Raw genomic sequence first — 51579 nt, 5'->3', positions numbered from 1 at the left:
TGATGAAATGGTGGCTTGTTTTCAGAGTGTGGAGCACAGTTAATCCTTTCTTGATTCGGGGAACTGATTTCAAACCAATAAATAACCAGAATTGGCTAGATAATATGCTGGTGCAAAGTGAGACTGCAGCGCTCCTTGTTCAAAAGGTATTAAGGATTTCAAGAAAGCAACAATAAGTGGCTTGACACCTGAAGCTCAGCGGCTAGGGCACTGGCCACATGCACCAGGGCTGGTGGTTTAGAACCCAGCCTGGGCCTGCCAAACAACCATGACAACTACAACAAAAAAATAGCCCGGCATTGTGGCAGGCGCCTGTAGTCCCAGCTACTTGGGAGGCTGAGGCAAGAGAATCACTTAAGCCCAAGAGTTCAAGGTTGCTGTGAGCTGTGACTCCACGGCACTCTACTGAGGGCAACATAGTGAGACTCTGTCTCAAAAAAAAGCAACAATAAGTCACTAAAGCAAGCGTGGGCCTTCTGAGTGTGGGCCCCTTCTGAGCATAGGCTCTGTGAGCCTGCATAATGGTGCACCCATGAGGCCAGCCCTGCTCAGAATGATCCTTTCTTAAGCATCTGCTATGTGCTACATGTGTTATATATATAATGTCATTTAATTATGGAACAGCTCTATGAAGTAGACGTGATTAGGTTCTCTTTATGGATGAGGAAATTTAAACTCAGAGAAATTAAACTACTTGCCTAAGGTCACATTTGCTAGGGAGTGGCGTCTGAATCAAGATTCTTCTGAGGTCAGAGCCTGTGTTCTCTTGAGCGGTGTTGCCTCCAGTGTGTGGGAGCATGGCATCTGGGTATGGGTATTCCGAGGTGTGGCAGAGACTCCCTCCTAAGGGTAGCCTGCCCTGTGCTGGGCTGCTGGCATCTGGAAGGGACCAGGAGACTTTCTTTTTTTCTTTTTTTTTTTTGAAGACAGAGTCTCAGTTTGTCACCCTTGGTAGAGTGCTGTGACATCTTAGCTCACAGCAATCTCAAACTCTTGGGTTCAAGCAATTCTCTTGCCTCAGCCTCCCAAGTAGCTGGGACCTACAGGTGCCTGCCACAATGCCCAGCTATTTTTAGAGACAAGGTCTCAATCTGGCTCAGGCTAGTCTCCAACCTGTGAATTTAGGCAATCCACCCGCCTCAGCCTCTCAGAGTGCTAGGATTACAGGCGTAAGCCACGATGCCTGGCCTAGGAGACTTCCTTGACAATTGAGGAATTATAAAAGGCACACACAATCTAGACTCAACAGCTCTGCCTCACACTAAGTGACTAGGAAAGTCACTTAACCTCTGTGAGCCTCAATTTTCTCATCCGTAAAACTGGATAACAATAGTTACTTCATGTTATCAGGAGGATTAGCCATGATCTAGCATATAAAATGTTTCGCCCGTGTAATGGGTACAAAGAAAGTCCATTTTCTTTTTTTTTTTTGCCGGGGCTGGGTTTGAACCCGCCACCTCCGGCATATGGGACCGGCACCCTACTCCTTGAGCCACAGGCGCCGCCCGGAAAGTCCATTTTCTACAAGAAAAACATGTAGCTGCCCCCTCTCCACTCTCACCTTCTCTCTCTAGCAAGCCCCCCGCCACCTGCTCTCTGCTGCTCTTTGAAGCACCCCAAGTTCACTCTGTCTCTAGGGCAGCGGTTCTCAACCTGTGTAACCCCTTTGTAACAATGAAAATACATCCTGCATATCAGATATTTACATCATGATTCATAATAGTAGCAAAATTACAGTTATGAAGTAGCAACGAGAATAATTTTATGGTTGGGGGTCACCACAACATGAAGAACTGCCTTAAAGGGTCGCAGCATTAGGAAGGTTGAGAACCACTGCTCTAGGGCTTCTTGGCTGCTAGGCCCAGCTGGTGAGTGAGAGCTCTCCAGCTGCCTCTCCCTTAAATAACCCAGCAGGGTCCATTGGGTTTCAAGGTTTATTGCTAATTACACCAGGGAGAATTATTAATAAATTAAAATGGCAAATACAGGAAAATCACCAGGTCTCTTGAGTTGCTGTGGCCTGGCTCCTTTCTGAGGTGGCAGCCCCCAGGCCTGGGAACCATGCAGCACCTACTTCCATTCCTCACTGAGGCTCTCACCCAGTCCTCCTTCATTCCCCTTCCCCATTCCTTTCTTGCAGGACTACTTTGGACAGGACCCCGGGGCCTTCTTGTCTCGAGGAGGTGGTTCTGGTTTTGGACAGCTCCTAGCTGAGCCCTTCATCTACTCAGTTTTTACCCCTCTCAGAGATAGTCCACTAGGAACAAAGTCCCCTTCTAGTCCTTCCCAGCCATGCCAGGAAGAGGGGGTAGCTGGTTGGTAGGGGGGTACCTAAGGTCTGAGAAACCCTGTGGTGCCATACAGCAAATTCTCTCTTCCCCTCCCCCAGAACCTGGGGTGACACCTGCCTGGGGTGCGCCTGCCCTTCTGCCCTCTCTCTGGGAGTAAATATTGGATCAGGTTCAGTCACCAGCTGTTTAACTAAGGGCAAAGTCAATCATGGGTTCATGAAGGGCTCGGGTGTTGGGGAAGACATGCCAAGCCATGTTGATGTCCTGGGGGACCTGTGGGCAAACTCCCTGGGGCAAACTGTAGGCTTGGGGAAGTACAGACTCCAGTGACACATCTCGTCCTTTACCCGGCTACACCGGACACTGCAGATACCAACATGTGAAGCTAGGCCAGCCCTGGAGGATGTGGCCCTATGGAATGGGTTGTTTTTTGTTTTTGTTTTTTGGGACATGGTCTTACTCTGTTACCTAGGCCAGAGTGCCATGGTGTCAACCTAGCTCCCACCAACCTCAAACACCTGGATCCAAGTGATTCTTCTGCCTCAGCCTCCTGGGTAGCCAGGACTGCAGGCACCTGACACACGCCCAGCTAATTTTTCCATATTTATTTATTTATTTTATAGCCATTCTTCTTCTTCTTTTTTTTTGCTTTTTATTATATTTATTTATTTATTTATTTGTGGTTTTTGGCCGGGGCTGGGTTTGAACCCACCACCTCCGGCATATGGGACCGGCGCCCTACCCCTTTGAGCCATAGGCGCCGCCCTAATTTTTCCATATTTAGTAGACAGAGTCTCACTCTTGCTCAGGCTAGTCTAGAGTTACTAAGCACAGGGGTCCAGTCTTTTTGCCAGGCCATTTGGCACACTGGTATGATTTGGAGGCAGCCTGGTGTGTTGAGGTATATTGTACCTGGTCACACCTGTTCACTTAGGCAGATTTACCACCACTGCCTGGCCACTCAGGTGTATTTTCACCTGGTAGTAACAGATGTACCTGTCGATTCAGGTGTAGGGTCCCTGACCTAGCTGATCATTCAGGTGTGTCTGAGCTGAGTAGACCTAGTACCCGCTCCATCACTCAGTTGTGGGAGCCCTGATAACCCACACCATTCTGGTCATGGGGCTCACCCTGCAGGAAAAGGGATTGTGAGTCTAACCCACTACCTCCTCCTCCTGCCTCCAGAGCTGTTCCCCTCTCTGACCTTGTCTGGACTGCTCCCAGTTCCTGACCCTTCCTGACCTTCCCTGTTACACCAGTCCCACTCCCACACCTCAGGCCACACCTGGCTGCTCTGGGGCCCCAGCCCTTCCCCGGCTACAGAGAAAGGGGAAGCTGGTCTAGGAGGAAATTAGGGAAATTAGCTGTGACTCCAGGGAACAACATCCCTTGGGCTGGGTTCATTCCTATGGTGGCAAAGGACTCCTTCTTGCTCCAGGGACCTGGTTCCTCTAGGATGAGGTGGGAGTGTGACAGCTGCTTCCCCATAGCCCTGGGGCATAATGCCCCAAACCTGGCCAAGGGCTGCTCCGGAACCTGAGGTTTTGAGCAAGGAGTGAGAGGAACACAGCCTGCCTGGGCATTTCTCTGGGCTGTGCTAACCTCAGAGGACAACAATGTGAGTCACCACTGCAAAGTGTCCTCACCCCTCCCTCTCCAGATTGGGTGGTGGGGGTGGCGGGCAAGATCTGGGGCCAAAAATCACAGTCTTGGCTTGGGGCCAATCAGAGCCAGAATAACCACCCAGGGAGAGGGGCAGGAGCTGGAGAGAGTTCTGTGTACTTTTCTGACTCTGTCAGCAGAGTTAGCTCCCTGGGCTCTAGCTGGGTACTGGCCACCAATCCAGCAGCTCAGTTTTAACATAAAATTTGATGCAAATGTCTGCCAGGCAGCATCCGCATCTTCTGCCCATGCCCTGCTTTCAGAAGCTCTGGCCTCGGAGTCTCCCATCTGTCTTCTTGCCTGTGCTGGGTGACTTTCTGTGTGGCACTGTCCTTCCCCATCAGGATCCAGCTGCTGGAGCTGGAGCATGGCATGATCCAGGCCCAAGCCTCCCAGGCCCCAGGCAGCGTCCTCTCTCCTCCCTCCTCCTGCTCCCATCCCCACACTCGGCCCTGGGCAGCAGCAGCTTGGTAGGATTTAGAAGTCCTGGAGTATCTTCTTTATCCTTCAACTCGTGGTCATGGCTGGCTGGAGCCACGTGGGCATCCAGGCAGACTAATCACTTGGCACCTTTTCATCAGAACATCTTTTAAATATTTGTTCAAAATAGGTTTAGAAGAGAAGCCAAAGGCTCCGTGGAGGAACAGGGGGAAGGGGTGGGCAGAGAACTGCTAGGGCCAGCCTTGGTCCCTCTCCCTTCTGGTTTGTGTTCCCCACTCAGCAAGGAAAAGCCCTCTTGTTTAACCAGCCACACTATCTTGCCACTGAAGTCCCAGCAGTGAGGGGAGCTCACCTGTAGCCTACGGTGAGCTAAGAGACTTGTCAAATCATTTCTCCTACCACACATCTTGCTACATTTCCAGGGGTGTTCTGTGCACCTCCTAGCTGGCCCAACCCTTACCCCAGTTCTGACTACAGGGCCCCTGGGGGGTCCATCTTGTCCAGCTCCCTGACACATGCCAGTATCCAGCTCTCAGCCCTTGTTCTGTTCCACACTACTGGAACCTATGTGTGGGTGGTGAGTGCATCAACGTGGAACACAGCCCTCATAACCCCTCTCTTTCTAGGACCTCAGTGCCCAAAGTCAGACCTCAGAATTTCCTGCAGAAGCCAGTGCAGCCCATTTGCCCTCATCTGGTCCCAGGTGTCCAGGTAGGATAAAGTTCCCTCGTCTTATTCCATGCCCTTTGACTACCTTTCCCAAATCTCCCACCAGGGTCAGGGGACATCCCTGGAACTCAGCTTACAACTCACATCTCTCTGGTTTCCCGTCCCCTGAGCAGGGCCTGAAGTAAGGCATCACCTTTGCTCTGTCCCCCCCCCCCATCCCCCACAGAAGGGGCGGGCAGGCGCCTCCCTGAGGTTGGGATTTTGTGTTTAATTATGGAGCAGGAACTTTGCAATGAGTCGGCTCCCAGCAGGGTGTGCAGTGTCTTTCTGCACCCTGGCTAATGAGACGGTGCAGAGCCGGCTGACAGAGGCAGGCTCTGTAATTTACGGGTGCCTAATTGCTGTGGGGGCTATTGCTTTTAATGCAATCAAGAGCAAAGGCCTTCCCTTTTTTTCTTTCTAGCCTGTCCAGTTGGAGGAAATGGAGTCCTGGTCTCTCTCCTAACATGTGTTCCAAGCTGGATATGCTGCTGAGTGGCACAGGGGGTCATTCCAATGGTCTTTACTCCTGAGAGGCTGTTTACAGCAGGGTCCTGAGCCTGTTGGGGCCTTGGAGCTATAAAGAGGACATTCAAGGTTCATCAATTGCACCTCAGACTAACACCCCTTAGCACCTGTCATCATGCGCTGCCTCCTTAAGCAGGAAGGTTGGTCTCCCCCACTGGACCAGCAGTTCTCAGAACCATTTCAGAATCTCACAAAAGCTCTTCTCTCTTATTCTCTTAACATACTAAGATGTAAGAACTAAATTACAATGTTAAGTTATATACTTTTTTTGTTTCTATGAGACAGAGTCTCACTCTGCTGCTTGGGATGGAGTGCCATGACATCATCACAGCTCACAGAAACCTCAAACTCTTGGGTTCAGGTGATCCTTTTGCCTTACCCTCCCAAGTAGCTGGGACCACAAGCATCCACCTAATGTCTGGCTAGTTTTTCTATTTTTAGTAGAGATGGGATCTCACTCTTTTTTTTTTTGAGACAGAGTCTCAAGCTATTGCCCTGTGTGCCATGACTTCACAGCTCACAGCAACCTCCAACTCAGCTCAAGCGATCCTCTTGCCTTGGTTTTTCTATTTTTAGTAAAGATGGGGTCTTGCTTTTGCTCAGGCTGGTCTTGAACTCATGAGCTCAAGCAATCCACCCACCTCGGCCTCGGCCTCCCAGAGTACTAGGATTACAGCATGAGCCACCACACCCAGCCAAGGGGTCTCACTCTTACTCAGGCTGATCTCAAACTCTGAACTCAAGCAATCCTCTTGCCTTGATCTCTCAGAGTGCTGGGATTACAGGTATAAGTTATATGTGTGTGTATTTATATATCCCAACTAACACTCACCATGACCCTGAGAAGGGTGCTATGTTATTCCTGTTTTACAAATTAGGACATCGAGGAATAGAGTGGTAAATAATTTGCCCACATTCCACAGACTTGATTGATTTCTCTTGAATAAGACTGTTACTTAGAAATGCACAGTCTCTGTGTCTCTGACTGTCTTTCTCACAGACCACACAGACACTCACAGTCAACACTGGTGTATAACGTTATGGCTTTTCAGACCCCTTGACCTGCACAGCCGTTCCCCTGCTGTTCAAGGGTATAAAACTCCTCACATTTAGGAGGCCTGAACCCAGACTGAGAGATGCCTGAGGGTGGGAACTGTGGCTGTCATCTAGATCACTGAATAAACAGCACTTAATTAGTGTTTACTGAAGGAAGGCAAAGGGAAAGAGAGGGAGAGGGGGAGGCAGGGAAGGAGGGCATGATCCCTGCCTTAAAGAAGTTCAGAAGTTCAGAAGTGGACAATCTATACAAAGGGAAATGAGATTTTTTTTTGAGACAGAGTCTCATTTTGTTGCTCTTGGTAGAGTGCCATGGCATCACAGCTCCCAAGCAACCTCCAGCTCTTGGGCTTAGGTGATTCTCTTGCCTCAGCCTCCTGAGTAGCTGGGATTATAGGTGCCTGCCACAACACCTGGCTATTTTTTTGTTGTTGTTGTTGTTGCAGTTTGGCCAGGGTTGGGTTTGAACCTGCTACACTCAGTATATGGGGCCGGTGCCCTACTCACTGAGCCACAGGCGCTGCCCAGGCAATGAGACTTTTTTTTTGTAGAGACAGAGTCTCACTTTATGGCCCTTGGTAGAGTGCCGTGGCCTCACACAGCTCACAGCAACCTCCAACTCCTGGGCTTAAGCGATTCTCTTGCCTCAGCCTCCCGAGTAGCTGGGACTACAGGCGCCCGCCACAACGCCCGGCTATTTTTTGGTTGCAGTTTGGCTGGGGCCGGGTTTGAACCTGCCACCCTCGGTATATGGGGCCGGCGCCTTACCGACTGAGCCACAGGCGCCGCCTGGCAATGAGACTTTTAACACAACAGTTCAGAAGAAGGGGGGAGCTGCCCCGAGTCTAAGTAGTGCCAACTGGATAAAACCCACGGGTGGGTACTTGCTGTAGGAGGTCAGAGGACGGAGGGCTGCTGGTCCTGCTGAGTCCAGGAGTGGTGAGAGGACTAGTTGGATGACCCAGTGGCAGGCTTGGAGCCCTTCAGCAAGAAGTCGTTAAAGGTGAACACGGTGTTCCTGACGTCAGCTTTGTTTGCTTTCTCTCCAGTGTGAGTGGGGGCAGGAGAGATGGGCCAGGAGGCTGGTACCGTCTCTGGGATCAGCCAAACAGCTCAGCAGTCACCAATCTTCCCAGTCTCCCTCATCCGCTTTCCCTCTACCTCTCAGTTCACTACGTTCAGGTTTCTGCCCTTCTCTCCCCTCCAGAACTGCCCTTGTTAAAGTCACAATCTAGGGCAGCACCTGTGGCTCAGCGAGTAGGGCGCTGGCCCCATATACTGAGGGTGGTGGGTTCAAACCCAGCCCCGGCCAAATTGCAACCAAAAAAAAAAAAAGTCACATTCTAAGTTTGCTTAGGAGTTTTGATGCCCAAACTATGAAAGTCCCAGGCAAATGGGGTCAGTTGATTACCCTATCAATGGCTTCCCAGTTGCCAAATTCAATGATGTTTTTCAGTCCTTAACAACCTTGACTTCCAGGTTCTTCCTGCCTCCCTTTCCTTCGTGATAGTCTCTCTTGTCCTGGCTCCTGTCCTAATCCCTGCTCTGCTTATTCTCCTTTGTTAGCTCTGCTTAGCCATTTTGGTCCTCTGGACCTGCAACCCCCAACCCTCAGGCCGTGGACTGGTACCATCTGTGGCCTGTTAGTAAGCAGCCAGCACAGCAGGAGGTAAGTGGTAGTGGAGCCAGAGAAGCTTTGTCTGTATTTACGGCCACTCCCCATCACTCGTATCACTGCCTCAGCTCTGTGTCCTGTCAGGTTAAGTGGTGGTAGGAGTGTGATTTCACTCTCATAGGAGTGTGAAATCTACTGTAAACTGTGCATGTTGGAGATCTAGGTTGCATGTTCCTTATGAAAATTTAATGCCCACACTCTGAGGTGGAGATGTTATGTGCTTGCATCATCCTGAAACTGCCCCCCACTCTCCCACCCATGGAAAAATTATCTTCCATGAAACTGGTCCCTGGTGCCAGAAAAGGCTGGCGACACTGTTGCTCTAGATCCCAGTGAGCACCTGTCATATACTAGGTGCTAGGATACAAAAGCTAAAGATGTGGTCTCTGGCCTCAGGAAGTTCGCAGGCCAGTGACAGAGACAGAAACAGAACTCCCACGTGCTGGGAGGCATACAATGAAAAAGGTATGTAGAACAGAAGTAATTTAGACTGGGAATGATCAAGCCTGTTTGGACAGCATCAGGGTCTGTGTGTGTCAAGAAGGTGGTCATTCCTGAGTTGGGTTTTTGAAGAATGAATAGGAGCTTATTTAGGTGACAGGTGGTGTATTACTCCAGTAGGTGGGGAAAGCATGTGCAAAGGCAGGAAGCAGTGAGACACAGTGGTGTGCACAAGAGACGTACATGTCTTTGGATGTGGCTGAACATATACTATACGAGGGAAAAAATCAGGAAGAGCTGGCAAGGAAGACAGGGAAAGTCACAAAAGACCCCATAAGTGATGCCTCCATAAGAGAATCCATGAATGAGCATGAAGAGGCCCAGCTCCGGAAAACAAATGGAAAATGTTGTGAATGTGTGCTTTTGAGTCTGGGGAGTTCCCTCACATTCATCAGCTTCTGAAGGAGGGCTTGGGGACCCAAAGACCCACTCTTGGGGAGCTATTGGAAGCAACTAGGCAGAAGAGCCCTTGTCAGATTTTTTATTTGTAGCTAATCTCTCTGGTGCCTGACTGAAGGGAGACCTCTGGGGCATGGGGGCTAGAGGTCAGTGTACCAGTAGAGCCTACAGGGTTCAGCCTCAGCCTTCTTCCTTGGCCCTGAGCAAAGTTTCTCCAAGGATTTCCCCTTTATAGCACCTTCTCCAGGCCCATCCAAAAGGTCTCCTGACAAGTTTTCACCAAGATGTTCTCGCTCCTCAAAATCTACCTGGTCACAGCTGAAATCAACACCTGTGCTTGGCCCATGGCAGATAGTGAGTAAATACTCTCAAATTGAATTGAGATCCACCTCTACAATGAATTCGTGAGCAGGATTTTAGGGCTTGGTTTTAGGTCTTTCTGGAGATTGATCAACTCTCTTTTACCCAGAAGTCTTAAAATTCTCAAAGATTTCTGAAAAGAAATTCTATACTTCTTATCCTCATCTATTAGTTGAAAAGTAATGGTATGCTCTAAGCACATACTGTTATACAAGTAGAAGTCTTTGACCCCATTTCCATAGGTGAGCAAACTGAGACCTAGGACTAAAAAAATGGGCAAAGGAAGCCCAGGTGAACCAGTTCTCTGTCCTCCCTGCACGGGATCCTTTTAGTGACCTACCCGGCCATTGTGTTCTCACTCCAATGACTGTTGCAATCTTTTTGCTGAGGGCTCCTTTCCCATTTACTCCAGCTCTGTGTGGTGGTTTCGTTGTCATGGCAATGCATCAACCTGAAGGGTGTGTGTGGTGTGGCATGGTATTTTTATTTTTTTTTTTTTAGAGACAGATTCTCACTGTGTCACTGTGATAGAGTGCTGTGGCATCATCATAGCTCACAGCAACCTCAGTCTCTTGGGCTCAAGTGATCCTCTCATCTCAGCCTCTGAAGTAGTTGGGACTATAGGTGCCTAACGTAACACCTGGCTAGTTTTTTTCTGGTTTTAGTAGGGTTGGGGGTATTGCTCTTGCTCAGGCTGGTCTCTGACTCCTGAGCTCAAGCAATCAACCTGTCTCAGCCTCCCAGAGTGCTAGGATTACAGGCATGAGCCACTGCACCTAGCTGTGCTCTGATATAGTGTGATGTGTGTGGTGTGTGTGCGTTTGTGTGGCAAGTTTGGAAGGCACTGCTGGATGTAGGGGTGGGGTTGTAATTGGTCTGATGGTTGTGAGGTTCAACAGGTCTGTGATTGGCTGACTCAGATTTTGTGCCCACCCTGTCTTAGAACACTCTGGGGATGCAGCTGTTGCCCCATCTGAAGTCTAGAATGGTTGTGAATGGTATGTGTGTACACACACATGCACCAGTCTACACATGCTTGTATATTTAGCACAAATGGAGAAAAGAGGTTGTGGTGCTTGGTGCAGTGATCAAGCAGAAAGTCCCAGGCTGAAATCACACTGCCACTAGGTAAATGACCTTTTCCTAAACAAACCTACTCCCCATAAATCACAGGCAAACAATGGCCTAAATTTAGTCAGAGGAAGAGTAAGAATTGGCTCAGTCCAGCCAAGTCCTGTTGCCCCACTGATTCATAGCCTTCAAACCAGTCAGGCCTCAGTGGGAGGGTCCATTCTCAAGCCTCTGCTGCCAATCTCCCTCCTGCCTACCAAAGACATACATGCTCTTGGGGTGAGTTTCTCTATTCTTTTTTTTTTTTTTTTTTTGTAGAGACAGAGTCTCACTTTATGGCCCTCAGTAGAGTGCCGTGGCCTCACACAGCTCACAGCAACCTCCAACTCCTGGGCTTAGGCAATTCTCTTGCCTCAGCCTCCTGAGTAGCTGGAACTACAGGCGCCTGCCACAAGGCCCGGCTATTTTTTGGTTGCAGTTTGGCCAGGGCCGGGATTGAACCCGCCACCCTCGGTATATGGGGCTGGCGCCTTACCGACTGAGCCACAGGCGCCGCCCGAGTTTCTCTATTCTTGCTTAGCTTCCCATTTCCACTGGGTTCAATGGACTCCTAGAACCCTAAGAAGGGCCCTTTGGTCAAACACTAATGATCTCTACAAAGCATTTTCACACTCATACATTTAATTCTCACATCCCAAGAGGCAAGTATTTCCACTATTCCCATTTTGCTGAAGAGGAAAACTGAGGCCTCAATAAATGAAGTGATTTCTGCACTCTAGAGGCAGAGTCAGGGCTCCAGTCCCCTGAATATCCCTGCAGTGCTCTTGGAGACTGTGCCTGCTTCAGTGTGGGTAGGATCAGACTGGAGGAGAGCTGTGGTGACGTGCGGAGATTCTCTGCTGGCTGAGCTATCCCTGTCTGGATGCTGTGCCTCTCAGGGGAAAATGGGCTAGGCTTGAACTTTGTTTTTTCAGAAGCTATTCCAATGCACTGCCCACACAGTCTGTGAGGGAGAGCTGTTTCCAGCTTCCCCACTCAGCCCTCAGGCGGCCAGGGACGCCTGTCCAGGGATGTGGTGGCATGTCACTGGCAGCAGGGAGGAGAGACAGGAGCAGAGTGGGAGCAGGCTGAGCTGCTGCTGGGGCCCCTCTTGTCATGCTGCTCAGGCCTGCCAGCATTGTGCTGCTGGACTGCAAGGGTGACCAGGGCTCCCAAGGGGGCCACAGGCCCTTTAGGCTGGTGGGGGAAAGGGGTCTGCAGGGCCCATAAGGGACGGATCCAGGGGCTAAGGTGTGGAGTGGGGAGGGACCCCATCTGGGAGTTTCTTATCTGACCCTCTGTAAGGAGGGAGTTAATGGGCTACAGAGAAGGGAAACAGCATTGATTGGGCACCAAGTTTATATCTCATTGAAATCTCACAGCAGCCCCATGAGAGAGGACCTATTACCATCTACATGTTACCGACAGGAAGCGAAGTCAGAGGTGTGAGCTGCTGCTCAAGGTCATACAGTCTAAAGCTCAAGGTCTTGCTCAGTGGGGGCAGCAGGGCTAGAGTCCTTAGTGGAAGACTAAGCAGGTAGTTCTGCTTCTCCTGTGCTGGGCTTGTTGAAAGAAGTTCCCTCCCTGGGAAGAAAGTTGGCATAGAAGGAAGGTAGGGGATACTAAAGGATTCAGAGAGAATTTTCAGAAAGACACTGATGGGGAGCAGAAAAATTAGGATGGCCCAAATGCACACACACAGGCTGTACATCGTGTGCTCCCCATCTAGCTAGTAAGCCCTGCCCACATGCACACATGGTCACTCCTACCTGGTTCCTCTCTCTATCTGCCCAACTGTGCATGACCTTTCTTAGGGCTGCCAAAGATCCATGTGTCATTCTCCAGGTTCCAAGTAGATGCCCATTGGCAGCCCATCCTCTTTTCCTAACCCAGAGAAGTAAGACAATGTTTCAAAATTAAAGATCTCAGAGATTCTGAAATGTAATCCCATGTGTGGGGGTGGAGATGATACAACAGTCTCTGAGCAGGTGGCTGGGCCTACGTTGTTTAAGTTGTCACCTCTCCTCTGTGAAGCTGCCCTGATTCTCTTGGGCAGAGTTAAGGGCTTCCTCCTTTACCCCAACCCATATTGCCCTGATAAATGACTATTACTCTGCACATCTCTCTCCTCCTAGACAGTGAGCTGCATGAGAATAGGCCTCAGACTTAAAATAATCCCTATGGCCCTACGATCTGGTGTAGTTCTTGGCACAAAGCAGGTGCTCAGCAAATGTTTGCTGAATGGACGAATGGAGGTAATTATATCTTCTATGTATCGGGTCCCTGTTATGAGCAAAGCCCTTTTTTTTTTGCAGTTTTTGGCCAGGGCTGGGTTTGAACCCGCCACCTCTGGCATATGGGGCCAGCGCCCTACTCCTTTGAGCCACAGGCACAGCCCGCAAAGCCCTATCTTATGCTAGGTCCTTAGCACACATTATGTCTAATGTGCATGACAACCATACAAGATTGATTTTGGCTTCTTTGTTCTACAGTTACAAACCAGGCTCTGAAAGGTTAAAGTCACTCACCCAGGGTCACATGGCAATACAGAGATTAACCTAAGAAGCTCTAAGGCCCTCCTTAGCTCATCACATCAGCATTTCCAACCTGACACTCTTGGCTCCCTTATCTTCTAGAATCAGGCACAAAGTCCCAACCCTGTCTTCTATTTTTTTTTTGAGACAGAGTTTCACTGTATCACCCTCAGTAGAGTGGCGTCACAGCTCACAGCAACCTCAAACTCTTGGGCTTAAGTGATTCTGGAACTACAGGTGCCTGCCACAACACCTGGATATTTTTTTGTTGTTGCAGTTGTTATCGTTGTTTGGGAGGCCTGGTCTGGGTTCCAACCCGCCAGTCCCGGTGTATGTGGCCAGAGCCCTAACCACTGAGCTATGGGTGCTGATCCCCCAACCATGTCTTCTACCTATCTCTCAGATAAGTTCCTTCTTCTCCCTGCTGACACTGCTATAATAAGCCTGCATCATTTCCTCCTGTGATCAGTCTCTACACTGGGGTTACTGTCTTCCGATTTGCCTCCCACCATCAATCCTTTACTCAGCTCCCAGAGAGATCTTTCTTTTTTTTTTTTTTTCAGAGAGATCTTTCTAAATCACAAACCTGGTGCTATCTCTTTCCTCTGAAATGCTCCATGATTTCAGGGCAGAGTTCTGGCAAGTTAGCCACGGTGTGTGCAGAAGGGTCTTCAGGACCCAGCATCTGCTTCCCTCCCCAATGTCACCCCCATCCAAGACTCATGGAACTGTGGGGCCATATTCTCTCACCCCGCACATGGAAAAATGGAAAAATCTTTCCTCCTCACCGTTGTTCTGAGTTGTTCAAGTGGAACAACTCCTCTAAGACAGCCATAGCACTAATCTCCTATAGCATCCTAACTGCTTACTCACCTTGCCCCATTAGATCACAAACTGTTTGGGGGTAGGGATTATATTTTACTCATCTTTTGTGCCCAGAGCCCTGGCTACTATTTGGCACATAAGAGGTGTTCAGAAAGTGTTTATTGAGATTTCTTGACCTCGTCCCCCTGGTTCCTTGAAATTCTGCCCTTTGGCCCCATTCTCTCTAATCCTCTAGTAAATAGTTCTTAGCTGCAGCCCTTCTCTCTACCCTCCCTGCCCCTTTCCTGCCCCTGCATGGCCTCTCTGCTCCCCAGTATTCTCACCACACACTGGGATCACAGAGCTAAGCAGGTTGTTTCCACTCTTTGCATCCCTGCAATACTCATCAGTTTCATTTTTATAAGGTGTGTGCACCCAGGAAATCTGCATGCCCTGGCAGAGAAAATAGAGGTGGCAAAGAATTGGGAGGCCCTTTGTGGCATGCCCCTGCTGTCACTTTCATGCACGTGCCTGGTGTCTTCTTTCTTTCTCTAGCCAAAGGTAGGACCTCAGGCCAATTTCCAGAAGGAAATTTATCTATTCTCGATAACTCATTCTCCCCAGGGAAAGGGTTCAGGCAGAAGCACATGCACACTGTGGACCACTCACTCCTCAAGAGACCATCCTTGTCTGGGCTCTCAGACTGAACAGCCAAGCCCACTAGCAGGGCAGAGGACACAGGCCTCCTTAATTTGGTGCCCATAAAGCTGAGACTTGCCTCCTCTTCTCACAGCCCTCAGGGGTAAGCAGAGCTGGGAGGGGGCCAGATGGGGGCACTGGGCCCTTCAGATTTACCCCACCCCAGATTCTTCCTCTTCTTCTTTAATCCCTGAAGGCAGATGGTGTGGGTAGAATGGTCATTGGCCTGGGTTATAAGGACAGCTCACCACTAAATCCCTGTGGGACTTTGGACCAGTTCAATCACCTTTCTTGGTCTCAGTTTCCCCTTCTGTAACATGAGAGCTGAACTAGTCTTAGCTAGTCTGTAAAACTTCTTAGATGATTCTTAGTTGTTCCAAAAGGATAAACTGAAGTAAGATGATGGCTAGTAAGTAGCAAAGTCTTCATCTGGGTCCTGGCAGTGACCGGGTGGTAATTTGTCTGGAAAGATAATTGAAGTCCCAGTACGTACGGTAGAGGGAGACCCCAAGGACTACTGTCGTGAAGAAAATGACCAAGAGGACCTGTTCCATGCACATTAGCTCCTAGGGTGCTAGGTGCAAGGACCAGACTCAGAAGGTAGGAGAGCTGTACTTAGGGACAGCAGACACTCGTGGTGAATCCCCGCCTGGGGCCCTGGTCCCTGTTCTGGGGTGATCCAATCGAGAGGACTTCACACCCTAGTCAAGGCTCTCAGGGCCAGCCTTAGAAACAAAACAGGAAGAGGCACTTGGACCCCGTTTCCCAGAGTGGGAGAAAGGGGTGGGCACCTGGGCAGAGGGAGCCCTGGGGATTGGCAGCGGCTGTGGGCAGGGTGGGCGGGGCGTGGGCGGAGTCAACTTGTACAAGTGAAAAACTCTGGCTGGGGCCGGGCTTTTCCCTTCCTCCTCCTCCTCCTCCTCTCCCTCCTCTTCCCTACCTTCCTCCACTCCCTCCCTTCCCCTCCCCTTTACCACCACCGCCACCTCCTCCTCCTTGACGTCCTCCTCCTCCTCCTCCTCCCCCTTCCTCCCTCCTCCACTTCTTCCTCCGCCAGCTCAGGTTGCAGCTCCTGTGGGGAGCCGCTCACCTTTCCAGAGCCGGGGAAGCAGCCCCGAGCCCGAGTGGGGACCCCAGCGGTACGGCGCCCAGCCCTGCGGGCCCCCTGCCGTCGCGAGCGGGAGCGGCCGCCCGGCGGTCCCCAGGACACGCGCGGTGAGCCTCGCGGCGGGGCGGCGGGGCGCCGGGCAGGAAAGGAAGGTCGGAGGAGGGGGCACCGCAGCACTGTGCAAACGGAGCAAAGGTAAGCGGAGAGGCTCTTAAAGGCGCAGCTCTGCTTTCCCCTGGGGCGAGAGGTTGTAGGGAAAACCAGAGTGACCAGGGGAGATCAGAGATCACCAGGCGTGTACTGTACGTGTGTTGGGGGGTGGGGTGGAGGATGCCCTGGAAAGGTTTCTCCTAAGTTCCAAGTGCGTGGGGGGGGGGAGCTATTTTGCATTCCCAGAGTCCCCCCACCCCCCGCACCACCCCAGGGAGTCTCCATCTGGAACTCACTTTGGCTCCTGGGCTCCCGTTTGAACCCCTACAAAGCAAAGTTTTCCACCCAGACGCGCACCAGGCGCTTTCTAAGCGCCCTTCTTTCTGGGAAGGCCAAGGGTCAGGAGTCTCTGGTGATGGTTACGAGAGGACTTGACAGTGTGGGGCCTGATCGCCGCCTTGAGGTTTCCGGGCACTGGTGAACTTTCCAGAGCCGCAGGCTGGCGGGTGGAGGCCAGAACCCTGGGGAGAACGTGGAGGGACACGTGAAGCCCTGCCCTGCGGGTCTCAGTGCTTGGGGTGTGTTGGGAGGGGGCTCCGGAGAATGCTGCCCCTTCTCTCTGTCCACCCTGGAAGACCAAGGGGCAGAGGCCCCATCCCTAATTAGCATGGACAAAGGGTTAATGCAGCCGTGAGAAGGGGGGTGCGGGTGGCTGGTTGGGCTAAGGAGATGTGCCTTGAGGATTCCGCTGTTATTGGGGAGACAATTAAGAATTGGAAATCTGAAAGCAAGAGGGTATGGGCTGGAGGCCTCTGTTTTCCCCACCCTGGGGCCAGCGTGGGGTGGTGGTGGTGCTTCTGGAGCTGTCTGCAGACCTTCTGCTGAGTGGGAGTTGAGCTGCGGAGGCAGTGAGGGATTTTTGGTGCTGCAGGATCAACACACTCTTAGGCACCTGCATCTTCTTTACACTCTCTCTGGGTGGGAAGAGTTGAGGCTGTGGGGAGTAGAAGGGCAATTCCACAGAACATCCTCAGCTCTGGCTCCTCCTGTCCCCCCACCCCCCCATTCCCACCCCCAGCCCATCCCTTGAGTTCCCCAACTGTGGCCTGAGCCCTGTGACTCACTGACACCACCAGTTTGCCCCTCTGTGTCAGCACCCTGTGAGATTCAGCATGTCCAAGGGGCATTCCCCACTAGGGCATAGACATACCATGCATTTCTGGACCTTGGCTGGGGGAGCAGAATCTTCAAGGATGCCTGGAATGGCTGGCTGACTGGCATATCCTCAGAGATCCCCCACCTTTAGCCTGGACTTCAGAGGAACCAAGGAGAACTGTGCTTAGGTGCTTTGGGTCAGTAGAAAGCAAGGCAACACTGGCTCCAGGATTTGGATTTGCAACCTGAAGGTGTTCTAGTGAGAGGGTCACCTTGCCACAGCAAAGCGTCTATCTCAGGTTACCTGGTCCCAGCCATCTCCTATGCAGCTGATGAGCATGAGGCTGACCTCCCCCGCAGCTTGGCAACCTGGGAATGTACCTGACCATTAGCTTCTTAGGACTCTCCCTGCTGGCTGCTCAAGCCCTGCCAGGAGACTAGAATAACCTCTCTTTTCATGCCAGAAGTGGTTCTCAACCTTCCCAGGGGTTCCAGAGCCAGAGTAGACTTCAGTAAGTTATATCCAATTTCTTCTTCTTTTTTTTTTTTTTTTTTTTTTGAGACAAAGTCTCAAGTTGTCGCCCTGGGTAGAGTGCTATGACGTCACAGCTCATAGCAACCTCAAACTCCTGGGCTTAAGTGATTCTTTTGCCTCATCCTCCTAAATACCTGGGACTACAGGTGCCCACCACAATGCCTGGCTAATTTTTGGTTGTGGTTGTCATTGTTGTTTGGCAGGCCTGGGCTGAATTCGAACCCACCAGCTCTTGTGTAAGTGGCTGGCACCCTAGCCGCTGAGCTACAGGCGCCGAGCCAGTTATATTCAATTTCTAAATGCCTTAGTGGCTACCATTTATTTGATATCTATTCTACTGTGTGCCAAGCAGTGTGTCATACCAACTTTATGAAGTAGATATTATTATCCCCATTTTGCAGGTGACGAAACTAAGATGCTCAGAGACCAGCTTTCCCAAGGTCACACAGAGGTGGGATCCAGCCCACTTCCATCTGACTCCAATCCCTTGCTCTCAGTCTCTGCTCCCTGAGGTCCCAGCCTTCTCTGGAGTTCTCTAGCTCTGTATCAGTCCTCAGGAGAAGGAAGAATGGGGACGGGATTCTGAGTACTGAGGCTCCCATTTGCCCTGTGCCAGGCAGAGTCTGGCTTCTCCATGGGTGGCAAGAGAGAGGGCACCACATCTGAGGAGCAAGTAGATTCTTGGTCTGAGATCCCGTGGCATCAGGCTGTCTGCCCTGCACCACCCCTTCCTTGAGTCTAGAGAGATGTAGCTGCCTTTCAGGCTGCATTTATGTCCCCTGCAGACCCAGACTCTGTCCTCTGTTTACTTGAGCCTTCCAGCGTCCAGGGGAACAGGTGCCACACTAATAGGGCTTGGCTCTTCCCAGCCAAACTTCTTTCTAGGGGACTTTTGGGACTTTTGTCCAGCATTTCCATTTGCCTCTCCTCTGATTTCTTCTTTCCTTACATAACTGAGCTTGGGACTTACAAGGGAGGGTAAACCTAGGGCCTCATTGGAATCCAGCTCCAGCATATATGAGCTATGTTGTTCTCTTCTCCCTAGTAAAGTCCTGAACTTCTCTTGGCCTCAGTTTCCTTATCTGTATTATAATAGGCAGGCTTATTCTGTGAATTAAATAAAATAATGCACAGTGCCTGGCATGTAGCAAAAACTAAATAGCTGGTAGCTATAGTGGTTGTTGGTGGTTGTTTGTTTGGAAAGGGAATTTCCTAGTGATCGCACCCTGGCTGGCTTTGGGATAGAGAACCAGGCAGGGTTTGCTAACTCCATCAGGCCAGGGCCTCAGAATCTTTTCTTCTCTTCCAAGTTGGGCAGGAAGGCACTGTGCAAGAGAATGGGGTGGCAGCTGGGGGTGGCTGGAGAGAAGCTCATTGGATGGAAGCTTTCCAAGAGGCGCCAGGAATCTGCTGTGGCGCTTTACCCTGTAGTTTCCAGGGTTTCAGTGAGGCAGGCCCTGGGAGCTGGAGAACCAGCAGCTTTCTGCCCTGAGGGCTTTCCCTGGGGTAAGAGGACCCTCTCCTGGTACTTAATTAATGGTAGCCTCTGTTCTGCTCTGTTGTCCATGAAGGAGTGGCTGGCCTGTATCCAGGCCTACCTGATTAGCGTCACTCCTTTGGGAATAAGTCACATTCCTCTTCCTGGGCTGTGGGTCCCTCCATAATCCCTCTGTCCCTGATCCTGGACTCTTTGCCTTTGCCCTCCAGCCATTCACTGCTGAGTGGGTACTTTCCCATCTCCTGGGGGTGGGAACAGAGCAAGGTTAGTCCTATCCTGGCCCCCACAGCTGCTCACACACATGCACACAGAGAACCCAGCTTCAAGGCTGGGCCCACAGCAGCTGAGGTAGAGGATCTGGCACCCAGGATCATAGAGCTGGTGTCTGGGCCTGGCAGGAGCTGGCCAGTGGTGCCATAGCAGATCTGGAAGAAGGAAAGCCGTGGGCACATCTCAGCCAGACCTCCTCTGTGAAGGAGAGCCCATCTGCTCCTGAAATCTCCATAGCTCCATCTGCAGAGGAGGGGAGGGAGGCAAGTGAGAGGTTTGATTTTGAAGTTCCCAGACAACATGAGTGACCCTGGTGAGAGGATACCCTGCTCTGGGAAACATTGGCCAGGACTTCTGAAGGGACAATGCTGAGATCCTCTTTCCTGGAACTCTGGATAATGGTCCCACCCTATGCATGACTAGAAATGGAGGGGTTGGGTAGACAAGATGACCCAATAATGGCTGGTTGATGTGGTCATACATGATTTATATCTATGTCTCCCATCCACCACGGTTGGAGGCCCTTTATGGACTTTGGAGTAAGTTCAAATCCTTCCTCCACTACTCAGTTACTAGTTGCCTTGGGTCAAGTAATTTGCTCACCCAAGTTTCAGTTTCCTCATTTTTAAAATGGGAGGATAATACATGATGTGGGTATGAGGATTCCAGTGAGGTAATGTCCATGATAGCTTTTTTGCCCCACCTGGTCATTAACGAGGCCAGTGGGAAACAGAGGTAAAGGGCTGCCTTTGACAGTTCTCAGCACCTTTGGTCTCTACTTGGTACTTTTTTCTAAAGTCAGGATCCCTGCAGATGTCAGGGCTCTGGCCACAAATTGGGAAGGAAACTCTATTCTGAAAATGTTTCTGCCTTCTCTCATTCTGAATGCCCTCTCCATTTTACCATCTTCAAGGAGAATTCTGGCAAAACTCTTATGATTTCTGCTTTCACACCTTGTTTCACTAAAAAAGCCTGCCCTTTCCTGCCTGGGAAGTATCCTCGGGAGCCAAACCCTCATCTCTTTCCTGGCCCCAGACACCCACCCTTGCAGGGTGAGCAGGCCCAGGAGGGCTATGCCTGGCCTCTCTGTGTCCTGCAGGACCCCCTCCCTGGAAGCAGGTAGGTGCTGGGTATTGTGCTGGAAGGTATCACTTATCACAGAAGCAGTCCTGGTCCCCAGACCAACCCTGCCAGGAACATGGGAAGAGGCCAGGAAAGGGGTCACAGACCCCTCATCGGCCCCTCCCTGATCCTGGCATGGAGCCCAGCTGGCAGTGCCCCCTGCCATGGCGGGCTGGATGCCATGTTCTGTGCTGATGCCAAAACCTGACATGGCTCCTTCCCCCTGGGTGGGCTGCCAATTTCCCTGGCTGTGGTGCCCACCAGAGGGAGTGACATCTCTGGGCAGACCCTGGAAGTTCCACATCTGCTTCTTTTGGGGGCAGAAAGGGTATTGAGCTCAGAGTCACAAGCCCACAGAGTGATCTCAGCTCTGCCCTGTCACCCTGCGAGGCCTTGGGTAAGTCACTGTCCTTTCTGAATTTTCCTTTCTTTTCCTGAAAATGGAGAGAAAATTAGAGTTTTCTAATCCCTTTAGAAAACCAAGGGATTTCTAAAGAGCCCTCTGGGATTGCTGGCTTGTGCAAGTTTTTGCCAGTCCTGCCAACAAGGTGAGCTGTGGTCTGAGGTCCTAAGTTCCCCCTAAGAGGGACTCAGCCTTCTGTTCCTCCAAACATCAGAGCCAGAGGCTTCCCCCGGCTGAGGCCTGGCTACCCAGTCCCTGCCACGGCTCAGATGGACAAGGAAACCCTAAAAAGCCTCACCCCTGTCTGGTAGAAGGAGAAAAAGTACCTCCTGAAGACACGGATGCTGGATTCAAATGCCACATAAGCACTGGATGTTCAAGGCCAGGGATCGGAAAACCACAGCTGGTGGCCAAATCCTGCCTGTTTTTGTATGGCCCTTGAGCTAAGAATGGTTTTTACATTTTTTTAAGTGGTTGGAAAAAAGTCAAAAGAAGAAAATTATATACACACACATATATATATATATATTTTGAAAATAATATTTTGTTAACACTTAAAAATTATATAAAGTTCAAATTTTTGTGTCCTTAGTAAAGTTTTACAGGAATGTGGCCTGACTTACTAGTTTACATCTTAAGGGCAGAGTCACATAGCTGCAACAGAAACCATGGCTTGCAAAGCCTAAAATATTGGCCGTCTGGCTTCTTACAGAAACAGTTTCCTGCCCCTCACTCAAGATAATCATAGTTTTCTCAGGCCTTGCACTGAACCATTCTGGAATCGCAGTTTAAAAGTATTTTCATTTCAAAAGGAGTGTTGTTGTTTTCTTATTCCATAAGCAATAAATGTTCATTATGGAAACAGAAGATGCAGATAAGCATTAAAATTACCCATAATTCTTCCACCTAGGGATGATTACTATTCTCATTTTGACTATTGCCTTTGAAATTACATACAGTATACTTGCGTGTGTACATGTATATATACCACATGTATGTATATCTTGTACACATACAGCATTTACAAATTGTACACATCTACTGTCTTCATTTAAAAATACATCTCAGCTGGCCATGATGGCTCATGCCTATAATCCTAACACTATGGGAGGCCGAGGCAGAAGCATACCTTTAGGCCAGGAGTTCAGACCAGCCTAGGCATTGTAGTGAGATCCTCATTTCTATTGAAAAAAAAAAATTAGCTTGGCATGGTGGCATGCCTATAGTCCCAGCTACTCCAAAGGCTGAGCCAGGAGGATCACTTGAGCTCAGAAATTTGAGGTTGCAGTGAGCTATGATTGCACCACTACACTCTAGCCTGGCCAACAGAGCAAGAGGACCCTGTCTCTTCAAACAAAAAAACAATGTCAGACTGAACCACTGGGGGCATCCAGGCAGAGGTGCCCGGCAAACAGTTGGACCTTTGCATTTGAGGCACAGGGGCTCAGAGCTGTAGATCTGGGAGTCATCAGCATGTGGGTAGCGGTTTCTATCACATGCAGGGATGAGGTCACCCAGGAAACATGCATAGAGGGGAAGAGCAGGGGCCAGAGAGGGAACTCTGGTTGTGTTGTCATTCAATGGACAGGTAGGAGAAATGAGTCTACCAGACCCAGCAGGGAGAAAGAGACCCTAGAGGCCAAGTTATCGTGGGGGCTGAGGAGATAGCATCTGGGTTACAGAGGCTGGGACAGTGCCTAGCACTAAGCAGGTGCTTGTCAAGTGAGTGACTAGTAGACACCAATGCCTCCTCTCAAGGATTCCTGAACTCAGATTAGTGAGTGACCCTGATGGGTCAGTTAGAGAATAGCTGGACAATGGTGAGACGTTCAGAGGCTCCCCCAAGGAGGCTGTGGAGGCCACAGTGGCCACCTGGGCCCAGCCTGCTGGGAGGGAGTCTCCTCAGGAACCAAACTCTCTTCTAAAGTCAGGATGCAGAGGGAGAGGAGGGGCAATCCAATGGCCAGAGGCTGGGGGGCTGGTCAGAGGACCCTGGGGTAGTTGCTGCTGGAGAGAAGATGAAGCTGTTCTTTTGGTGCAGTCACTCAGATGGGAACAAGGAAGGCTGGAGAAGATTGGCCTGGGGTTCCTGTCGGAACATGGGCATGGGATAGTGTGGGCCAGATGGGTGGGGATGGAGTATAAATAGGAATATGGTTTGGAGATGCTGGGAACTCCTCCTCCCACCCCAACTCATAAGACCGAGACGTCCCCAGGGATTCTAGAGTTTAAAGGCCCCGGCAGTTCTGTTGCTAAAGTTGGGCATGGAGAGAGAACCAGAGATGTGAATAAAGGTCCCATGATGGGCCACCAAGAAAGCTGGCTTCTTGTATCTGGCTGAGGGAAGGCTAAAAGGTGGGTAAATTTAATGCTCTGTATTTCTTCTCTGATTTATTGTATAGAAAATGGTAGACATCAGCATCTGTCTTAAAGCAAACAGCAGAGACAGGTGGGAGCTGGTTTCCTCTGGGATTTAAGGAAGAACTAAGATTCCACACTGTGGGATCTAGAAGAAGGACCTTTGTTGGAAGTCTTTAAAGAAGGCTGCCGACAGGAGTGGTGAGGGTTTCCTCCGGCTGGGTGAGGAGGGTAGCCTTGTCCAGAGGCAGGAGGATGTGGGAGATAGAGGCCCCTTACTCCTGCCTCTGGGATGTTCTGTACGCCCACAGCCAGAGCTGACAGAAGGGCACCTTGCCCCATCTTATTTCCTGGAAATTCAGGGTCTTCTCAAAGATTGTAGACCAGCTTTGAGGCTTTTGGATCCCTAAAAAGAATCAGAAAGAAAATACCAGAAGATGCTATCTGGCCTCTTGAACATCAGGAGGCCAAAGAGCAGCAGAATGTACGTCAGTGGACTGATGTGGGGTCACACAGAGGGGTGAGAAGGAAAGTAATGAGTGGTCAGGAGGGGTCAGCTATAGAGGTCAAGGCCAGAGTCTGAACCTGGTAGTGCCCCTGCCCTGTGAAGCCTGGGGAATCTACTCTGAGTGACAAGAACCCGGGCAGAGGGCCCCAAGTCCCTGTTAACCCTTTCCCCACAAGCCCTGGAGACCCTAGTTCAACACATGTTGGGTTACAACTTCTTATTAGGGTTTTTCTCATTCTAGCCCAGAGATCTCCACAGACCTCACCTGGGGAGTTGCTGCAGGGCCTGAAGCTTCCCCCTCTGCCCCAGCCCCTCATCCCCACTGCCAACAGGCCATGAGCTGGCTGGGGGAGGAGGGTTCAGTTTCGGTTGAGGCCTTGAGTCCAGCTTTCTTACATTCTTCACTGGTCATTCCAAGGCTCACTCTGGGCCCAGGCCCTGGGTCAGGCTCTGGGGGTGTAATGATAAGTCAGACTTGGCCCTTGCCCTTAACAAACTAGGGAAACAGACGAGTAAACAATTATAGTATGGGAAGCACAGAAGAGTGACCCTCACTCAGCTGTGGAAAATGGAGTTTCAGGCTGGAGGAAACAAGAGGGACACCGTGGAAGACATCTGAGAAGAGGTCACGGTCATGCCCGACTTGAGCCTTGGACATGAGTGGCACTTGCCTGGCTTCTCCCTAGTCCCCAGCCCACTTACCCTGCATTCCAATTCTGTCTGAGACCCAAGAGAACTGAGAAGAAATGTCCCAGGGTGTCTAGGGCTGGTTGACTGGACAGCCTGGGCTTGCTCTCGGGTACCCATAAAGAAGAGGGTCAGCTATGCTGAAGTCCTAACTGCACTGGAGCTGGCCTAGTGAGGAGAAGATGCACCTAGAAACATTCCTCAGTCCCCTGAAAGTAGGAGAGGAATCAACATTTATTGCATATGGCAGTGTGTCCTAGACCTGAAAAATGACTAAGATAGTGTCTTTGTCCTTGAGGGTCTAATGTTTGTATATCTTTAGAGGAAAGAGGCTTAAACAAGTCATGATACAGTGGCTTAACGGTTTCTTCTGGTCACTTGTCATTCATCCACTGTGTACCTAGTGGGCTCCTTACATGATGTAAGGTACTAGAGAAAAACATTAAGACCCCGTTCTTGTCCTGAAGGACATCACAGTGTAGTTATGAGTGTGCACAGGCTGCTGTGGAAGTGACAAGGAGGAACCACCTGGTTTTACCTGGAGGAAGGAGGCATGGTCATTCATGCACAGCTTCCCAGGGGAAGTGACACTGGAGTTGAGCTTGGGAGTGGTTTTACCAAGAAAAAAACTGAGAAGGGGCATCCCAGGCCAGATGAACGGCATGTGCAGAGCCCTGGGGTGTGAGTGTGGCTTGCTCTGGGAGTGCCGGGTATGTTCCATGAAACAGGACCCTGTGGGGAGGGGTGAGAGAGGACACTCAGGAAGAAGATAGGAGTCCAGACACAAGAGGCCTGGTCTCCTGGGCCCTGGAGTTCAGACTAAGGGCAGTGTTAACATGGAAGGATTTTAAACAAGTGAGGGACATCATCAGAAAGCAGCTGAGAAAGTTAAATCTAGCAGCCTGACAGCAGTTGAAGTGGAAGTGAACAATTGTTCCCTTTTAGCAGCAAGGAAATTGAAGCTTGGGGTGTCTTCCCAGGTCACAGCACTAGTAAGTGGGGTTTCTTCCATGATACCAAACTGTAGGGAGTTTTGGAGAGCAGGGCCGACAGCTGACTCTGGTCAGAGTAAGACACTGTACGGGACAATGGTGCACTTGTCCAGAACAGGGGTGACCCTGAGCCCCATAAACTGCCTCCTGACCAGGCTTCCTGCAGGTTTGCAGAGCTTGCTCCCAGAAGCACACCCCCACCGCGCGCGCGCGCACACACACACACACACACTTCCTGCATTCCAAACGGGCTGTGGGAATCTTCAAGCTCTGTCACTGTCTGGAGCATCTGTTCGTTGGCAGGGTGGCTGCAGGCCTGCCTATCCTCCTCAGTTATGGCCACCCCCAGGGTTCCAAGCCGACAGTCCCTCTCATCCAGGCTGGGGCAGGATAAGGTGGGTGAGAAGGGCTCCAAGGCTTCTGCTACTGCCAGAGCTCCCGGAAGCCAAGGGCTGACTGGCTTCCCCTGAGGTTTGTCACAGGTTTAGGAAACTAAAGCCTCCAGCTGTGCAGCCTAGCTCATTTAGAAGATGAAGGAAGAGATGGTATCTACAAGCTCCCTGCAGCCAGTTCTCCCTGGGAGGAGGGAGTGTCTCCAAAGTCCCAGGTCCCAGCTGATGACATCTGCAAACTTGGTCAGCCATGGCCTCTAGTTCTTTGAAACTCAGGCCCAAAGTGGCTGAGGGACTGAGCTGGGAGCAGGGAATGGGAGGCAGAGGGTGTCAGTCCTGGCTGGTGGTCAGTATTTGGGGCTGAGGGTTAGACCCTCTAGGTTTCAGAAAGTGGGCAGTTGCAAGTTATATTTCTCAATCTCTTCCCTTGGGCCCACAGAGACCAAGATTAAAAAGAAAACAAAAAGAGAGACTTGAGGAAGCATTTAGCACGGGGTAGGAACATAGCAGCCGCTCCATATGTGCTTGTAAAGCAGACCCGCGCTGCTGGCGTGTCTGGAGAGGGAGACAGGTGAAAAGTCACACCCCATCAGAGGAGGGGCACCTGGTGGTCATGAGAGGTCAGAGAAGCTTTTATAAACCCAAGAGACCTGAACAGCATGTGAGAGGCTTGCCTGGAACACAGCCAATGTGGCAGGGAGTGAGCAGCGGTACAGCCAGAGAGGAAAGGGCCCTAGATCTTGAAGGGCCTTGGGCGCAGACTGGGGAATTGGGGCTTTGTGCAAGAGGAAGGCAAAGGGGCATCTTGAGGGGCTTTGCTGAGAGGAGTCTCCAAGCCTGGCCCCCTGGAGGTTAAGAAATGATCCGTCTGCTCTCCGTGTCCCAGAACTTGCGGGAGGTAGAGGCCCCTTCCCAGGTTCCCTCAATGCTCTACCAGCCTCCTCTGCCTCCAGGGCCTCCAGGTCAGAGTCTTCCAGGGTTCCATTAGGTCTAGGGCCTGGCACAGGTTGCCCCAGAGGTAGGGGACAGTAAGCTGAGCATCCACACTATCTGGACACTGAGTCTCCAAGGCCATCATGGCTGGCTCTGTGGCGCTTTCTTTCCCCTGAGTTGGGGGATGGGAGCTGGGCTCCCCTGCCTGGCAGGAGCCCCACCTATGTGGCCCTGCAGAATTGTCTGAGCAATGGGGCTCTACCTCCCTGGACTGCCCCATCCTTACCTCAGTCCAGTAGTTCAAACTGCTGATGGATGACCATGCTCCTGCCTCCTGCCCACTTCCGTCCTGGGGTCTCAAATCTCCTTATCACAAGGAAGTCTGTAAGGACTGTTTGATGACAATTATATGAGGCTTATTTTCTGAAATATCTTTTTGTCTGAGCAGGAGCTTGAGAGAAGAGAGCCAGCATTTACTGGACGTCTTCCTTGTATCAGCGCTGGGCTGTGTTGGCTCACTCAGATGCTGTTGGACATTGAAAACTTTACCTGCCCAAATCCCAGCTCCTGGTCTTCCTACCAAAACCTCCACTCGCAGAATCCTCATCTCCTTGAGTGACTTCCTCTCAGCTGCTTGGCCAAAACCCAGCAAGGTCATGCTTGCCTCCTTCTCACCACCCTTCCAAAAACAATTCATCTGAAAATCTCTTTGGCTTCACCTTCAAAATATATTCCAAATCCAACCAGTTCTCACCACCATCACTGCCAGGGCTGCTGCGGCAGGCTCTTGATGGGCCCTCTGCCTCTCCCTTCACACACAGTATATTCTCAACACCACAGCCATCAAGATCTCAGTGGTATCATGTCACACGTCTGCTCAAACCCTCCCATCCTCCCGTGCTCCACAAGGCCCTGTGGGGTCCAACACAACCCAATGCAGTTGTGCCATGCTCCCCTCTGGCCTCCTCTCAGGCCACCTGCCATTTCTAGAACATACTGGACTCACTTCTGCCTCAGGACCTGTGTACCCGCTGCTCTCTTACTGACCTGCTTGTCCGGATTCTGCATGACTAGCTCCCTCACCTGTGCCCACTCTGGATTTTTCCTGACTGCCCCACTTAAACTTACACCCCAGCCCCTCTTGCACTGTCCCTCTTCCCTGCTTGATTCCCCATCATGCACTTGTCACCGGCTTCCATACTGTGTCTTTTATTTTATTATCTGCATGCTCCCTGCCCCATTAGAGTGTACGAGGGCAGGAATTATCGATTCCTGTTTCACTCAGGTATTCTCAGGGCACATTACTGGTAGTACCCTGTTTCCCCGAAAATAAGACATCCTCAAAAAATAAGACAGGAAAGCTAAGACGTCCCCTGAAAATAAGACCTAGTGCATCTTTGGGAGCACACCTTGAAATAAGACACTGTCTTTTTTTCGGGGAAACAGGGTAGGTGTCTAGTAATTGAATGCGTGCATAGAGCCACACTTGAGAGCATCAAGAATTTGAACCTGAGTTTAATTCAGAGTAGGAGCAGAGGAGACCCGGAGAAAACAGCACTCAAAGCCTAGGCCACAGGGAGCAGGTGGCGTGGGGAGGGCACCAGTCAGGAGAAGAAAGGAGCAATATGGTCACAGTTTGTCTCTTGGCAACGACCAGGAACTGCTGTGTGATTTTGAGCAGTCAGTTCCCCTCTCAGAGCCTCAGCATCCTCACCAAGTAAAGGATGGGAATGGAGGCTCTGGAGGCGCCTGCCCCTGCTCGCATTCTGAGAGTCCAGCTTTTTCTCACTGGGTGCACAGTGGCTTCTGGCAAGTGCTGGGTTTCCTCCAGCCTGACTCCTTCCTCCTTTGTGGTATACACTTCTCTGGCACCAGCAGGAAGTTCTGGACCGGCTGGTGTTTGTCCAGGAGGAAGTGACAGGAGGCAGGCTGATTGCTTCACTGACTTACCTGGGCAGGGAGGAAGGAGGCAAGGCTAGTTGGGGGTCCACATGCTCACCCCTGCAGCTCCTCAGGAGGACTCTGCTCCTTCAACCTCCCCCACCCCACCCCTGCCAGGCCCGCTTCCCTGGATGCCCACTGCCCTCTTCCCCTGGCACCAGTTGCACGGGGACAGCCCCAGATGGCTCCCTGGCCTGAGGACAAAGGCAGCACTGTGCCTGGCCCTGGATTGGCCTCAGGCTGGGTCACACTGAGCCCTTCTGTTCCTCATTGGGGGTGAGGGGCAGATAGCACCAAGGTGACAGGCCTTTTTTCCTATCTCCCTTCCCCCTTGACCCCCAAATTGAGAAGCTGACTCTCCCAAGGGAAAAGTGACAGAGGCATCTTGTCTTGACCTAGGGAACAACAGACTATTCACTGCCCAGTCTACCCTGTCACACCCAAGACCCTGCCGGGTTCAATACCCCAATTGTCCCCAGCAGAAAGAGTCATCCACTCTGTGCTATGGTTACTATCCCCACCGCCTGCTCCCCTGTCACCATCAGGAAGTCTGTCCCTACATTTGACCTCCAAACTTCCCGCTGTGACAGCCACTTCCTCTGGGTCTCCTCTCCTGCTGGTAGACAACAGCTGGTCGCCATCCCTCTGTGTCTGCTGGCCTCACACTCCTGCTCAGGCCTGCTCCCCTGGTTTCACCCTCTCTGGCCCTCTGTCCCATCACCACGCCACCCCAGATACAAGCTGATGGCTTCTTGCTCCTAATTGAACCATGGGGAGAGCAGGTGTGACTCAGGGCTGGTTCTCTGTCTTGCAGAAATTGGGGGCCTCTCTCCTAGAAGATTTTTCATGAGCTCCCCTCCCCTTCCCCCACAAGCAAGAGCCAAAGGTGTGAGATTTATGGTAGCTACTGATAGATTCCTGAGCCAGGAACTCAATGTGCCATCCCATAAATCCCAGACTGCCATGATAGTTTTATGGGGAAACCCTGTTTTTAGAAAGGGGTGTGGCTGGTCTCTCCTGCAGACCTCAAACAGGCTGCAGAAAGAGAAGTGCCTGCCTCCCCCGACCCCCGCTAGGGTAGCAGCATGTGCAGTACAGATGTGCAGGTCCCTGTTGGCAGGACAGAGACATTTCCTTTCCTGTGTATGCGTGTGTGTGTGTGGGGGGGTCTCTTGCTTCACTCAGGAGAAGTGTAGCCCCCTCCCCAGCTCTAAGAACCCCCCACCCCAGTACAGTAGGGCGGTTTGGTAACCTGAGCAGATCATCATCCCTTACCTGGACCTCAGATGCTTTCCAATCATGGCTCCATGTGCAAATTACTGGAGATACTTTTTTTTTTTTTTTTTGTGGTTTTCGGCCAGGGCTGGGCTTGAACCTGCTGCCTCCGGCATATGGGACTGGCGCCCTACCCCTTTGAGCCACAGGCGCCACCCTGGAGATACTTTTTAAAAATGTGTTTTCCCACGCACCATCCTGAGATCCTCAGCTTCAGAATCAGGGTGAGGCGTATGAATTTGAATGTTTACACTGCTCCCTGGTGATTCCAATTTTCAGTCATTTTTGAAAATCAGTGATCTGTATAAGGGGGACATCTCTGCTCTTCTATCATTCTGAGAAATGTGAGTCACCAGGTAGGGAGTGACTGGGTCCTCTTGTCACTGGAACTGTTATCATCCCGTTACCATCTTGAAGCCTCCAGGATGGGCCCTGTTGGCAGGCTGCTGTATGCTAGAGTGTTTGGCAGGGTAGCTGCCCTCTGGGAGCTTCCTTTGGTGACAGTCCTGCAGACAACAGGCCTGAGATATTGAACAGAGCCACGAAGTACGGGCTGAGGTTGGCGGGCAAGGCTGTTTAGGGATGGAGAATCAGGCAATGCCAAGGACCCTGGACGAGGTGCTGTCAGCTACCTCTTCATCAAAGCAGGAACCAGCAGCCCCTGAGTTCCTTGAGAATAAGGACCATACTTGCCTCTAGCCCCAATGCCTAGCATGACACTGGCACATAGTAGGTGCTCACTCATGTTGAACTGAGTGAGACTTCAGAACCGACTGACACATGGGTCCAGCTGGCAGTGCAGACTGAGGCCTCTACTCTGAGACATACCAGCAGATGAAGATGGGCCTAGCCATGCCGTCTCTGGGCTTGGGAGAGCTAGAGGACCACAACTGACCGGATTTGGGGGTAGCTTGGAGCATGCGGTGCTGGGGAGAGGACCCTTTCCAGGCTGGCTAAGGACAAAAAGATATGATTAAGCAAAACAAACATATTACTGACTCATAATCCCTTAAACTAGGAGGATTCAGGAAGGGCCTGGTTGCCTTGGCAACTAGGTACTAGCCAGTGGCAGGGCAGAGAGCATCCTCCAGGAGTGGGCTGTGCCTGGTGTGTGGGTAACGGCTGGTGGGGGGGGAGTGCCGTGTGGCCCCCTCCCATTATCGTGCTGGCCCTGGGTGCCTTCTTGGGGGGTTGGGCGGTCCTGTCCCCTACTACAGCCAAGGGCAGAGGGCAGGGTGAGGGGGAAGCTGCACAGAGCACCTATGAAACCTGGAGGGGCATGCAAGTGCAGGACAGCCCCACTCTGGGTTTTCAGGGCATGAAAGAGAAGGGAGAGTCTGAGAAGCAGTTGCACAGATCTCATTGGGGGCCTGTAGGGTGTCCTCTCTCTTTCAGAAGGAAGGGGAGCTGAGTTGCTTGTGGAGAAAACCTTTTCAGTCTGGGCAGGGGTCCTGGGGGTGCAGTTCGGCCCTCTCCTCTGTGGCGTTCTCAGCAGAGGATGCCCTGCCTGCTGGGAGGGCTCAGGTCTCCTGAGAAACTTTCATTGCTCCTCACCTCCCATATTTCAGCTGGAAAGGAGACGCAGCTAGGCTAGTTCCAATGCACACTTCCCCTCTCTCATCCTTTTTCTCTTTTCCTGACTTCTGGGGACCCAGGCCAAGCCAGAAAGAGACCTTCAGGTGTCAGTATCAAGGTGAAAAGGAGTTTGGGCCAGATTGCGTCCCAAGGGTGTAAGCCAAGCTAATGTTCAGCACTTGGGCCTTGATCAGTAAGGCTGACTGGCTGCTGACACATTCAAGCACTTGCACACAAGTTGGTAAAGAGCTGCTGGCCAGAGGACTACTTGGCTCTGGTCCCCCCACCCTGCCACCCTGCCACCCCAGCCCTTTCCCTAGAACTCTCTAGACTTCCAGCAACTAAAGGGTGAATGTCTGGGGGGCCTCCAGCATCCTCTTTGCACATTGTATCCACTATGATGGTCAGTACTTTGCTGGAATAGTTAGTACATATTGTGACTCCCCAGGGAAGGGAATCTGGGGGGACGCTCAGTGCTGAGAGTCAATGGGTGGGAGAGAAACAGGACCTATGCTGAGGGGCTTGAACTTTGGAGAAGACACAGCCTTGGGCCCTGGTGCACACAGGGCCACAGAGCTTGGTGGGAAGATGAGCTAAGTTCCCAGAGGGTACAGACGGGACCTGTGGCCTTGTTCTTCTCACCTGCTGTTGTCACACCTCCCGCCTGTCTCAGGACCTGGATACCCAGTCCTTGACAAGCATGAACAAGATGAAGAACTTCAAGCGCCGTTTCTCCCTGTCAGTGCCCCGTACAGAGACCATCGAGGAGTCCTTGGCTGAATTCACAGAGCAGTTCAACCAGCTCCACAACCGGAGGAACGAGGGTGAGGGGTCTGGGCCTGCCCCAGGCCTCTCCCACCCCAACATTCCCCCAAGCCCCTTCCCCACTGGCCTTGGGGGAGGGGACAGATGGGGGAGCAGGCTGCCCACCTCTCCCTTGGGGCAGAGAGGCAGGGAGGGGAGCTGATGCCTGTCCTTCTCAGACCTGCAGCTCGGTCCTCTTGGCAGAGACCCCCAGCCGGAGCCCAGCACCTTCTCCCCCACAGACAGCGGGGAGGAGCCTGGGCAGCCATCCCCTGGCATGCAGTACCGGCGACGGCAGAACCAACGGCGCTTCTCCATGGAGGTGAGGCACTGCAGGCTCTGTCCTGAGACTGTGGCAGGACCAATTGGCAAATGTACGCACAGGAGGTAGTTACCTTGGAGCCAGACTTCATGGGTTCAGATTCCAGCTCTGCCATTAATTGGCTCTGTGCCTTTGAACAAGTTACTCAAGCTGTGTGTATCAAACAGGTCAAACCTCCTTCTAGCCCTTTGACTTGAAAATAGTCATCATGAGGATTAAAAGAGTTAGTTTAGGGGCGGCGCCTGTGGCTCAGTGAGTAGGGCGCCGGCCCCATATGCCGAGGGTGGCGGGTTCGGACCCAGCCCTGGCCAAACGGCAACAAAAAAATAGCCGGGCGTTGTGGCGGGCGCCTGTAGTCCCGGCTGCTCGGGAGGCTGAGGCAAGAGAATCGTGTAAGCCCAAGAGTTAGAGGTTGCTGTGAGCTGTGTGATGCCACGGCACTCTACCGAGGGCAGTACAGTGAGACTCTGTCTCTACAAAAAAAAAAAAAAGAGTTAGTTTATGCCAGTGCTTGGAACGTAGCAAAAGCTAGATAGCGTGACTATAATCCTTAGGATCTGTATACATGTGCCTAAGTGTATAAAAAATATGCTCACAGAATCACTATCTGTTAGGGCATGAGATTTATGTTGTACAGATGGAGACACTGTGGCCCAGAGAGGGGAAGGAATCTCCTAAGGTCACACGGCCGCCCCTGTGTGTTCATGTATGTCTCTGAGCACAGCCTTGAAAGCAGCTGTGAGCCTGGGGTCACAGCCTGTGGTTTGGCCCTGCTGTGGTTGTTCTACAGGGAAAGCTAGGTCTAGAGTGAGAGGCGAAGGCCCCACAGCTCTACCTACCCTGGAGCCAACAATGGTATCCCCATCTCATCCCTGTCACTGCAGGACATCAGCAAGAGGCTCTCTCTGCCCATGGATATCCGCCTGCCCCAGGAATTTCTGCAGAAACTGCAGCTGGAGAACCCAGACCTTCCCAAGCCACTCAGCCGCATGTCCCGACGTGCCTCCCTGGTGAGTCCCAAGAGGATCAGAGGACATGAGGGTAGGACGCCCCCTTTCCAGTGGGACACATCAGTCCTGGCTTTGCCTGTCCCGACACATCCTCCACTGTCCCGGAAGGGGTTTCCAGAAAGATTCCTGGGCCTCTGGCGCCACCTGCTGGTCTCAGTGGATTCAGCTCCTAGCAACAACATTTCCTAGGGGAAGGGGGAGGGGAGGGGCGGCAGTGGGCAGGATCCCTAGATGGGACCATCTAGGCTGGAGCTGAGCTAATGCAGGGTCTCCACCTGGTTAAGATCAGTAGATCAGCTAGCATGTGCCTTCCAGTCCTAGCTGCCTGTCAGAGTAGTTTGGGAGCATCTTACAATACAGACTCTGGGCCCCACCCAGACACGTATAGATTCAGCCTCTCTGGGTGTGTATGTCCAGGAAACTGTCTTATTAAGAGTTGGATACACCTGAGATAGAAAGGGACTGTTGAAGGGGCGGCGCCTGTAGCTCAAGGAGTAGGGCTCTGGCCCCATATACCGGAGGTGGAGGGTTCAAACCTGGCCCTGGCCAAAATCTGCAAAAAATAAAATAAAATAAAATAAAGATGTATGTTAAAAAAAAGAGAGAGAGAGAGAGAGAGACTGTCAGGGAGGTGGTTCTGAAGTGGACACTCAAGATACAATGGAGAAAAAGACACAGCACCTGCCCTGGAGGGGCTAGCAGTCTAAGACAGATGACTGGGGACCGGGTGTGTAGCAAGCCATCCCAGGTGCCACAGCTCTGGGCTGTGTACCCTTGGCTGTCCTGGGAAGAAGAAACTCACTTTCAGGAGCTCCTTCCTTTATCACAGGGATAAAGGGAAAGGAGAAGAGGAAGGACCCCTCTCCAGGATGAGAGTCTCATTGCCTCTCCTACTCTGGCTGAGGGTGGGGGAGGAGTTGTGCCTGTGGAGCTGCTGGGCTTTTAAGCTCAGGACACTCTGTCTCTCCTCAGTCAGATATCGGCTTTGGGAAACTGGAAACATACGTGAAACTGGACAAACTGGGGGAGGTAAGAGGCTGGATATAGTCTGGGGACAGTCAGGCAGGGTGTTTGGAGGAGGGGCAGGAACCCTCGACCCTCCCTTAGCTGCCCTTCCATGGCCTCTGCACCATAGAGGTGCATGATCTTGGCCAAATGGCCCAGCCTTGGCAGATGCTGAACCAAGGCTTGAGGATAGGGGAGCCCAGGGGCTCTGGGCAGAATCTAGTCTTTTCTTCCTACAAGTGCTTCTTACCTGGGGTTAAATCCCAACTCCATCATTTACTTTTGTTGAATTACACAACCTTTCTCTGTGCCTCAGTTTCTTTCTTTGTCAAGCAAAGATAGTATTTGTTCTGCCTCCTACGGTTGTTGTGAGGATTAAACAGGTTACTAGAATGCATTTACGTACAGCATGCAGACATGTATAGCACACAGTAATTCTATCATCACTGTGTCTGGCTTTGTATTGGGGCCTGAGATGGGTGAAGGTTTACAGAGAGGAGGAAGACACGGCCCTTTCCCTCAAGGAGCCCAAAGAGTAGACCTACATGTAAATATAGCACAGTATAAGGAAGAGCCAGACTGGTGTTACAACAGAGGGGCACCTACCTTGCTAGGGCACTAGAGGAGGGAGCAGTTCATTCTGACTGGGAAGTTGTCCCGGGAACTTCCCAAAGAGAGACGTGGGCTTTGGAGGAAACAGCATGTCAGTAAAAGGAGAAAAGGCGCTGAGGCCCAAGTCATAGCCCAAACAGAAGCACAAAAGGGAGGCACTGGACGGAGAACAACAAGACCTAAACGTGCCCAGGGCCAATGGGGCTCTTCATCCCAGGGCACCTATGCCACAGTCTTCAAAGGGCGGAGTAAACTGACGGAGAACCTCGTGGCCCTGAAGGAGATCCGACTGGAGCACGAGGAGGGGGCACCCTGCACTGCCATCCGAGAGGGTACAGCGTCTGGGTCCTGCACCACCCCTGGGGGCATCTGGGGAAGGGGTTCATCAGCCTGGGCCCCAGTAGGAGCCTGGGATGGAGCATAATTGCTGGAATGGGTACTCCTGTGGCTGACCCCCAGAAGAGAGGGTAAGAGGGGAATTGGGGACCCAAGGACCCAGGTAGGCCATCTCCCCACAGTGTCTCTCCTGAAGAATCTGAAGCATGCCAATATCGTGACCTTGCACGACCTCATCCATACAGAACGGTCCCTCACCCTGGTGTTTGAGTACCTGGTGAGCTGGGCTGGGGCTGGCAGCCTCTCTCCCTTGCAGTGGGGATGGGAGGGTAGAAGAGTAGGGGCCTGAGGGAGGTGGGGTGTGGGTGGCCTGGGCCATGTTCTAGAATTAGGTTCTCAGATGCTACCATGCAGGATAGGCTAAGAGCTCAGGCTTAGGTGTGGCTTGGAGCCAGGGTCTTGTCCCACTAATGGGCTTGGGCCCTGCTCAGGGAGGGCCTTCCTCCTCAGCCTAGGTCTGGGCTTCTGGCCAGGGCTCAGGCTAGGGCGGAACTGAGCCAGGCTCTTTGTTACAGGACAGTGACCTGAAGCAGTACTTGGACCATTGTGGAAACCTCATGAGCATGCACAATGTCAAGGTGAGGGCCTCAGTAGCAGGGATTCCCTCCCATTGTGGCACCCCGTGTCCTGAGACCTAGGTTGGGAACCCACTTTTGCTACTAGTGCCTGGCTGTGAGGGTTGCTCAGACCTTCCAATGTAGGATGGCGGGAAAGGGCACTGCCATTCAGTGACTCTGGGACCTGGGCTGAGCACCTTACTCCAGGCACACAGATACACAGACTCTGCCACCATCTAGCTGTTAGCGTAAACCCCGCATCCGAACTCTGAGCAACAATTTCTCCGTCAATCAAATGGGAACATGAGCTGCCTGCCAGAATGAAGGAGGCTTTGGGCAAGCTCTGGGGGACGGGTGGCCTCTTCTGGTGTTTGTTAAAGAATCATGCTCATACCTCCCCCGCACAGGTGGCCTTCCTCACACTGTGCCTCTCACCATGCCTCCTGACTAGAGGACTTTCTGGCCTCCTACACACCCACTGCCTCATCCACACCTGACACCCTCCCCTCTGGGTGGGACTCCTTGGTGTGACAGGGCCTAGGACAGGCTGGGCAGAGAGCCAGGGGATATGCTGACCCTTAAGGTCCCTGGCCCCATTCCCATACCAGCCTTGGGGCAGAAGCTCAGGGCCACCTCCCTCTTCACCTTTCTCTTCCTCCCTTTCCCAGATTTTCATGTTCCAGCTGCTCCGGGGCCTTGCCTACTGCCACCGCCGTAAGATCCTGCACCGGGACCTGAAACCCCAGAACCTGCTCATCAACGAGAGGGGGGAACTGAAGCTGGCTGACTTTGGTGAGGCCAGGACTAGAGGGGGGGAGGGCTTCTCCGTTGACCCTGCAGCACCTGTAGGCAGAAGTTCAGTGACACATCTGTCCCTAGGACTGGCCCGGGCCAAGTCAGTGCCCACGAAGACCTATTCCAATGAGGTGGTGACCCTGTGGTACAGGCCCCCTGATGTGCTGCTGGGATCCACTGAGTACTCCACCCCCATAGACATGTGGTGAGTGAGCACTTGTGGAGACCAGTGGGAGGAGGAAGGGCCTGTCCAGTCTTCTAGATTTTTTTGCTGCCCCCAAGGGCTTCTGGGAAGAGCCACCTAATCTCCTTTGACCAAAAATCATGTGGTTCAATCATCCTACTGAACTTCATGTTAAAAAATTAAGTCTGGACGGTACCTGTGACTCAGTGAGCAGGGTGCTGCCCCCATATACCAGGGGTGGCGGGTTTGAACCTGGCCCTGGCCAAAACCACAACATAAAAATAGCAGGGTGTTGTGGTGGGTGCCTGTGGTCCCAGATGCTCCAGAGGCTGAGGCAAGAGAATCGCCTAAGCCCAGGAGCTGGAGGTTGCTGTGAGCTGTGATGCAATAGCACTCTAGTGAGGGTGACAAAGTGAGACTCTGTCTCTAAAATAAATAAATAAATAAATAAATCTGAAACGGACTTAAGTTCCCCAGCTTAAACACCATCCGAGGCTACTTCTCAAAGACTTCCCCAGGGAACACCTCCAGGGTGAGGGCCCCTACAGTAAATATGAATCTCCCCCAAGCATCAGTTTGAGAGAAAATTTTGGAAGGGAAACATTATTTTTATGTTACAACTATTACATAATGTGGTATAAAAAATCAGCCCAAATTTAAGACTGAAGCATAGGTTTTTGATGAATGGCTGCTGTGTCTACGCCCAGTGTTCTCTAGGAGAATGGACTTCTGTACTTCTCTCTTCCAGTGGGGGCACACATGGAAAGAGTTTGAGACAACACTGCTGAAAGAATTGCCACAGGGGCGCTGGCTATGCAGACCCAGACCTCACAGAGTGAAAGGGGAGAGGTCATGGCTTCCTAGAGCCCAGGGAAGCCCCCAGAGAGGGGCCGTAGTGGGGGCTGGGCGGTTCTAGGAGCCTCCACTGCCCTGGGCCAGTTCCCCACCCCAGAGCCATGAAGGTTCCAGCCACCTGTGGCAGGGCATCATGGAAACCCTGGTGGAGCAGCCCCAGGAAGGGCGGCCACCCCTGCCTGACGCCGCCACTGCCCCTTGCTCCCCGCAGGGGCGTAGGCTGCATCCACTACGAGATGGCCACGGGGAGGCCCCTGTTCCCCGGCTCCACGGTCAAGGAGGAGCTGCACCTCATCTTCCGGCTCCTGGGTCAGTCCCCTCCCGCCCCTCCCTGTCACCACCAGGGGCGCCAAAACTCCGTCTAGCTAGCGCGAAAACGCTCTCGGCACAGGGCTCAGCCGGTTCCCAACAGGGCGGGAACCCCTGTCGCCTCGGCCGGTCTTTGACCCCAGTTACTATATTGCACTCCCGCCAAGTCTGCCCCGAGTTGGCTCGGACCCCTCCCCATTCCCTCCCCACCCCTTGTCGTCTCCTCAGGGACCCCTACAGAAGAGACGTGGCCCAGCGTGACCGCCCTCTCTGAGTTCCGCGCCTACAACTTCCCGCGGTACCTCCCGCAGCCTCTCATCAGCCACGCCCCCAGGTAGCCGCTGGCTCCGCGCACCGTGCCTGCTGCTGGGTTCCACCTCCTGCTGGGGTCCAGCTCTCCCTCTAGGGGATGGCCTCCTCCCCCGTCTCCCCCCGACAAAGCTGATGTCAGCGCCTTCTTCTTGCAGGTTGGATACTGATGGCATCAGCCTTCTGACCGGCCTCCTCCTGGTGAGCGTCCTCCAAATGGGAATAGGGGAGAGGCAACTAAAGATAGCTGAAGCACCCAGGCCCCACTCTGGGCCTACCCTAACTCCTGTGGCTCCCCTGCTCCCAAGTCTTTGAAACATCTCCCCTGAACTCTCCACCCTCAAAGCCGGTGAGGAGTGTTGCCTTCCCCTACACAGCCTTGGGGGTCTGTGCGCTTTGGACCCGAACTTTGGTTCAGACCCACTTGCTAGCTGTGTAGCTTTGGGTGGGTTACAGAACTCTTCCGTGCCTCACTTTCCTCAACTGAGAAATGGAATTAACAGTTCATATTTTATAAAAATGGTTGTGAGGATAAATTGAGATTATGAAACATACTGTGATGCCTGTCTTGAAATGCATACAAAAAAGGGTAGCTATTGGTATTATATGTTAATATTACCACTATTCATGTTATGAACATGGTGGCTTTCGCATCTGTATTTCCAGTCCTGGAGGAAGTAATTTCTAGCTTTTCCTGTTTGGTGGAGACCTAGGAGCCTGGACCCTGAGACTGCCTGATGGGGCTGGCACCTGACTTCTGGGGCTTCTCCTGTTAGACTCTGTCCCTTCCACCTGGGCCATCTAACCTAGCATAGGAGTCATGTTGTCTAGAGGCATCTGTGTCCCCCAGCCAGGGCCAACAGCTCCCCCTGTGTCTTTCAGTATGAATCCAAGAGTCGTATGTCTGCAGAGGCTGCCCTGAGTCACCCCTACTTCCGGTCTTTGGGAGAGCGTGTGCACCAGCTTGAAGACAGTGAGTTTCAAGGAGAGCGGGTGGTAGGTGTGGGCAGAAGAGCTAGAACAAAGAGCCCAGAGGCCCCAGGTCCAGCTGAGCAACCTTGGGTACAGGCATCCTCTCCTTGAGTTCTTATTCAGAACTAAGGGGACAGACTCTGCAGAAATGAGATACTGCCAGAAGGGCTGGGTCCTCCCAGCTCCACACAGCCCTCTTGCTGTCTCGTTCTTCTCTCATCCCAGCTGCCTCCATCTTCTCCCTGAAGGAGATCCAGCTGCAGAAGGATCCAGGCTACCGAGGCTTGGCCTTCCAGCAGCCAGGTAGGGGCTCGTGCCTCCCCAGTTCCCTCCTGTTATTAGAAGAAGCCAGGGAAGGCTATTAATTCCTCTCCAGTGGACACTCCCATGGGCACCCCCCAACACTAGTGACCCTTCAGGGACCCAAGAGGGCCAGGGAAGGGGTTGATTTCTCTTGCCCAGGCTTCTTTGTCCAGTCCCTCCCACCTTAACCCCCACCCTGAGCTCTCTACTCATCTCCATCCTAGGAGAATAGTACTTTGTCCCTAGAATAGCTCATGGCCTTGGATGTAACAAGTACTCTCCATCCTTCATCTCTTTTAATCCTTAAAACACCCCTTGAAGTGGGTAATATTTGTATGCTCCCTTTCACAGTCGATGAAACTAGGCTCTGGGAGTTAAGTCACAAGTCCATGCAGCTAGTAGGTAGCAGAGATGGGATTTGATCCCAGGGCTGACTGGCTCCTGAGCACATTTTCTTGCTGGCTCTGTCAGAGCGGGGGACAGCTATCCCTGCTGATCTTGGACACCCTTAGGCTTAGCCTCCTCCCTGCAGCCCCACATTCCTCCCCTCCATTCTGCAGGACGAGGGAAGAGCCGGCGGCAGAGCATCTTCTGAGCTGTGGCTACACTGCTACAGCCTGAGGGACACGTGGTCACATCGAGCACAAATTTGGGTAGGATGGGGCCTGTGTGGACCTTCGAGGACTGAGGCACGAGGGCTTACTATGGGCCCAGAAGACTGTTTGGCAGCCCTGCTGGCCACGGCTGTTTCCTCTCTCTGCTTCCCACATGCTTCCCCGTGGCCTTCACTTGGATTCCAACCCCTTCATGCGCTGGGCATGAGCTGGTTCCCTGAGAGAGAGAGTGAGGGGGCAGGGAGGGAACTCGGACTCTCCTCCACCCTGAAGTGTTCAGGCACCAGTGTGGGATGCACGTGGACAGGAAAATTTGGGCACAAGGCTGGGTGCTATGCCCTGGACACAGGCTCCACCATGCCTCCCCCTAGTACCTGCTTATCTTATAGAACCTCCCCATTCGGCCCCTTGAAGCCCATGTGACCATACATGTTTTTCACCTTCTTTCCCTTTGAGAACAGCACCTTGTCTGGGATCCCATGATCCTGAGTTCTCACCTGTGTGACAAAGACCACCCCCACCCGAGGGGCAGGTGTCCCCACAGCAAAGAAGGAATAGTAGCCCACTTCATCTTTCCATCTCCTGCTCTCCTTCCCCCTCCATGCCAGAGGCCCTCTATGCCCTCTGGCCCAAACCAAGGCTGAGCAATGCTGGCTTGCTGCAGATGCCCAGCTATGCCCAGAGGTGGCCTAGGTCTGCCAGCTGCATACCTGCCACCTCAGCCAGCCCCCTCCTGTCTCCCCAGTCTGAACAGAGTTGCCTTAAATTGGCAGGTGGTAGAGCGTTCACTGCCCTTGGAGCTCTGACACAGCTCCTATCTGTCCACCCCTCCCGAGAGTGGCTCCTGCTTATCTAATCATCCCTGAGCACTGATTAGCCAGCCCTGGGTTAGGGGCCTGAGGACGGCCCCCAGATATACAGGGTCACCCTGACACTGGTGTCAGGCCAGCCTCAGGTCCTTGGGGCAAGTACAGCCTCTCTGATCCTCCTTCCCAGCGCTTCCCATCTGTTCACCTGATCCTGGTACCAGCCTCCCCCTGCCCCTGCCTCCCCACAGGTTGGTCATGACAGGGAGGTGTAAATGCCACAGTCTGAGATAGAGAAAGGTGGGACACCAGATCCTGGAAGCCTTAGGGGCCATGACCCCTGAAGAAGGCTCCCATCTGTGCTCCCAAGGTCTTCTCCACACTTGGTGACCTTGAATTACAAAGGTGAAGGGGAGGCCAGGCCCCACCTTTCTACCCACACCCCTGCCCAGCCCAACTCCTCTAGCCTGAGGAGTACTGAAGAGTCTAGGGGTCCCCCAGCCCTCCACTCCTCCCCCACCCCGTACTGTGAACGTCCTGTGACTCAGCACAAAGACAGATAATATATTTAATTCATGTGGTACAGAAAGGACTGAGCAGTATCATGCAGAAAAGCTAATTTTGATAGATTGATGCCAAAGATGGAGCCTAAGGAGTGTGGGTGGGGCTTACTTTTATGTATGTATGTATGTATGTATGTGTGTATATAAAGTGAAGGGAGAGTTTGGTTTGTGTGTATCTCTTAACCTACCCTGGGCTGAGGGAGGGGTGCCTGGTACCCTCCTGCTGCATTCTGGATGCTGCTGAGTTCAGGATCAGAAGTCACCTCTGGGTGAGGAGCACCAATGGTGGTTGTGGGTGAGTCGGGGAGGCCAGGCCGAGAGTCTCATCTGTGGCCTGGCCTTGGACCAAGTTGGTGCATGTGGGGTGGGGCTGATCAGGAGGGTGAAGAGAGGGTCCTGGGCAGGGGTCTGGGGTGTGGCTGTGGCAGCTGACCCCTGTGTTCCCAGCACCAAATGACTAAATTCCTGGGAGGGAGGGAAGATTAAAATAGAGTGACATGGGCGACACCAAAGCTGGGACTGCAGGAGAAAGGTGCAGATCTCACTGTAATTCAGGCTCAACAACAATTGCTTGAGACCTTGAATGTGCCTCCTGCTGCTGCTCAGGCTGCTTCTCCCCTTGGACCTGGGCCTGTCAAACACAGCTCCCACAGTTCTCAGAATCCTGCTCTGTTTTCCAACTCTCTGGTCTCCCCAGACCAATCTACGAATTCCAGGCCCCAAGCCACGCCTCTGACCTTACCTGTCCAGGGGCCTCATGCCTGGCTTAGGAACTTTGTAATTTGCTGGCACATGTGAGGGGGTAGGTAGCTGCTTTCCAGAGGAGGAAGCCAGTGTTGGGAGTTTGATGATGTCTCCCAAGGATACGGAAGTAGAGGCAGGCCAGGCTCAATTCTCAGCCTTAGCACCAGTTCCACTGGACTAGACATCCTCACCTCCAAACTGTAGGACCAGAACTGGGGCAAACAACTTGTGCTTGGTGAGAAAGACCAGGGATCAGAAACTAGAGGGAGCCCATCTTTTTATTAAGCTCCCTGCTGGGTCGTAGGCACTGTGCCCAGGTGGTGGTCTCACTGAACCCTCACCACTAATTCCTTTCTCCCCACTTTGCAGATGAGACAGTGAGGCTTCCAGGGGTTAAGTGATCTGCAGTAGTCACACAGCACATTAGAATTCCCCTAGCCTTCAAGGAGGGGAGGGAGTGCAGAGAGGAGGTGTGGACAGTGCAGAGAGGAAACACAAGGAAAGACCAGGACAGATGCTTTGCAAGGAGCACCTTGTGAGCCCTGGGTCACAGGCAGAGCTGGCCTATGGAGGCTCCTGCATCTTGATGAGTCTTCTGGGGGACTTGGTTCATCTGCCCACCTTCATCTCTGCTTAGACCTTTGCTTCCATTCGTGACATTTCACAGCACCCCCACAATCCCCTTTGTCTCCAGAGTGAATCATTAGGACCATGAATTGGTCACAGCCTCCGTGCCTGGCCCTGTTCTGGACACTAGGGCACCAAGATGCATGACACTCCACCCCTGCCTTCCAGAAGTTCAGACCTGCCAGTGGAGGTGGTCTTGCTTTCAACAGATTTTTATCAAGCACCCACAAAGTGCCAGCCACTGAAGAGTTAGCACTGAACTAGACAGCTGATCCCCTACTCACAGAATTCACATTCCAGGGCAGGGAAAAGATGTTACCCAAATAAACACAAGGCACATTAAGGGGGCCTCAAGTACAATGATGGTAAATAAAGCAGGGTGGGGAGATATGATGGTGTGGGGTCGGGCCTGCTGCAGCAGCATGGTCAGAGAAATCTCTGATGAGATGAGACCAGGGGTGAGCTATGACATGTGAGGGTGGGAACCAGGTGGATAGCCCAAGACCAAGTATTCTAGCAAAGGCCCTGAAGGGAACCTTTGGGGAGGGAGCACTTGACGATGGGAGCACTTGACGATGCTCTCTAGGGGCTGTGAGGGTGGAGCAGAGTGAGCAGGGTGGGGTGGCAGGAGGGCAGGACCACGTGGGGCAGTGGCTTTGCCCGTTAGAGCCACTTGGGGGAGCATTTGGGACGCATGGATGTCTGGCTGCCACTCAGATCCATTCAAGCAGATTTTCCAGGGGTGGGACCAGTAGTTTTTTAAAAACTTCCCAGATGACCGTATTGTGTAACCAGGGTTGAGGACCGCTCACTTATGTGGGTCTTGTGGGCCCTGGTAGGAGTTCTGAATTTCATTCTGAGACCCATTGACCTCTGTTTTAAAAAGCTCAGAGAGGCAAATAGGACATGCCATCCCCCAGGGGGAGGGTGCTGCGACAGGAGGGAACCCCTCTAAGTGGCGGGGGAGCACCTGCTCACCTCTGTGCTATTGTGAGAGTGGGCTGTCATCCCATTTCTGGGGGAGGTGACAGAGGCGCTGGGGTTGGGTAACTTTCCTGGTCACAGAGAGTAAGGCAGATTATCAGAATTCAAACCCAGGTCTGCCTACCTGAGCAGTACCATGCTCTGCATATCAGCTGCCCCCTGGGCAGGCATGGGTGCCAACACGGAAGGCTCCACCTTACTTGTTTTCATGGAAGATGGGTGCCTCAATTTCTAGGATTTCTGGGGGCTAGAAGTAGCAGCCTTGCCCTCCAGTCACCTACAAAAATGACTGATGGGCAGCCAGCAGGCACCAGGGCATTGGCTAGACTCTCTCCCCCACCATATTCCCAAGTCACCCACCACCCAGGCCCTCCTCTGGATCTTCTGGAGCCCCTGCCATCTGGCAATGAAAACGGGGTAAGGGACAGCAAAGGTATGCCAGTTCCTACTCCAGTCCTGGTACCATTTCTGATAGTCAATGCCCAGTTGCAGGTGAGTGCGTGCCAACTCTCCTTGGACAGAACATGCAGGGCCAAGGCCTTCTCTGATGGGGCTGCAGACACGATTCAGACACCCCGTTCCATGCCCACCAATGTTTCCTCCTCTCCATTCCTCCTCTTCCCTTCTCTGTTCTCTCTCTTTTTTGGGGTGCTAGATACTACTTAGGTCTATCTGAGTATGTGACTCTGAGTAACATTTAAACACAGAGATCAATAATCTGACCAGGCCGCTTCCCTAAGGAAGAAGACCCTGCAGCCTTTCCTCTCTGTCACCCAAGCCTCAAATGCCATCTTGATGTCAAGTGTCAGCCGTTGCTTCTGTACTCTTGTCTCCTTGTCACATCCACACAAGGCATGGGGGGTGCTGTGGCAGGGAGTGCCCAGCCAGAGCATGGAAGCTGGAATCACTCTGCCCTCTTCCCCTGCTCCTTTCTTTTCTTTCTTTCTTTCTTTCTTTTTTTTTTTTTTTTTGTTGTTGTTGTAGTTTTTGGCTGGGGCCAGGTTTGAACCCAACAACTCTGGTAATGGGGCTGGCGCCCTACTCCTTGAGCTATAGGCACTGGCCTGGCTCCTTTCTGGGGTAGACCCTTCTAGCCCTGTTCCCCATCTTCCTGTCTCCTGAGCTCCTCTATCCCTAATTCACTCATTATCTAGATAGTTCCAGACAACGCTCCTGACTGTGTTTTCAGTATTGGGAGGCAAACTTGACCCTGACTTAGACCCTGCTCTCAGGAGTTCAGAGTCTCAGCAAGGGCTAGGATATAGTCTTTGCTTCTTCTCATGAGGTCTCAGCTCCTTGGGGGAAAGGGAATCATCCACTAGTCATTCTTTTAAAATTTACTAAGTTATTTTTTTGGACACAATAAAAATCTTTTATGCCATCCATGTTTATGCCAGGAATTGGCTGGGTCCTTGTTTCCTGGGGAGAAGAGTATTGCACACCCAGGAAAACAACACACTGGCTCCAAAATCATCTGCACCTGGTTTCAAATCTCAGCCCTACTGCTGGAAAGCTGTGTTACTTTGGGTGTGTTCCTTAACCTCTCTGTGCCTCAGTTTCCTTCTCTGATAGCACCTTTTTCTCAGAATTGTGAGGATTCAAGACAATATTCAGAAGGGGCCTGACAGTCTCAGTAAGTGGAAGCTCAATATCAATATTCTCACTCTGACTCTCTTCCCCACAAGCAGGAATTCCACCTCTTCCTCCCTGGGGATCTTAGTCCTGGAATTAAAATTGGAGATCATATTCTTTTTTTTCCCCCTTATATTCTTCTTCAACCTTGATAAGATCTCAATCAGCAAGAATGTATTAAGTACATTCTACTTAAAAGTTTTTTTTTTTAAGAGACAGAATCTCACTACGTCACCCTCAGTAGAGTGCTATGGCGTTACAGCTCACAGCAACCTCCAACTCCTGGGCCCAAGTGATTCTCTTGCCTCAGCCTCCCAAGTAGCTGGTACTACAGGCGCCTGCCACAACGCCTGGCTATTTTTTTGTTGTTGTTGCAGTTGTCATTGTTGTTTAGTTGGCCTGGGCTGTGTTTGAATCTGCCAGCCTGGGTGTACATGGCCAGCACCCTAACCACTATGCTATAGGTGCTAAGCCTCTACTTAAAAGATTTTTGCAAGATTTTTTGAAGTTTTGTCTCCACAGAACTTTAAATGTACTTAGGGAAGTAAACATGGAAAGAGAATTTGTGATAAACGGCATTGGGTCACAGGTGGATCAGCTGCCTCCAGAGGTAGTGAGCACGCCATCCCTGGAAGCATTCAAGCAGGTGCTGGCACCAGGGGCACCACTGCCCCTGAGAAATTTTGCCAGGTTACTGAGGAAGAGGCAGCCAGATCTGCATCTGGCCTAATCCTTAGGCCTCTCCTCTTTGCCATGTGGGGCAGTCAGGTATAACTGGCAAATGAAACACATGCCTCAGAGAAGCCAAGAATAATGTGGCAAACCACCACCCTCCCCCTTAATTCAAGGATTTCTGGGGCATCCTCTCAGCCTTGCAACTGGCTTTGAGGCCTTGCAGGACCTGGGACTGATTCTAGGGTGTAGGAATGAACTAATCTGAGATTGTTAAAGCTGATGAGGGTAAGAGAGCCACCGTGGGGAAGAGGAGATGGGGCCAAGGGTTAGGGCCCAGTACTGTTTCCTGTCTTTGGCAGATGACTTGGGTGATTACCCTTAGCTACCCGAGATCCTTGGAATTGAATGCCCAGCTTTACCATACAAGAGGAGGTGGAGTGAGGTGGGGTAGGGGTTGGGCAAGGGGCAAAGAGAGAGGCTGGGATTCACAAGCAATAGAGGCACTGCTGTACCCAGCTGCTTCAGCCTGGATCCTGGACCACCATATCCTAGTTGTGTGACCTCAGCTACATAATGCAGTTTTTCTGTGCCTCCATTTCCCCATCTGCAAAATGGGGTGATCATAGGATGTGTGTGGGAATTAAATTAATTAGTACATGAAAAGCATTCAGATATCTGCCTAAAATTAAAAAAAAAAAAAAAAGGAAAAGAAAAAGTAGAGCCGGGCACAGTGGCTCATGCTTATAATCCTAGTACTCTGGGAAGCTGAGGCAGGTAAATTGCTTAAGTTCACGAGTTCCAGACCAGCCTGAGCCAGAGCAAGACTCCGTCTCTAAAATGTAACCAGGCGTTGTGGCAGGCACCTGTAGTCCCAGCTACTTGGGAGGCTGAGGCAAGAGAATCGCTTAAGCCCAAGAGTTTGAGGTTGCTGTGAGCTGTGATGCTACAGCACTCTACCCAGGGTGATAGCTTGACACTCTGTCTCTATTTAAAAAATAAAATAAAATAATTTAATAGACATTTATTTTAAAAATCTCCTTAGCTCACTCTGTGAAACATTGAAGATTCAGAATAAGTAAACCATGTTCTCTCCTCAAGGAACCCACAGTGAAGTTCAGGAGAGAGAAGTTTGCAATAACCATGGCTTCAACGTGGGCTCTGGTGTTGCCCAGAGGCAACTTCACCTCCTTCCCCACCCCTTCCTCAGCCCCTGCAGCCCCTGCCTGTTTTGCAAGCTGGTAAACTGAGTTGGACCTCCACCTCTAGGGTTATACTTATGAATGAATCGATATAAACATGAACCATCTGCTACTTTGGAACCTGCTGGAACCCACCCTCGCCAGCCCAGCTCCCTGCCTTCCCTTCCACTCAGCAGCCAGCATGACACTTTGAGGGTACTCTGCTGCCTTAAGCTCTGAACCCTTTAGACTTGATGCTTATTTATAGTTGTAGGGTATAGCCAATTCTATTTACTAACTCCTAACTCTACTACCCCCCCAACCCAACCCCAGGTGTTGCATGATGCAGAGGGGCTCCAGAGAGGCTTCGGGATATCGTATTGACTGTCCAACTGGCATCTCTAAGGGGTTGTTCCCACTCCCCAGTGAGGGGCCCAAGCCCTGTGGGCCCCAGCCCTGACTCCTCCCTGCACACTCTGCAGTCTTGCTGCTAGACCCAGGGCCTGCCTTCCCCTGCAGCCACCTTCTCCCTCAAGCCTTTGCACCTTTGGGTCTGTTCATGTTCACTCTTCCTGGCCTTGCTCTTCCAACTTCCCCTGAAGCGCCTGCTCCAGTTCAGTCACCAGGCCTTGGGCAAGTTCCCTTCCCTCGCTGAGACTTGGTGCTCCTGTCTCTACAATGAAGGTGGGTCCTAATGTCCTCCGTGTGTTGTCCCTGCTCCCAAATTTCATATCATCGTGTCTGTTCTCACTTTAGTGTTTTGTATTTCTTCTTCTTTCAAACATGCCTCAGACTCCCCTCCTCCAGGAAGCCTTCTTTGATCAACTCCATGAACACTCCCTGTGTCCTTAGTTCTTTTGATACCAAGTAGCCCTACCCCAATGCTGGTGCCAAGGGGTCCAGGGAGGCCTTAACGCCCTCATAACCTCCATGCCCAACAGGCTGCCCAAATATACACAACCTAAGTATGGAAACAGTTACTTCTTTTCAGGAAGTCCTCCAATCACCCACCCACCCAACCAGACCTACCTCAATCCAAACTGTCTAGAAATTCAAACTGCCTAGTTTGCACGCCTGTGTCTGGGTTTTCGGTGTCTGTTCAATCTTCGTCTTGGGTTTAGGCTGTAAGGTGTCTGGATGAAGATGGCCATGCCTTCTAATTTTAGGCTGTGACCTCTCCCAGGCCAAATATGAAGAAGACCAGAGAAGACGACAGAGCTCACTGGACAATGGTTCCAGGAGAAAACCCTCTCAAGCTAAGACTATTAAAATCTTGATTTCTTTCCTGTACAGGCTGGGCCAATATAGTTAATTGTGCTGCCCAGGAGCCACCTAAGACCAGTGGGGCCACTTGCACAATTGAACAACCCATTGTAACACCTTTGCTACAGTATGCATCATCTTTACATGTAACTCAACCAGATTCAGCTTTTGATTGTTGGTTATGTCTACAACCCCGACCCCCATATTAAGTAGGGGTAGGGAAGCAGGCCTCAGACCAAGAGTCAAGGGTTTGACTTGGATATCAGACCAGGGGGGAATGTTATGCCCCAACTCCATCTTGCTGGGAGCTTTCAACACTCCCCCTTGAAGATGGGAAGCTCAGCTGAAAGAGTTTAGTAATAACTGCAAACCCCCAGCTTCCCCTTGTAAGGAGTCCCCTTAACAGGTATTGGTTCTTGTCAATTTAGCTTGCACTAAGATTCCCCCTCCCCCACTGAAAGCCCCTTTTATAAAAGGTTTCCACCCCCGCTTTTAGGGGTCAAGAGACTTTGAGGCTGCTCTCGGCTCAGCCGATCAATAAAGGGTCCTTGATTAATTTGGGAAAAAAACAAAATGACCTCTGCCCATTTGCTCTGTTAGGGTAATGATTCCTTTTTAATTATTGAGGTGCTTTCATGCACCGTAGCCCATGTTCCTTCACATCCCGAGAGGTACCTAGGACACGCACAATTACCCCAGGCAATAGATGTGGAAACTGAGGCCTGGGAGGTCAAATGCCTTGATGTGGTTAAGTGTCAAAGCAGGCCTCCTCCCAGGTACGCCTGCCTGCATCACCCCCTGTGCTGCACAGCCATCACTGATTCAGAATTGCTTTATTTGTCAACTCAGGTTTTAATCTATTCTAGGGTCAGAGCAGTGGCCCGGGGCTGCTTATCTGCCAGAATAAGCAGATTTTACTTCTAATCTGACTCACCCAGCTGGTTCAGAAAACAGCCAAAGTGGGGAAATTTGGTTGTGCCACCCCTTCCCCTCTGTTGCTTCCTCCTCTATCCTCCAGCCCTCTCTGCACACCTCTCCCCTCCCTCCCAGCTTCTGGGAGTCCACAGAGGGGTGGGGTCCCAGGAGGATGTGAGCCTGTGGACAGGCGGGATGTTTTTCCCACTCAGCATTGTTCTGCCTGTGCCCATTGTATATGCTGAAAGCGGGAAGTCACCGAGTCGCCTGGCAGGCTCTCAGCAGAGTTGGGGACCGTTTCCGGAGGGCACTAACCCATTATGACCGGTGGCAACATTTCAAAAGCTCTGGCATTTCCTTGGATCACCAGACAGGGAGAGCCAAGGAGAAGGAAGGGCTTGGAGATTCCTGGCTGTGAGGCTGAAGGTCCCAGGGACTTTGGCAGACCCAAGGTTTGCCAAGAGGGCCTTTCAGTGAGGGGTTTGGGAATGTAAAGTCGAGGGGAAATGGGAGGGGAGCTATGGATGGAGGGCTCAGCTGGGGGTGTGGAAGGAGCCCAAACTGCATTATATTTTGTTTATAACACCTGACCCCAACTTGGGGTGGCTCATACCTGAGTATCGGAAAAGACCTAGTCACCTTTGAAAGCTTCACTAAGCTCAGCCCAGAGGAAATGGAAAGTCAGAATTGTTTTGAAGCTGCTCAGTGTTTGCCACTGCATGAGTAATGCTCAGCGTTCTTAACTGGCCCACATTTCTTCCCTCCCAGAGAAGGTTTATTTATACATCTCTCTCGTCACCACTAGGCTGGGCGTGTCCTGTATTTCCTAGGTGGCAGGTACTTGGCATGCATTTTCTCCCCATTTGAGTGGTCTTGCTGTGAGGATTAACTACTTTGCGGCAGACCTGACAATTGAATCCAGATCTGTGATACTCTGAAGTCCACCTTCTAGAACAAGATTTCTTAAACATTTATGTACACAAGGGATGACTGGGGTGCTTGAATGAGAGGGCAGATTTCTGGGCCCTGTCCCCTCTCACCCCTTCTAATTCAATAAATCAGAGTAGGGGCCAGGAATCTGCATTTTCAACAAAGAAGACAGATGGTTGTTTGCCACAGGTTGGTGGGGTGGGGGACGGGGGGGGGGCGAGCTCTGTTTTATGACTGCAGCTCAGAGAGCAGCAACTTGGTCTGGAAACATAGGTGCAGCCCCAGGCGTCTGCCAAGCTCTCAAGAGGTGCCCTCTCCCCCTCCTTCCTTCTTTGTCTAAGGAGTGAATCCCAGGAGCAGCAGCCTGGACCCTCAGAAGACAAAAGGACACATTTTCAGCCTGTGAAATCTTCTATTGCACTTGATTGATTGATTGATTGATTGACTGAATGATTGAGACAGAGTCTTACTCTGTCGTTCTGGGCAGAGTGCTGTGGCGTCCTAGCTCATAGCAACCTCAAACTCTGGAGCTCAAGTGATCCTCT

General features: G+C 51.8%; 1 protein-coding gene across 10 annotated transcripts; it reads left to right on the top strand.

The window, feature by feature from the left end:
- The first annotated feature begins 15685 nt into the window (after positions 1-15685).
- On the top strand, positions 15686-42250 carry CDK18 (cyclin dependent kinase 18). 10 transcript variants are annotated; one of them, XM_053605685.1, is made up of 17 exons: positions 15686-16071; positions 27328-27532; positions 32344-32494; positions 32717-32796; positions 33681-33806; positions 34779-34835; positions 35617-35755; positions 35942-36036; positions 36335-36397; positions 37045-37168; positions 37256-37376; positions 38422-38519; positions 38748-38853; positions 38987-39029; positions 39711-39801; positions 40049-40103; positions 40664-42250. In XM_053605685.1, exons 3-17 carry the CDS (start codon positions 32371-32373, stop codon positions 40722-40724), a joined length of 1383 nt encoding a protein of 460 aa, XP_053461660.1. In that variant the 5' UTR covers positions 15686-16071; positions 27328-27532; positions 32344-32370; the 3' UTR covers positions 40725-42250. The 10 variants fall into 10 exon arrangements, with proteins under 10 accessions (XP_053461660.1, XP_053461655.1, XP_053461657.1 ...); XM_053605680.1 differs by having other exon boundaries at positions 15687-16071; positions 32654-32796; XM_053605682.1 differs by having other exon boundaries at positions 15688-16071; positions 32654-32796; positions 35641-35755.
- The last annotated feature ends 9329 nt before the right edge of the window (positions 42251-51579 follow it).

This window comes from Nycticebus coucang, chromosome 10 (assembly GCF_027406575.1).
Source record: "Nycticebus coucang isolate mNycCou1 chromosome 10, mNycCou1.pri, whole genome shotgun sequence".
Taxonomy (NCBI): Eukaryota; Metazoa; Chordata; class Mammalia; order Primates; family Lorisidae; genus Nycticebus; species Nycticebus coucang.
This window is presented reverse-complemented; position numbering and strand designations above follow the sequence as displayed.

Bases quoted from the DNA above. Each gene is read 5' to 3' on its own strand.
- CDK18 (XM_053605680.1), top strand. From the start codon at position 32,371: ATGAACAAGATGAAGAACTTCAAGCGCCGTTTCTCCCTGTCAGTGCCC. The intron at 39,802-40,048 runs GTGAGTTTCAAG...TTCTCCCTGAAG, and splicing joins TGTGCACCAGCTTGAAGACA to GAGATCCAGCTGCAGAAGGA. The intron at 40,104-40,663 runs GTAGGGGCTCGT...TCCATTCTGCAG, and splicing joins CTTGGCCTTCCAGCAGCCAG to GACGAGGGAAGAGCCGGCGG.